General features: G+C 39.7%; 2 protein-coding genes across 2 annotated transcripts; both read right to left on the bottom strand.

Moving 5' to 3' along the window:
* Positions 1–39,655: 39,655 nt before the first annotated feature.
* On the bottom strand, positions 39,656–44,880 carry LOC145109213 (Ran-binding protein in the microtubule-organising centre protein). The gene is made up of 12 exons (XM_079046333.1): positions 44,359–44,880; positions 44,158–44,259; positions 43,796–43,876; positions 43,572–43,681; positions 43,338–43,473; positions 43,155–43,253; positions 42,971–43,076; positions 42,538–42,854; positions 41,879–42,058; positions 41,594–41,791; positions 41,175–41,501; positions 39,656–39,984 (listed from the first exon to the last, which is right to left on the bottom strand). Exons 1-12 carry the CDS (start codon positions 44,653–44,655, stop codon positions 39,892–39,894), a joined length of 2,046 nt encoding a protein of 681 aa, XP_078902459.1. The 5' UTR covers positions 44,656–44,880; the 3' UTR covers positions 39,656–39,891.
* A 2,487-nt stretch (positions 44,881–47,367) lies between these two features.
* On the bottom strand, positions 47,368–50,737 carry LOC145109212 (methionine aminopeptidase 1D, chloroplastic/mitochondrial-like). Its single transcript, XM_079046332.1, has 10 exons — positions 50,564–50,737; positions 49,947–50,010; positions 49,646–49,874; positions 48,643–48,804; positions 48,513–48,554; positions 48,193–48,264; positions 48,037–48,116; positions 47,829–47,926; positions 47,701–47,748; positions 47,368–47,613 (listed from the first exon to the last, which is right to left on the bottom strand). Exons 1-10 carry the CDS (start codon positions 50,679–50,681, stop codon positions 47,468–47,470), a joined length of 1,059 nt encoding a protein of 352 aa, XP_078902458.1. The 5' UTR covers positions 50,682–50,737; the 3' UTR covers positions 47,368–47,467.
* Between the last annotated feature and the right edge of the window lie 21,352 nt (positions 50,738–72,089).

The raw sequence follows: 72,089 nt of genomic DNA, 5'->3' as shown, positions 1-72,089 counted from the left end.
TCTTGATTTCCATGTCCATGATTTCCACAGGTTCCTCTACGAAGTGTTGACTCTCGTTTACCTCGATTTCATCGAGTGGGATAACGAGAGTCTCGTCGGACAGACACTTCTTTAGATTAGACACGTGAAAAGTGGGGTGTATGTTACTGAGTTCCTACGGTAGTTGAAGTTTGTAAGCCACCGGGCCGATTCTAGCAAGAATCTCGAATGGCCCGATATACGTTGGATTTAATTTTCCATGTTTTCCAAAACGTATCAACTTTGATGCTAGTGTGATAGTTTTTATTGTACGAGAATTCGACGAGTGGTAAATGGGTATCCCAAGCTTTACCAAAATCTATCACACAAGCCCTCAACATGTCTTCCAGCGTTTGAATTGTTCTCTTGCTTTGCCCATCAGTCTGAGGATGGCACGCGGTACTCATATCGAGTTTGGTTCCCAAGGACTTTTGCAGTGATTTCCAAAACCGTGAGGTAAATCTACTATCTCTGTCAGAGATAATGGATATTGGCACACCATGCAATCGTACGATCTCTTTAATGTACGCCCCGGTTAGCTTCTCCATCTTGTCAGTTTCTTTTATTGGCAGGAAGTGCGCGGACTTGGTCAACCTGTCAACGATCACCCAGATGGTGTCGAGTCCACTTGTCATCTTGGATAACTTGGTCATGAAGTCCATGGTTATCCGCTCCCACTTCTACTCAGGTATTTCTGGTTGTTGTAGTAAACCTGACGGCTTCTGGTATTCTACCTTGACTTTGGCGCAAGTCAGACACTTGCCCACATAGGTAGCAATTTCTGCTTTCATGTTTGGCCACCAATAAAGTTTCTTAAGGTCCAGGTACATCTTGGTTGAACCGGGATGAACGGAGTATCTAGTCTTGTGAGCTTCATTCATGACAACGTCTCTGTACCCACTGAACTTCGGTGTCCAGATTCGATTCATGAGGTAACGAACTCTGTCACCCTTAACTTCCAGGTTTTTATCCATTCCTCTTAAGGCTTCACCTTCCACATTCTCGGGTTTCAACGCTTCCAGCTGAGACTCTTTGATCTGCGTGGACAAGTGTGAATGGATGGTCATGGTTAATGACTTTACTCGGCGACCCGAGTATTCTTTTCGACTAAGGGCATCTGCTACTACATTGGCTTTGCCTGGATGATAGAGAATCTCGCATTTGTAATCATTTAGTAGTTCTACCCATCGTCGTTGCCTCATGTTGAGTTCTTTTTTATCGAAGATGTGTTGGAGACTCTTATGATCCGTGAAGACTGTACACTTCGTACCATAAAGGTAATGCCTCCAGATCTTTAGAGCAAATACTACTGCTCCCAGTTCGATTTCGTGTGTGGTATAGTTGACCTCGTGATTCTTAAGCTGTCTCGAGGCATAGGATATGACCTTTCCTTGTTGCATAAGAACACAGCCTAGCCCTTGCTTGGACGCATCGCAGTAAACTACAAAATCTTCCGTCCCTTCTGGGAGGAACAAGATCGGGGCGTTGCCTAAGGCTCGCTTTAGTGTTTGGAAAGCAGTTTTTTGTTTCTCCTCCCAATTGAAGGTTACACCCTTCTGAGTCAAGGTGATGAGTGGCTTTGCGATCTTAGAGAAGTTTTGAATGAACCTTCTGTAATAGCAGCGAGGCCTAGAAATTGACGAATCTCTGTTGGCATTCTTGGGTTGCCCAGTTTTTGATGGCCTTGATTATAGAGGGATCCACATGTATCCCTTCTTCGCTAACCACGTGACCTAAGAAATCCACCCTTTGAATCCAGAATTCTCATTTTGAGAACTTCGCATACAACTTCTCCGCCCTTAATGTTTCCAAGACTTGTCATAGGTGCTGACTGTATTCTTCTTTACTTCGCGAGTAGACTAGTATTTCGTCGATGAAAACTATTACGAAGTTGTCTAAGTAAGGTCGGCATACACGGTTCATCAGGTCCATGAACACCATGGGTGCATTTGTTAATCCGAAGGGCATTACTATGAATTCATAGTGACCGTAGCGAGTTCTTGGGAATATCTTCCTCCTGGACTCGTAGTTGATGGTATCCTGATCTTAGGTCTATTTTTGAGAAGTAACTTGCTCCTTGTAGTTGGTCGAAGTGGTCATCGATTCGAGGTAAAGGATATCGATTTTTTATGGTGAGTTTATTTAGTTCCCGATAGTCTATGCACATGCGGAACGATCCATCCTTCTTTTTCACGAACAAGACCGATGCTCCACAAGGCGAGAAGCTCGATCTGATGAATCCTTTGCTTAGAAGTTCGTTCAGTTGTTTGCGAAGATATTTTTGAGCCTTGACGCAAGAAATGATTTAAAGGTTCGTGTCAGGTTTGTCGCCATAAATGACGAGGGTTTCGCTACTTGGCAGATTAAGGCGAATGGATTTTTCGTAACTCAGGATATCTGCATGGTGACGACTTAACCAATCCATGCCAATGATGACATCGAAACTTTTTATTGTGACCGGCATTAGGTCGATTTGGAAAGAATAGTTGTTTAGAGTGAGGGTACATCCTATGTATATATCGTTAGTGCTTTCTGCCTTTCCGTTTGCCATTTTTATGGTAATTGTGTCTTTTAGTGATTGGGGATTTTTTTTAAGTAAGTGTTTAAATTTATGGCTCACGAAACGTTTCTCCGCACCACTATCGAAAAGTATGAATGCATATGAATTGTTGAGGAGAAACGTACCGGTAACCACGGTAGGATCATTCACGGCCTCCTCGTGCCCCATTGTTAGAACTCTGCCCACACCTTCGGCATTCCTTGCTTTTGGGCAATCCCTCTTGTAATTCCCCGTTTCACCACATCCGTAGCAATCCTGGCTCACTCCGGCATTAGTGGTTTGAGTGGTTTGTTGTGTCGGGGTCCTACAGAAACGGGCTGTGTGTCCCTTACTGTTGCAATATTTGTAGTACATTTCTCGGCAAGCCCCGCCGTGATGGAAGTTACATTGGTTACACTTCGGGAGGGTTTCAACATATGGTTTGGCGGGTGCTGGAGCGGTAGGAACAGTGAGTTTACGACCGTAAACTTTGTCCGTTTCCGTTACGCGAGTTTCGTTAATAAAATTTCGAATTTGTTAACTTTCCGTCAAACTTTTTGGTTTAGAAAATAATCTAGTTATATTTAATTAAATTATTTACGAGTTGAAACCAAAAATCGCGCGGAAACCCGAATATCTCGAAAAATCAAGCATTTGCGGTCTAAATGAGATTACGACCGTAAACGTGTTTACGGCCGTAAACTCGTTTACGACCGTAAACCTGTTTACGGTCAGTGAAGAGTGGACCCCCCACAACACCCCTATAAATACGATGCCTCCACCTTCATTAGAACATTTCTGGCCAAAAACTCTCTCCTTCTCTCTCTAAGAACCTTAACCGTAAACACTCAAAACGCCTTCAAACTTCGGAAATCATCGAGAAACCACGTTTGGAGTCACTTGGGAACGCCTGGAAACGATTATCTCTTCGAAATCAGCAATCAGAACCATTTTTCTTGAGTTTACGGTCCACCTTCAAGAACCGTAAACTCTGTTCTTGAGTTTACGGTCCAAGCCTTCAGAAACCGTAAACTCTGCTCTTGAGTTTACGGTCCAAGCCTTCAAGAACCCTAAACTCCTCTTCGACCGTAAACACCTTTTAAGTGGTGTTTTTGACTAAAAACTCACCTTCTTCGATTCGATCAAGTCCCGGTAACATTCCTCAACCGAATTCAAGTGTACCTCTAACACGTTATCTAACGAAATCGCTAATTTAGATACATATACGTATTTATTTGATAATAGGATTCCGTTAAGTGTCGCGTGCAACAACTCGAGGATCTTCATTTCAGTCAACGATTTCACAACAAGAACTGTGAGTTCATATCCCTACATTTTCCGTATTTTTAATGTTTTCAGGGGGGAATACAAGCTAATCATAAATGTTTTCAAAACTTATGCAAATCTCATACTTTAACCCTTTTGTACTGTGTTGAGCATAAGGGACGTTTTCACAAAAATTTGCATAGTTTTCCGGACACGCTATTCACTATACATGCAAACTATAATCGGTATAGTTTGGGATTTTCTAAACATCACGAGTACAGAAACTTTCACTATTAAACATATGCACGAAGACAGAAATAGTTTACAGTTACATCACCACTTTATCATGGTTTTTCATAACTGTAATTATCATTATATACGGTATACATACGGATTTTCACTACGGTAGAACGCTACTACACTACATGTAAACTAGATTGTACGATACTGTGAGGCGCTACTTCACTATTGTACCCTTAGGTGTACATGGATAAATCCTACCACTGTATAACCAGAGTCTCCTGGAGGGAGAGCGTGAGATTTGTGAATAGATCTATTCGGGACTGACAATCCCACATCTGGACTGCTAGCTACAGTTAGGCGGGCACGCCTGAGATGTACAAATGTCATTTAACTCGACGCCTGAAGAACATTGGAAAGGTCTCTAGTCATATCAAGCATGGTTATACGACTCACAATATGTATAAATCACCTTTAGTTTACAACTTAACACTCTTCAACAGTTCTATTTTTACTAAATAGAACTGATACACACTACGTATTCTGGCTAAGGCCAGGGTTTTTCAAACAGAACCGATTATGCAATGGTTTCACATATAAAATACTTACACTTCATGATTAGTTTTAGCTAGTCACATGAGGTAGTATTCTCCCATATCACTACAGTTTTCAGTAACGAACATTCATGGTTTTATACGAAATCGATAACGCTACCCTTTTCACTAAAGAAAATATCGGATTTTCTTGGAAACATACAGATATTCATGGTTTATTACAGAACTGATAACACTACGTTTTCACTAAGGAAAATATCGGATTTTCTTGAAACTATTCAAATATTTTCCGAACTCATCAACGATTTTCACTACAAACCACCGCTTATGAACTCACCAGCTTTATGCTGATACTCTTTTAAACTGCTTGTATTCTCAGGAAATCAGTAGACAGGTGCCTGCTGGGTTTTTGAAGAGTTGAAGCAATAAGAGTTTAATGTTATATTCATACAAGTTATATGATGTAATTCAAACAAGTTTCAGAATTGATGTAAACATTTTTACTTAAGTATTCATTGTAATGGTTGTGTTGCTATGATTGCTGTTATTCATTGGTTGTGATGCTATACATGACGTCCTCCACCCCGGAACGTTTCCGCCATCGGTTTCGGGGTGTGACAGATTGGTATCAGAGCCCTTGTTTATAGCGAACTAGTATACCGAACCTTACGTGGTATACAACTATAAACACTAAGGGGCCTAAGTGCTCTACGCTAAAAGTATACTTTCAAAAATATAAGTATTTGTATAAAAAGTATACGAGCATGCATACATAACAGAATTCATGTCACTAGTAGAGCAGAACAAAAGTATTTGGATACTGGAACACTGCGGTTAAACCTGGGCAGTTATGTAATCATGTCTAGGGTGAATATAGCCTGATCAACTATATTCAGTCGAGACATGACCAACATGTGTTTGGGAGTGACTGTGGTGCTACAGCATGCCTAAAACTTACCAAAATCATCTCACATAAAATACTATAGGAGTATTTTCGCTAGAACCAAACTCAGTATACAGATTCACTCTAAGTTTTGCTACCTTTCCTTCCTTAAGCGATAACTTACTTGTATTAGTAACCTTTCTGTGTTTATCGCTCGGTAGAATACTTTCATTATCAGGATGAGATATATTTTGTTTTTATATCTCGAGGACTTACCATCCTCTTCTTCCTGATTGTTTCTAGAACAAGATGTCTCCTCGACGAAGACCCATCAGAAGGAACGACGACACTCCGCCACCACCACCACCCCCTCAGTTCGACCCTATCATGTTCCAGGCAGCAGTTACAGCCGCCGTGACTGCAGCAATGGCACAAGTGAATGCTGGTGGGACTGGAGGTGGAACCGACCCCCAGAGACAAGATGGAAGTCAGGGACATCAAAAAGAGTGTTCCTACAAGGACTTCATGACTGCAAAACCCAAGTCCTTCGACGGAAATGGAGGTGTCATTGCCCTAACTCGATGGTTCGAGAAGATCGAATCCATTTTCGAAATTTGCGTTTGTTCTGAAGCAAACAAGGTGAAGTTCGCCGCCTGCACCTTCACCGACAGAGCCTTGACCTGGTGGAATGGTCGAGTCAAAACCCTAACCCTGCCAGTGGCTAATGCCATGGGTTGGGAAAGATTGAAGGAGCTCATGCTCGCTGAGTACTGCCCGAGGGGCGAAGTGCAAAGGTTGGAGCACGAACTCTGGAACTTGAAGATGAAGGGTTCCGACATCGCTGCCTACACCGCTAGATTCTGTGATCTGGTTCTCCTCTGTCCGGGAATGGTCACCCCGGAAAGCAAGAAAATCGAAAGATACATCTGGGGACTGACACAACCAACAAAAGGAAATGTCTTGGCTGCGAGGCCGACCACATTTGAAAGCGCCAAGGATCTGGCACAGACTCTGATCGATCTGGATGAAGTGGCAACTGTCTCTGAACCACAAAAGGAAAGCGGTGGGAAGAAGAAGAAGTTTGGTAACAAACAAAAGGGTCAGTCTTCGCAGGAGCCCTCCAAGAAACAACAAATAGTGGCAGTTCATGTTGTTACTGCTCCTGCTGCTGCTCCCACTGCTGTTCCAACCACCCAATCTCCTACCGGCGGTTATGCTGGAAAACTACCCCTGTGCAACAAATGTAACTTCCACCATCACGGACTCTGCCGTGAGTTGAGTTGCAACAGCTGTGGAAAGAAAGGACACACAGCTCGATACTGCAAGACACCAGCTCAACCAACCAACTAGGCTCCGGGAGCGGGCGTTGGTCAAACTTGTTATGGATGTGGAGAGGCTGGGCACTTCAGGAGAAACTATCCCAAGGTAACAACTGGTGGCAATGCAGGGAGAGTTCTAGTGATGGGCCAGGAGGAAGCAGTTGCTGATCCTACCGTTGTTACGGGTACGTTCCTCCTTGACAACTCTTATGCATGCATTCTCTTCGATTCTGGTGCGGAGAGGAGTTTTGTTAGTCATACATTCAAACATCTAATCAAATGTAAATCCCAACCTCTAACCGAAACATTTACCGTCGAGATGGCTAACGGAAAGAAGGAGAGCACTAACGACATATTCATAGGATGTACTCTTACCCTAGACAATTATTCTTTTCCTATCAATCTTATGCCTGTGTCCATCAAGAGTTTCGACGTCATTATCGGCATGGACTGGCTAAGCTCCAATCGTTTTGATATTCTTTGCTTCGAGAAGGCTATCCGTCTCAATCTTCCCTCTGGCGAAGCTCTCATGATTTACGGAGATAAGCCTAGCTCGAACCTCCGTATCATTTCATGCATCAAAGCTCGGAAGCATCTGCGAAAGGAGTGTCATGCATTTCTAGCTCACGTTATAGACGTGACGCAAGGAGTTAGAGACCTCGAGAGCATCCCCGAAGTCTGTAACTTTCCTGATGTTTTTCCCGAAGATCTCCCAGGAATCCCTCCCGAACGCCAAGTCGAGTTTCGTATCGACTTGATCCCCGGAGCTACTCCCGTAGCTAAGTCTCCTTACCGATTAGCGCCAGCGGAAATGCAAGAATTATCCAGTCAGCTCAATGAGCTGATCAGCAAAGGATTCATAAGGCCGAGTTCCTCACCCTGGGGAGCTCCGATCTTATTCGTGAAAAAGAAAGATGGATCCTTTCGGATGTGCATTGACTACCGAGAGCTGAATAAGTTGACCATCAAGAACCGATATCCCTTACCCAGAATCGACGATCTCTTCGACCAACTTCAGGGAGCCAGTTATTTCTCAAAGATCGATCTGAGATCAGGGTACCATCAGTTGCGAGTTCATGAGAATGATGTGCCCAAAACAGCATTCCGAACTCGCTATGGACACTACGAGTTTGTAGTAATGCCCTTTGGTCTAACCAACACACCGACAGTATTCATGAACCTGATGAATCGGGTGTGCCGCCCTTTCTTAGACAAGTTTGTGATTGTGTTCATCGACGATATACTTGTCTATTCGCGGAGTGAGAATGATCATAAACAACACTTAAGGCAGGTGTTGGAAACATTAAGGGCAGAAAAGCTATACGCGAAATTCTCGAAGTGCGAATTCTGGATCAGGAAGGTGAATTTCCTTGGACATGTGATTAGCAAGGAAGGAATACACGTGGACCCTTCCAAGATCAAGGCGATTGAGAACTGGTCTGCACCAAAGACACCCACAGAAATCCGGAAATTCTTGGGTCTCGCGGGCTATTATCGCAGGTTCATCCAGAACTTCTCCAGAATTGCTAAGCCCTTAACTACCCTGACGCAAAAAGGGGTAACCTTTAGTTGGGGAGTCAAGCAAGACACTGGGTTTCAAACATTGAAGCAGGCCCTATGCAGCGCACCTATCTTGTCCCTGCCCGAAGGGACAGAAGACTTCGTTGTCTACTGTGATGCATCCAATCAGGGCCTAGGGTGTGTGCTCATGCAGATAGGAAAGGTCATCGCCTATGCCTCGAGGCAGTTGAAAACACACGAAGTCAATTACACAACTCACGATTTAGAGTTGGGAGCAGTGGTCTTTGCGTTAAAGATCTGGAGACACTATCTCTATGGAACCAAGTGCACTATCTTCACCGACCATAAGAGCTTGCAACATATTTTCGATCAAAAGGAGTTAAACATGAGACAACGGCGATGGGTAGAGTTACTCAGTGACTACGAATGCGAAATTTGCTATCATCCCGGAAAGGCCAATGTGGTAGCAGATGCCCTCACTCGAAAGGAGTATTCAGGACGTAAGATGAAGGCACTAACAATAACCATCCATTCCCATTTAACCGCGCAAATCAGAGAGGCTCAGCTGGAAGCCTTAAAACCCGAGAACGTGGCAAATGAGTCACTGCGAGGAATGGACAAGAACTTGGAGGTCAAAGGAGACGGAGCGTACTATTTCATGAACCGGATCTGGACCCCAAAGTTCGGCGGGTACAGAGAGGTTGTCATGAATGAGGCTCACAAGACGAAATACTCCGTTCACCCAGGTTCGGATAAGATGTACTTGGATCTCAAACAGCTCTATTGGTGGCCAAACATGAAAGCAGGGATCGCTACCTTCGTGGGCAAGTTCCTGACTTGCGCCAAGGTGAAGGTCGAATATCAGAAGCCCTCAGGTCTACTTCAACAGCCGGAAATACCTGAGTGGAAGTGGGAAAGGATAACCATGGATTTTATCACCAAGTTACCCAGATCTCCGAGTGGGCACGATGCCATCTGGGTAATTGTCGACCGATTAACGAAGTCCGCCCACTTCCTACCAATCAAAGAAAACTTCAAGATGGAGAGACTCACCCGAATCTACATTCAAGAGATAGTTCGCCTTCATGGGGTACCTGCATCTATTATCTCCGACCGAGATAGCAAGTTTACTTCGAGATTCTGGCAATCACTATAGAAGGCTCTTGGAACTAAATTGGATATGAGCACGGCTTATCATCTGCAGACTGATGGACAGAGTGAGAGAACAATTCAGACCTTGGAAGACATTTTGAGAGCCTACGTCATCGATTTCGGCGCATCATGGGACACTCATCTTCCTTTGGTTGAATTTTCCTACAACAACAGCTACCATACCAACATCAAGGCTACGCTGTTTGAAGCCCTCTATGGCCGTAAGTGCAGATCCCCTCTGTGTTGGGCTGAGGTGGGTGACACGCAGCTAGCCAGGGGTCAAGCCCCCGACAGTACTCTCACTGGTCCTGAGATCATCCGAGAAACAACTGAGAAAATTATACAAATCCGAGAACGACTGAAAGCCTCACGAGATAGACAAAAGAGCTACGCCGATAAGAGACGAAAACCCTTGGAGTTCCAGGTTGGTGACCGCGTCCTTCTAAAGGTCTCACCCTGGAAAGGCATGATACGTTTTGGGAAACGTGGAAAGCTAAACCCAAGGTACATTAGACCGTTCGAAATCCTTGCTAGGATCGGTCCCGTGGCATACAAACTTCAGTTACCCCGATAGCTCAGCAACATCCATCCTGTCTTCCACGTGTCGAACCTAAAGAAGTGTCTGTCAGAGGAGACACTTGTGATGCCTCTCGACGAGATTGAAATCAACGAGAACCTCAACTTCGTGGAAGAACCTGTCGAAATCATGGATCAGGAAGTCAAACGAACGAAACAAAGTCGCATCCCGATAGTGAAGGTTCGCTGGAATGCCAAGCGGGGACATGAATTCACTTAGGATCGCGAAGATCAGATGAAACAGAAATATCCGCATCTCTTTCCTAATCCATGATTTGTATTCTATGTTCGAATTTCGGGACGAAATTCCTTCTGACGGGGGGATGATGTGACAACCCGAAACTTTGTCCGTTTCCATTACGCGAGTTTCGTTAATAAAATTTCGAATTTGTTAACTTTTACGTCAAACTTTTTGGTTTAGAAAATAATCTAGTTATATTTAATTAAATTATTTACGAGTTGGAACCAAAAATCGCGCGGAAACCCGAATATCTCGAAAAATCAAGCATTTGCGGTCTAAATGAGATTACGACCGTAAACGTGTTTACGGCCGTAAACTCGTTTATGACCGTAAACCTGTTTACGGTCAGTGAAGAGTGGACCCCCCACAACACCCCTATAAATACGATGCCTCCACCTTCATTAGAACATTTCTGGCCAAAAACTCTCTCCTTCTCTCTCTAAGAACCTTAACCGTAAACACTCAAAACGCCTTCAAACTTCGGAAATCATCGAGAAACCACGTTTGGAGTCACTTGGGAACGCCTGGAAACGGTTATCTCTTCGAAATCAGCAATCAAAACCATTTTTCTTGAGTTTACGGTCCACCTTCAAGAACCGTAAAATCTGTTCTTGAGTTTACGGTCCAAGCCTTCAGAAACCGTAAACTCTGTTCTTGAGTTTACGGTCCAAGCCTTCAAGAACTGTAAACTCCTCTTCGATCGTAAACACCTTTTAAGTGGTGTTTTTAACTGAAAACTCACCTTCTTCGATTCGATCAAGTCCCGGTAACATTCCTCAACCGAATTCAAGTGTACCTCTAACACGTTATCTAACGAAATCGCTAATTTAGATACATATACGTATTTATTTGATAATAGGATTCCGTTAAGTGTCGCGTGCAACAACTCGAGGATCTTCATTTCAGTCAACGATTTCACAACAAGAACTGTGAGTTCATACCCCTACATTTTCCGTATTTTTAATGTTTTCAGGGGGGAATACAAGCTAATCATAAATGTTTTCAAAACTTATGCAAATCTCATACTTTAACCCTTGTGTACTGTGTTGAGCATAAGGGACGTTTTCACAAAAATTTGCATAGTTTTCCGGACACGCTATTCACTATACATGCAAACTATAATCGGTATAGTTTGGGATTTTCTAAACATCACGAGTACAGAAACTTTCACTATTAAACATATGCACGAAGACAGAAATAGTTTACAGTTACATCACCACTTTATCATGGTTTTTCATAACTGTAATTATCATTATATACGGTATACATACGGATTTTCACTATGGTAGAACGCTACTACACTACATGTAAACTAGATTGTACGATAATGTGAGGCGCTACTTCACTACTGTACCCTTAGGTGTACAGGGATAAATCCTACCACTGTATAACCAGAGTCTCCTGGAGGGAGAGCGTGAGATTTGTGAATAGATCTATTCGGGACTGACAATCCCACATCTGGACTGCTAGCTACAGTTAGGCGGGCACGCCTGAGATGTACAAATGTCATTTAACTCGACGCCTGAAGAACATTGGAAAGGTCTCTAGTAATATCAAGCATGGTTATACGACTCACAATATGTATAAATCACCTTTAGTTTACAACTTAACACTCTTCAACAGTTCTATTTTTACTAAATAGAACTGATACACACTACGTATTCTGGCTAAGGCCAGGGTTTTTCAAACAGAACCGATTATGCAATGGTTTCACATATAAAATACTTACACTTCATGATTAGTTTTAGCTAGTCACATGAGGTAGTATTCTCCCATATCACTACAGTTTTCAGTAACGAACATTCATGGTTTTATACGAAATCGATAACGCTACCCTTTTCACTAAAGAAAATATCGGATTTTCTTGGAAACATACAGATATTCATGGTTTATTACAGAACTGATAACACTACGTTTTCACTAAGGAAAATATCGGATTTTCTTGAAACTATTCAAATATTTTCCGAACTCATCAACGATTTTCACTACAAACCACCGCTTATGAACTCACCAGCTTTATGCTGATACTCTTTTAAACTGCTTGTATTCTCAGGAAATCAGTAGACAGGTGCCTGCTGGGTTTTTGAAGAGTTGAAGCAATAAGAGTTTAATGTTATATTCATACAAGTTATATGATGTAATTCAAACAAGTTTCAGAATTGATGTAAACATTTTTACTTAAGTATTCACTGTGATGGTTGTGTTGCTATGATTGCTGTTATTCATTGGTTGTGATGCTATACATGACGTCCTCCACCCCGGAACGTTTCCGCCATCGGTTTCGGGGTGTGACACCAGCTCATGGCGTTTGCCACAGGAAGAGTCAAAGATTTGACATAGTCGTTCCACCAGGAGAGGGCTCTATCCATGAATGTACAGGCTGCAAATTTAACTTCACTAGCTTCTGGACATGAGCAGATTTCAAACACCGACTCTGTCTTCTCGAACCACCTTGTTAGAGCAATGACACCTCCGGTGCCATCAAAAGACTTTGGTTTGGCATTCGTGAATTCTTTGTAGGAACATTCTCTTGGGTGTCCCTGACTATCTCCCTGGCTAGCGTTATTGGTACCGCCTTCTGACCCACTGCAGCCATTCGTGCTGATTTGCGCCACGGCGGCTGCCACAGCTGCTGTTACTGCAGCTTGGAAAACTATAGTGTCCATCTGTGGAGGTGGTGGTGGTGGTGGATTTGGTGGTGTGTTGTTGACACGCCTGACTGATTTACGTGGTGGCATCTTTCTGCCATAAGGTTTAAAAGTGGAATAATGATAAGTCTTTGATAATGGCTATGAATCGAGCATTATCGAAACAGAGTGTCTTAACTATTTAGTTATGTTGACTACCCAAGGATAACGGTAATAAGACACATGAAAAGTCTAGTTGTATAGTTCTATAGTGTCATAAAATACTCCTATAGTATTTTTAACTTTATGTTTTGTTCTAGAGTTTCTTGGTATATAGTGTTGGTAAGTTTTAGACTTGTTGTTCACCACGACTATTCCCAAACACATATTGGTCGTATCTCAAATAAATATAGTTGATCAGGCTATATTTATCCCAGATATGATTACATAAGTATTTAGGCTTAATCGCAGCGTCCAACTTATCTAAATACTTTTATGTATTTCTTACTGTGATACTGTTTCTGGTACATATGTATGTATGTATACTTCTTATAAAATACTTATATTTAAAAATATACATTTAGTCAGAGCTTTTTAGCCCCATTGTATTTATAGTTGTATATCTTATATGGTTTGATATAATTAGTTCACTATAAACAATGCTCTGATACTAATCTGTCACACCCCTTAACCGAGTAAACGGCGGAAACGTCTGAGGGCGGATGACGTCATGTACAGTATCATAACAATTGCATAATAGAGATCAAAACATTACAAACATTATATTGATAATTTAATATTTACATTGTATTTGAATCATTGTTTGACTCCAAAAGCATACAACAAAATATAAGACGTAACACTACTAAGCTTCGTCTTCACCAAAACCTGTCTGGGTACCTGTCTACTGATTTCCTGAGAATACAAGTGGTTTTGAAAAAGAGAGTGTCAACAATTAAGTTGGTGAGTTCATAAGTATTTTGTATGAGAAATATATGTCTTTGTTCCTTGAAAATGATAGTGTGTTCTTCCAGAAAATCCAATATTTTCTTTAAGATGTAATGTAGTCTTAAATGTTCCAAGACCAAAAGGTATAAGTATTGTTGTACTTTGCATTAGTATAGCGTAGTTTTATATCTTTATAAAACCATTTGAATGCATGTTTCCAGGAGTGTAAACTGTGTTGTACTGAACAATAATGTACTGTAGTTGTATTTGTGTAAAACTCTTTGAATGTATGTTTCCAGAAATGTAATTTGTTTTATACTGGAAAGTAACGTAATGTAGTTTTAAATAATTAAAACTATTCGAAGTCATGTATGTATTCGTAAACCAAACGTATTGTTAATACCCCTTGTGAGTTATTATAACCATACTAATGCGACTAGATGGCCTGAACGACGTTCTTCAGGCGTCGGAACTGTAACGACATTTGTCACCCCAGACCTGCCGGTCCAACTGTAGCTAACAGTTTAGGTGCGGGATTGTCAGTCCCGTATACATCTATACACAATTGTCTTGCTCTCTTATGGGAGATTCTGGTTATAATTTCAAGACTTTTACGTGTAGTATGATGAAAACTCTTTTTCTTGTAAGTGTATGTATCGTCCGTTTACGTGGTATAAATATTTATACTTTCAAAACAGTTATATCTTTGTTCCCAAAGGGTAAAATGGTGTGAATGTTCCATAAACTATACCTATTATAGTTTATATAAATGTTTCTTTGAAATAGTGTGACACCCCGAAATTTTATTCTGTACAACCATTCACTTCAATAGAAGTCAAAACTGTTTCTGCTAACTGTTAAGCATTTTGGAGTCAGTCTGAGTGTTTTAAAGTTAATACCTCAAGAGATAACAGGAGAGAGAATGCCCTAGGGTTTATTATGCACCAATAAAGTTCCAAAACTCCAAGAGTTTGGAGTTTACGGCCTAAACAAGGTGTTTACGGCCGTAAACCCCAAGGGGTATAAATATGGCACTTAGCCATTTTATTCACTTTTTCACATTTTCAAGAACTAGAACTCATTTCTCTCTCAAGTATCATCCGACTTTTCTTCAAGATCTTCAAGAAAGTAAGTGTTTCTTGCCTTGTTTAGTCGATATCTTACTTAATCTAGTGATCTTACGTGATTCCATCCGTGAAATCATTCCATTTGTGTAGATCTTCAAGTGTTCTTAGTTTCACCAAGAACACACACTAGTGTTCTTGGACTTTTAACACCTTTTCAAGCTTCTACATAGTAAGTACTCTTACCCTAGTGTGTTATAAGACTTGTTACACTTCCAAATCATCTAGAAAACATAAGGAAACACAACATCAAAGGTGTTTACGGTCCAAGATGTTCTTGGACCGTAAACCCTAATAAAGGGGCCAAAGTGTGCCCTAGTCCCTTACCAAGCCTTGGAAACGAGTCTAGATACCATCCTTGATGTGCTTAGGACTTAAAACATCAAAAAGACCATAAACCATTTGGGTTTACGGCCGTAAACCCAAGGAAAAGTGATCCAAGGACCGTAAACTCCACAAAGGAGTGAAATGGTGCCCTAAACAATTCCTAAGGCTTAAACATGAAGTAGGAATGCTTCTTATGACCTTTAAAGCTTCAAAACACAAAATGGTCAAAGTACCATGAGTTTATGGCCGTAAACTCATGGGTTTACGATCGTAAACTCAATGTGAGTTGGTCCCAAAACCGTAAACTCCAAAAGAGTTTACCCTTGGACCCCAAACTCAATAGCAATGTCCTACAACCCTTAGATGCAATCCTTAGGACTTATAGCACTTAAATCAAGTGTTTTACATGTCTTAGGATGTCTTAAAATTGGTTAATTAGTTGTTTAATGACTAATTGGATACATATATGTGTGATTATATGTTAACTAGGATCCTTGTGTGTGTTCAAGTCTTCACTTGACACTTAGCATCCTATACTATCAGTTCATCCAAACCACTCACCACAGGTGAGTTCATACCCCTTAATTAACCTTTTAAATGTTTTTAAATGCTTTTATAGGGGGATACAAGTTGAACAATTATAGTTATTATATCAATCACATGTGATTAATAACTACCAAACAAGTGGATTTCTTACTTTCAAACTGTGTTACCAAACTGTTTTACTTCAAACTGTTTTATAAACTCTTTTTCATATCAAATACTTTTATTAAAACTCTTTTAACTTATATTCTGTGTATCTATGTAGATATAGTTATATAAGTAGGATTGAAAGGACTTAGGACTGATATCTCACCTTACTTCCTGTTCCTTGTTTGGTTGTGGACTTAGGGTATTCAAGTTATTTGTCCGAAGGTCGTTTGAATCCTAGTTATATATCATGTATATGTGTATAGATATAAAAGGTTACTTCATTCAGTTCAATACCTTTGGGTAGCAAAGGTACACAAACATGTTCATACATTCAAACAACATTACTAGTAAACTATAATAGGTATAGTTTAGGGAGATACTAATACTATTACTAGAACAGGGAAACATACAATGAGTCAGTTCATACATGAGTCAATAACAAACAATAGATACTATGATGAGAAACAAACAATAGATACTATGATGAGAAACAAACAATAGATACTATGATGAGAAACAAACAATAGAATACTATGATGAGAAACAAACAATACATGCTAGACAGGGAGAGAACACACAATACAGCTAGCACATACATATACTAGAACATTATTACATTTATGTGAGCCACATAATGGGGCATGGCACTACCTGTCATGACTGTTTTGTATCCAGAATCTCCTTAAGTGGGGAGCGTATGAGTTTGTGTATAGATCTATAATGGATTGACTATCCTACACCTTGCTGCTCGCTACAGTGGGACTTGCAAGTCTACGGGTGCCAAACGTCATTTCTTACGACGTCTTACATCATCGTTTTTCTATGAGTCGGTAGCAGGATACAGGCCGATCACATGGTACTTTAAATAACAATTGGTTTAAGGTAGTTGGTACAGCAGTAGTTACTTAATACAACACTACAGTACTATTTCATTTTCCCATTACATTTACTTTGTGATCTTCACACAATAAACAATAATGTAAAAACTATAATTTTGGTTAATGATAGTTGGATTTGGGAAAATACACACTCTTACAAGAGACACACACACAGACACTAGATGCCTTGGTAGAAGGCTACTTTTAGTAGGAAACATAGGGTTTTCTAGGGGAGTTCAAACAATTACAAACTTTTACAAACTTATACAATTACAGACTTACAAACACTTTCATGTAAATACAGACATTAATATACTTATGATCTCACCAGCTTTAAAGCTGATAAACTCTTTCAAAATAACTTGTATTCTCAGGTCGCCAGTAGACAGGTACCGGTGCCAGGTTTTGAGAAGATGGAGCTCGTTCAAGACTCATCTTTTATTTTGATGTATATTTTTGGTGTCTATATAACTTGACAGAACACACTTGTATGAAATTATATTATTAATGCAATGGATGATGTTGTTGCTTGTTTACTACTTTGCATTGTTGTGATACTGAACATGACGTCCTCCACCCCCGAACGATTCCGCCGTTCCGGTTTTGGGGTGTGACAGATTGGTATCAGAGCATTGTTTATAGTGAATCGAGTGTATCAACCCATAAAAGATATACGAACTATAAACACAGCGGGATTAAAATACTCTGATAAAGAGTTTATACTTTTAAATAAAAAAATATTTAACCAAGTATACATACCTGCATTCATACTAAAATCAGTGTCACCAGGACAGAACAAAAGTATTACGATTGTTGGATAGCACAAGTAGACTTAGAGACATATAGTCAAAGCTGGGAAGATATAGCCTGATCAACTATGTTATCCGAGGGTTGACTAGCATGTGCCTAAGTGTGGTTGTGAGGTTGAAACAAGTCTAAAAACTTACCAACACTACTACAATGAGAACAGTAGAACAGAACATAAACTTAAAATAATATAGGAGTATTTTGTGTTACTTTAATTACTTATCTGAGAACTAAAGGTCTTTATTAGTATATCAATAGTTGCTGAGTGGATACGCTAAGGTTATATGTATCTAGAATATCATAGACTTAGAATCTGTGATCTTTGCTTTACTTCCTGTTCCTTGTTTGGTTGTGGGCTTAGAGTTACGGTCACTTATTCGAAGGTCTATCCTGTCTTGGTTACATATGACTTGTATGCACTACGCAAATGTTGAGGTAACTGATAAAGATCATCTTATAATTATCTAATTAGTTCGTCTATTTAGTTATTTCTTTATCCTTTTTTCTCGCGTAGATATCATGGTTGGATTCCATATCCCCGGAGACCCGTACTACCCCAACAACGGCAATGCAGGATGGCTGGGAGAAGAGCCAGAAGATGATCACCCAATCCCATTGGATGATCACGAAGCTGAAGGCTTTTCTGAGGATTCTGACTCAGAGCCAGAAGTCAACAACCTACCCCCAGCTGCTCAAGACCCAAACCTGAATCCTCGTCCAGCATTTCAAGGACCCACACCTCTGTGGGCTACAAACTTGAATAGATGGAGTCAGGAACAGGGTCAACCCATTCCCTACAATGGAGACAGAAGCTTCTACAACCTCACAGAGGGAGGTTCAGCTGACAGGGTCCTACCCATCATGGTTCGTAGGATTTCTCGGAACAAGGAACAAGGTCGAGCGACTATCGACCGAGTCATAGAGATTGACGCCAACGCTGGCGTTAACACAGTCCGCATTCGCCAGCTTGAGTCTGCTCATGAAAGGACTCAGGTCCGCAATGCAGTTCTGCAGAGGGAACTTGCTGAAACCCAAGCTGAAGTCAGGGAACTTCGAGCTCAGCAAGCAAGATCTGATAGGCGCGTGAGGGACATAGAACGTCTTCTGTCGGAGTCAAGAACTCACTCTAGTAGTTCTCGTCGCCGTTAGAGTCTCATCGACTTCTCTTTTGGATATAACCTAGTTAGTGTAAAAACTCTAGTCTAATTTCCTATCTTTGTAAATCTTAGACCCGTTAGGTCTTGATTAGGTAGTAGTCTGTCAAAATTTTCCCATCTTGGTTGATGTAAGACCTACCTCTAGGTCATTTTTCCCGAACTCATTACATTTGTAATTCCAGTATTATTGACAGATATCTAGTCTCATGGAAATTATTATCCAATTACTATCATCTGCTGGTACTAAATCATCCTTCAATTGTGCTGTTGGACTATGGAGAGTTAGTCCATGAGTCATTCTCATCAATTTTCTATTAAATTCTTATCAATATCTTCATCTTTGTAAACTTATAGTTGAAAGATGCCTCCTCGTAAATCAACAAGACGCGATCCTCCCGCACCAACACCACCTGCTCCTCAGATCGATACGGCAGCCCTAAATGCTGCTGTAGCTGCGGCTGTGGCTACAGCCATGGCTCAATATCATTCGTCTGGTTCCAATGGAGGAGGAACTCCGGTTCAATCTACTCATGGTGAAGTTCTTGTGCGCTTGAGAAAGTGCTCCTATAAGGACTTCACTAACTCCAAGCCCAAGTCCTTCAGAGGGACTGGCGGAGTCATTGCCCTCTCACAATGGTTCGAGAAAACCGAATCGTTTTTCGAAAATCTGCTCCTGTTCAGAGGGGAGCAAGGTCAAGTTCGCTGCTTGCACCTTTGAGGATAAAGCCCTAACATGGTGGAATAGCCATGTCAAGTCACTATCTCTAATAGTGGCTAATGCTATGGGCTGGGAAGCTCTGAGAGAGCTGATGATTGAGGAGTACTGCCCGAGGGGCGAAATCCAAAAACTAGAGGAGGAACTGTGGAGCCTAACCATGAAGGGCTCCGACATAGTCTCTTATACCGCCAGGTTCTGTGAACTGGTGGCCCTCTGTCCCAACATGGTTCATACAGAGGGGAAGAAGATAGAAAGATACATATGGGGGCTGATGCCACCATTCCAGGGAAATGTTTTGGCTTCAAACCCCACTACATTTGATAGTGCCAAGCGATTGGCACAGCGGCTTATAGACCATGGGGTTCGTACCCCGGCCGCAACAACGACCCTGGCCATCTCAGAACCCGCCAGAACCGCTGATTCCAAGCGGAAGTTCTGGGATGACAAAAAGAAGAAGAAGGCTGCTAAAAAGCAGCAGATTATGGCAGTACATGCTGCGATAACACCTGCCATTGCTGCTGCTCCGACAAAGCAGTACGCTGGAAGTTTGCCCAAGTGCAACAAGTGCAACTTCCACCACGCAGGAGCCTGCCGGGAAATGCAGTGTTTGAACTGCAACAGGAAGGGGCACACTGCCCGTTTCTGCAAAGCTCCGGCGAGGCCAATCACCCAAGTCCCCGGCACTGGTGTGGGCCAAGATTGCTACGGTTGTGGCGAGGTGGGCCACTACAAAAGGAACTGCTTGAAGGCAGGGAATGCCGGTGGAGTGGGAAGAGTTCTGGCCATAGGCCACGAGGAAGCGATTGCCGACCCCACAGTGGTCACGGGTACGTTTCTCCTCGATAACTCTTATGCATGCATACTATTTGATAGTGGAGCGGAGAGGAGTTTCGTGAACCAAAAATTAGCTCATTTACTTAAGCAAAAATCACGAGCACTTAAAGAACCGTTCACTGTAGAAATGGCTAATGGAAAGACAGAGAGCACTAGAAGTATATTCATAGGGTGTAACCTAACACTAGATAGCCATTCTTTTTCGATCGACCTCATGTCAGTCTCAATTAAAAGTTTCGACGTCATTATTGGCATGGACTGGTTGAGTCTACATCGTGCCGACATCATGTGTTATGAAAAGGTTGTTCGCCTTAATCTACCGTCTGGCGAAACTCTAGTCGTTTATGGCGACAAACCTGGCACGAACCTTCGTATCATCTCGAGCATTCAAGCTCAAAAATTCTTGCGAAAGGAATGTCGCGCATTCCTTGCTCATGTGGTCGATGTGAGACAAGAAACGAAAGACATTCAGAACATTCCAGTAGTACGCGACTTTCCCGACATCTTTCCAGAAGAACTCCCAGGATTACCTCGGAAACGTCAATTCGAGTTCAGAATCGACTTAGTTCCAGGGGCTACCCCCGTAGCCAAATCGCCCTATCGTCTAGCACCTGCAGAGATGCAAGAACTGTCCTGTTAACTTAACGAACTGCTCAGCAAGGGCTTTATAAGACCAAGCTTCTCACCCTGGGGAGCTCCAGTCTTGTTCGTCAAGAAGAAAGACGGATCGTTTCGTATGTGCATCGACTACAGGGAGCTCAACAAACTGACCGTCAAAAAATCGTTATCCTTTGCCTCGTATTGACGATTTATTTGACCAACTTCAAGGGGCGAATTTCTTTTCAAAAATCGACTTAAGATCTGGATATCACCAACTACGAGTGCTAGGGGAGGATGTTCTGAAGACAGCGTTCTAAACTCGTTATGGGCACTACGAATTCGTAGTGATGCCGTTCGGATTAACAAACGCGCCCGCAGTATTCATGGATTTAATGAATAGGGTGTGTCGTCCTTACTTGGATCAGTTCGTCATCGTCTTCATCGATAACATACTTATCTACTCTCGTAGTAAGGAGGAACATAGTCAACATCTTCGACAGGTCTTAGAAACGCTGCGTTCGGAGAAGCTCTATGCGAAGTTCTCGAAATGCGAATTTTGGATCCGAAGAGTCGAATTCTTAGGGCACGTGGTTAGAAAAGAGGGAATACATGTGGACCCTTCCAAAATCAAAGCCATTGAGAGCTGGTCAGCACCGAAGACGCCTACAGAAATTCGTCAATTTCTAGGCCTCGCTGGCTACTATCGCAGGTTCATTCAGAAATTCTCCCGCATTGCGAAACCTCTTACAACACTGACCCAGAAAGGCGTGGCCTTTGACTGGGAAGAGAAGCAGGAGAGAGCGTTCCAAACGCTCAAGCAAGTCTTATGCACTGCACCAATACTATCCCTCCCCGAAGGGATAGAAGACTTCGTTGTCTATTGCGATGCGTCAAATCAAGGACTCGGATGTGTTCTGATGCAACGAGGTAAGGTCATCGCCTATGCCTCGAGACAGCTAAAGACACACGAGGTCAACTACACTACCCACGATCTTGAGCTAGGAGCAGTTGTGTTTGCTCTGAAGATCTGGAGACACTACTTGTACGGTACAAAAAGCACTATCTTTACAGACCACAAAATCCTACAACATATATTCGACCAGAAGGAGCTTAACATGAGACAACGATGGTGGGTCGAGCTACTCAGTGATTACGAATGCGAAATTCGTTATCATCCGGGTAAAGCCAACGTAGTAGCTGACGCCCTAAGTCGGAAAGAATATTCTGGTCATAGAGTCAAATCTTTGACTATGACAATCCATTCACACTTGTCCACGCAAATTAAGGAAGCTCAGCTCGACGCTTTGAAACCTGAAAATGTGGCGGGTGAATCCCTGAGAGGGATGGATAAGAACTTGGAGGTCAAGGGTGGCGGAGCTTATTACTTCATGGATCGGATCTGGACCCCGAAACTCGGTGGTTTCAGAGACTTGGTCATGAACGAGGCGCACAACACTCATTATTCCGTCCACCCAGGTTCAGATAAGATGTATCTGGATCTTAAAAAGCTATACTGGTGGCCTAACATGAAAGCAGAGATTGCTACCTTCGTGAGTAAATGCCTTACTTGCGCCAAGGTCAAGGTCGAATACCAGAAACCCTCCGGCCTTTTACAACAGCCGGAGATACCGGAATGGAAGTGGGAGCGGATCACTATGGACTTCATAACCAAGTTGCCCAAGACTACGGGTGGACTTGATACCATATGGGTCATCGACGACAGATTGACCAAGTCCGCACACTTCCTGCCTATCAAGGAAACAGACAAGATGGAGAAGCTTACAAGAACTTACATTAGGGAGATTGTACGACTGCACGGTGTTCCCATATCCATTATCTCGGACAGAGATAGTAGATTCACTTCGAGGTTCTGGCAGTCGCTACAAAGTTCCCTAGGAACTAAGCTGGACATGAGTACAGCCTACCATCCACAGACAGACGGGCAAAGTGAGAGGACTATCCAAACCTGGGAAGATATGTTGCGAGCCTGTGTGATCGACTTTGGGAAAGCATGGGATACTCATTTACCCCTTGTTGAATTTTCCTACAACAACAGTTATCACACAAGCATAAAGGCTGCTCCATTCGAGGCCCTCTATGGCCGAAAGTGCAGATACCCTCTGTGCTGGGCTGACGTGGGTGATACCCAGTTAGCTAAAGGATGAGTTCCTGAAAGCACTCTCACGGGTCCGGAGATCATTCGGGAAACAACGGAGAAGATCGTTCAGATTCGTGAACGATTGAAAGCCTCTAGAGACCGACAGAAAAGCTACGCTGATAAACGAAGGAAACCGTTGGAATTCCAGGTGGGCAACCGTGTTCTATTGAAGGTCTCACCCTGGAAGGGCTTGATACGCTTTGGAAAGCGTGGAAAGCTGAACCCAAGGTACATAGGGCCTTTCGAGATTCTTGCTAGAAGCGGCCCTGTAGCTTACAAACTTAACTTACTGCGCTAACTCAGTAACGTACATTCTACTTTCCACGTCTCGAACTTGAAAAAGTGTCTGTCCGACGAGACTCTTGTAATCCCACTCGACGAGATCGAGATCAACGAGAGCCTCAACTTCGTGGAAGAACCTGTAGAGATCATGGATTGGGAGGTCAAGCAAACGAAACAAAGTCGTATCCCGATAGTGAAGGTTCGCTGGAACGCCAAGCGAGGACCTGAATTCACTTGGGAGCGAGAGGATCAGATGAAACTGAAATATCCTCGTCTTTTTACTTAGTTATTTGTAACTACTTATTTGCTTAAACTCTAATTTCGGGAAGAAATTCCTTCTAACAGGGGGATGATGTGACAACCCGAAATTTCTATAATGTACAACCATTCACTTCAATAGAAGTCAAAACTGTTTCTGCTAACTGTTAAGCATTTTGGAGTCAGTCTGAGTGTTTTAAAGTTAGTACTTCAAGAGATAACAGGAGAGAGGATGCCCTAGGGTTTATTGTGCACCAATAAAGTTCCAAAACTCCAAGAGTTTGGAGTTTACGACCTAAACAAGGTGTTTACGGCCGTAAACCCCAAGGGGTATAAATATGGCACTTAGCCATTTTATTCACTTTTTCACATTTTCAAGAACTAGAACTCATTTCTCTCTCAAGTATCATCCGACTTTTCTTCAAGATCTTCAAGAAAGTAAGTGTTTCTTTCCTTGTTTAGTCAATATCTTACTTAATCTAGTGATCTTACGTCATTCCATCTGTGAAATCATTCCATTTGTGTAGATCTTCAAGTGTTCTTAGTTTCACCAAGAACACACACTAGTGTTCTTGGACTTTTAACACCTTTTCAAGCTTCTACATAGTAAGTACTCTTACCCTAGTGTGTTATAAGACTTGTTACACTTCCGAATCATCTAGAAAACATAAGGAAACACAAGACCAAAGGTGTTTACGGTCCAAGATGTTCTTGGACCGTAAACCCTAATAAAGGGGCCAAAGTGTGCCCTAGTCCCTTACCAAGCCTTGGAAACGAGTCTAGATACCATCCTTGATGTGCTTAGGACTTAAAACATCAAAAAGACCATAAACCATTTGGGTTTACGGCTGTAAACCCAAGGAAAAGTGGTCCAAGGACCGTAAACTCCACAAAGGAGTGAAATGGTGCCCTAAACAATTCCTAAGGCTTAAACATGAAGTAGGAATGCTTCTTATGACCTTTAAAGCTTCAAAACACAAAATGGTCAAAGTACCATGAGTTTATGGCCGTAAACTCATGGGTTTACGACCGTAAACTCAATGTGAGTTGGTCCCAAAACCGTAAACTCCAAAAGAGTTTACCCTTGGACCCCAAACTCAATAGCAATGTCCTACAACCCTTAGATGCAATCCTTAGGACTTATAGCACTTAAATCAAGTGTTTTACATGTCTTAGGATGTCTTAAAATTGGTTAATTAGTTGTTTAATGACTAATTGGATACATATATGTGTGATTATATGTTAACTAGGATCCTTGTGTGTGTTCAAGTCTTCACTTGACACTTAGCATCCTATACTATCAGTTCATCCAAACCACTCACTACAGGTGAGTTCATACCCCTTAATTAACCTTTTAAATGTTTTTAAATGCTTTTATGGGGGGGATACAAGTTGAACAATTATAGTTATTATATCAATCACATGTGATTAATAACTACCAAACAAGTGGATTTCTTACTTTCAAACTGTGTTACCAAACTGTTTTACTTCAAACTGTTTTATAAACTCTTTTTCATATCAAATACTTTTATTAAAACTCTTTTAACTTATATTCTGTGTATCTATGTAGATATAGTTATATAAGTAGGATTGAAAGGACTTAGGACTGATAGCTCACCTTACTTCCTGTTCCTTGTTTGGTTGTGGACTTAGGGTATTCAGGTTATTTGTCCGAAGGTCGTTTGAATCCTAGTTATATATCATGTATATGTGTATAGATATAAAAGGTTACTTCATTCAGTTCAATACCTTTGGGTAGCAAAGGTACACAAACATGTTCATACATTCAAACAACATTACTAGTAAACTATAATAGGTATAGTTTAGGGAGATACTAATACTATTACTAGAACAGGGAAACATACAATGAGTCAGTTCATACATGAGTCAATAACAAACAATAGATACTATGATGAGAAACAAACAATAGATACTATGATGAGAAACAAACAATAGATACTATGATGAGAAACAAACAATAGAATACTATGATGAGAAACAAACAATACATGCTAGACAGGGAGAGAACACACAATACAGCTAGCACATACATATACTAGAACATTATTACATTTATGTGAGCCACATAACGGGGCATGGCACTACCTGTCATGACTGTTTTGTATCCAGAATCTCCTTAAGTGGGGAGCATATGAGTTTGTGTATAGATCTATAATGGATTGACTATCCTACACCTTGCTGCTCGCTACAGTGGGACTTGCAAGTCTACGGGTGCCAAACGTCATTTCTTACGACGTCTTACATCGTCGTTTTTCTATGAGTCGGTAGCAGGATACAGGCCGATCACATGGTACTTTAAATGACAATTGGTTTAAGGTAGTTGGTACAGCAGTAGTTACTTAATACAACACTACAGTACTATTTCATTTTCCCATTACATTTACTTTGTGATCTTCACACAATAAACAATAATGTAAAAACTATAATTTTGGTTAATGATAGTCGGATTTGGGAAAATACACACTCTTACAAGAGACACACACACAGACACTAGATGCCTTGGTAGAAGGCTACTTTTAGTAGGAAACATAGGGTTTTCTAGGGGAGTTCAAACAATTACAAACTTTTACAAACTTATACAATTACAGACTTACAAACACTTTCATGTAAATACAGACATTAATATACTTATGATCTCACCAGCTTTAAAGCTGATAAACTCTTTCAAAATAACTTGTATTCTCAGGTCGCCAGTAGACAGGTACCGGTGCCAGGTTTTGAGAAGATGGAGCTCGTTAAAGACTCATCTTTTATTTTGATGTATATTTTTGGTGTCTATATAACTTGACAGAACACACTTGTATGAAATTATATTATTAATGCAATGGATGATGTTGTTGCTTGTTTACTACTTTGCATTGTTGTGATACTGAACATGACGTCCTCCACCCCCGAACGATTCCGCCGTTCCGGTTTTGGGGTGTGACAAATAGTGAACCCTTTGTATACTATTATCAAATTTGTCACGATAAAAAAATGAAATGAAATAATTATATATGCTCGTTTATATAATTATACCCTTTTTGCTCGACATGTTACAAAAAGGGTTAAAGTTTAATTGTATCAAATTTGTATTCATACGTATATTTATATTAATTATAAATATAAATGTAACGGCTTGTATATTAACACAATTTTTCTTGTTTTTTACTTGTATTCCCCCCCCCCTCCCCCCCCCCCCTAAAACATATAAAAATCGTGAAAAATGTAGGGGTATGAACTCACCTCGAGTGTGTTCTTAGTTGGGTAACGTAGTGATAGCGATGATCCTCGGGTTAGAACTCGTGAAAATAGTTGTATCCTAATTTGTTTTAAACACATAATAACATGTGTAAATTAGATAAACTAATAGGTAAGTGTTATAATAACACTAGATTATAAAAGGGAAACTTACCAATTAATTCCTAAGAATTAATTGATGGACTTGATTTTCCTAGGAAGTGTTGAATGAAGTTTTATGGGGATGCTTGAAGATATGAATATTGTTCTTGAGAATTATGAAGGTTTGAAGACGTAAGTATGGGTTTTGAGAGAAATTGTGGAAGGTTTTCTAAGTGTAAAGTGAGAAATGAGGCCTTGATTTCGGTTTAGCACATAAATATGGGGGAAATTGTGATGTGATGTAAGCATTGAAATGTGTATTTTATCCTCTTGAATAGTGTGCCACCTCCTAGAAATGGTGTTTTCGGCCTATCCTAACCGAAATCACAAGATTTCAGTCTAATAGTTCCAACCGAGAAGTGTAGTATTCGGTCTAAAGCTCTAACCGAGAACCAAGGGTTCTCGGCCTAGAGGGTCCTCGGTCATGGAAGGGTTCTCGGTGGGGAGGGATTTCGGTTATAAGTGTTCTCGGCCTTGCAAGATTTCGGCCAAGAAGCGTTTTCGGCATAGAATGGAATTTGATTCCCAAAACCGAAAACTCCAAATTAAGGCTCAATTTGTATACTTTATGTTTTATGAATAAATAAATTTACTTTTAATTTGACATGTTTGACTTTTATTGACTTGCTTTGACTTTTGTTGACCCGAAATAACCGATTGTTACACCTAATCCCACTCTAACTGTACCCACTCATCACATGACTACCCGATCCCGCAACAGTTTACTCAAACCTATTGACCGCCTTAATCTCCACACATCGTCTAACTCCCCTGTCCCACAGTCACACTTACAGGCTATTTAGGACATCCACTATTTGTTCTACCTGTCAAATTGGCTAACAGAATAAACTTCTTTTTATGTCGTCTAATTTTATTCTTTATAATGTTTTTGACATTATTCATTCTGATGTTTGGACTTCTCCTATTTCTAGTGTGGGTGGATTGAAATACTATGTCATATTTCTTGATCATTTTTCTCATTACCTTTGGGTTTACCCTTTAAAACGAAAATTAGATGTATTCTCCAAATTTGTTGAATTTGTCACCTTAATCAAAAATTAGTTTGGGATTACCATTAAATCCCTCCAATGTGATAACGGGGGTGAATATAATAACACACAAAGTCATGAATATTTTTCCACACATGATATTCAATTTCACTTTTCATGTCCTCACACTTCACCTCAAAATGGTAAATCGGAACGAATGATTCGTACAATAAATAATATCATTCGTACCCATCTCTTTCAAGACCATATTTCACCCATTTTTTGGGTAGAAGCCCTTCATATGGCTACCTATTTACTCAACATACTTCCATAAACCTCCATCAAAAACGAAACTCCACAGTTTCGTCTTCTCAAACAACACCCAACCTACACTCACCTTTGTGTTTTTGGAGGCCTATGATTCCCTCACATTCAATACCCACATAAACTCTCACCCCGCTCCTCACCTTACATCTTCCTTGGTTACCCCTCACATTATCGTGGGTACCGTGGCCTTCATATGTCATCCCGTAAAATTATCATTTCTCGTCATGCCCTATTTGATAAGAACACATTCCTTTTTCCGATCGGTCACCCCAACCAAATCTTGCACTTGTACCTTTCTTGATGATGATTCTGATCTACCTCCCTCATCTCGATTTCATTCCCACATCGAAGCTACCATCTTTCCATCAACTCCATCTTGAGACCCTACTCCCACCACATCGGTCTCTCCTGAAACCTTTCCCACCTCCAACTCTACCACAGACTCCTCATCCCTTCCATACTATAACATCCCTCACAGCTTACTCCGATGCAAACTGGGGGATATCCTACTTCCTGATGTTCCACTTCAGGATATTGTGTATTTATTAGAGACAACCTCATTTCATGGTCCTCCAAGCGTCAAGGTGTTGTTTCTCGTTCTAGTGCAGAGGCGAAGTATCGTGGTGTGGCCAATGTTGTAGCCGAAACAACTTGGCTTCGCAATCTTTTGTTAGAGCTCAGATGTCCCACCAGCAAAGCAACCTTAATCTATTGTGATAATGTTAGCGCGGTATACATGTCCTTTAACCCAGTTCAACACCAACGGACCAAGCATATAGAGATCGATATTCATTTTGTTAGAGACAATGTTGCTCTCAGACACATACGGGTCCTACATGTCCTTTCCACAGCTCTATATGCAGATATTTTTACCAAAGGACTCCCATCTACTCTCTTTATTAACTTTCATTCCAGTTTAAACGTTCGTTCTATACCTCCCGATAAAACTACCGGGGGGAGGGAGGGATTTAGTGTATGTATATGCAACCCATCTTGTATGCAGTCCATATAGTTTGTATATAGTCCAGTTATTATCCTTATTGTAATCTGTATATATACCTTGTAACTCTCGTTGATATAGACAGAATGATATTCAATTGTGATCTTCCTTTATAAAGACATTCCTTCAATATTGCATACAACATATTGAGAGCGGAGAATATAGATGGAAATAAAAGTCGGACTCATCGGGTTCATAATTGCCTCAGCTATAAAGTCCATTGATGTTCGACTTTGATGGTTGGGGAAGGAGTTACTAATTGGAACAAATTAGTTCACATCAAGCTCAATATTTTGGCTTGATAGATATTCTTTTATGTCCTATTTGTGATTCTTATCTCGAGTCCAATACACATCCCTTATTTTGTTGTCATGGTGCTCCCGCCATTGAGAGTAGAGATGCACACAAAAACCGGATTGACCCATAGGATCCGATCTGATCCAGAAACCGGTTTTGACCGAACCGGTTCGGATTAAACCGGTGATCGGATTGAAACCGGTTTGGAGTTTCGGAAGCAAAATCGGATCGACCCCCGGATCGTAAACCGGATTAGACTGAAACCCGATTTTTTTTACCGTTAAAAAATGGGCATTTTTGAATTTTTTTTTCTAACTATTAGTAAGCTCGAAAAACGGCTAGTTTGACTATTTCTTGACTTTTATGACCTTCTAAACACATAAATAGATGGCATTTGTTAGATTTCAATGTTACACAAAATTCTACTACTTGATACTTCTATTTTCATAATACTCCACAAAAATGAGCTCGAGAAATTCTACCGCGGGTCAAGATTCGAAAGCAACGGTGGTGAAAATCATACCAACCACTCGGAATAAAGAAGTGTGCGAACATTATGATTTGTGTTTGTTGTCGAACGGGAAGGAAAAAGCGAGATGCAAGAAGTGCGGGATGTTTTTAGGAAAAGATGGCAATAGTACGTTGAGGAGTCATGCAACAAAAACTTGTCCGGTTGTAAAAGGTCAAGGCGATCCGGATCAACCAAATATTACTCCCAACGGGGCGATCTTTATTTACAACAATGATGACATTCGTGAAAGATTTTGCAAGTTCGTGATTCAAGAGGGCTTGCCTTTCAACCACTTCGACAACCCACGATTAACAAGGATTTTGCGGGAAAAAATGCAACCACAATACCAGCAAGTAAGTCGCACTTCTCTTAGACGTGTAATTTTAAAGTATTGGGATATAGCCAAAAAAGATATGCAATTGGGATTTTTAAATATAAAAACCGGTGTTTCTTTAACTTGTGATGTTTGGTCCTCCACCGGATGTTGTCCCAAAAGTTATCTTGCAGTCACGGCACATTGGATAGATCCCTCTACTTGGGTAATGAACAAACGAGTTATTGCTTTTGAACTTTTTGCACATCCTCACACGGGGGTACGATTATTTGCAAATTTAGTAAGCGTTATAGAGACTTATAATTTAAGCGATAAAATCGTCTCTATTTTGTTTGACAATGCAAGTAACAATACCGCCGCCACAAAAAGACTAATTGCAAAATATAAACCTATTTTTGATGGCTCGTTTTTTCATACTAGATGTGTTTGTCACATTATTAATCTTGCGGTACAAGATGGTTTAAAATGATAGATTCGACGATTGAAAATTTCAAAACTGTGTTAACTAGAGTTTTTGGAAAAAAAATAAAGCTACACTGGAAAAATATCGAAAGTTTGTCGTTTCCATTAACGTAACTACATATAGTCCTCATTGGTATGTTGACATTAGATGGAGTTCGACGTGCATGATGTTTGAAAGTTTGACACGTCAAAGAATCGCTTTGCAATAATTTCACGACACAATTTCAAAAGGAAAAAACCCGGTTTCAGATTTTGATTGGGATTTGATGGAAGAGTTTGTGGAAATGTTAAAAGTTTTTAAACAATCAACCACTTTTTTATCGGGCGTGTATTACCCTACAAGTCTGTTGTTACTAAATGAATTATGGTTGATGTCCGCGCAATTGGAGCGTTTTGAACAAAGAAATGAAATATTTGTTTTGGTTACGAGACCAATGAGAGAAAAATTAGTCAAATATTTCAAAGAAATGCCACCACTTTTTATTTGCGTCGCATCATTAAACCCATGTATCAATGTTACGAGTGTAGAGGCTTTGATTACCAAAATTTCTATGTCTTTAAATTTGCACAAAGATGACTCAAACTACATCCGTAAGACCGTAACCAAATACACAATTTTAATAATACTTTTACTAATTTGTTTGACATTTACGCTACAAAATATGGGAATATGTCAAACACTCTTGCAAATGTAACCGACTCTACTAGTGGTTCATCGGGTAGTAGTGGGGGTCGAACGGATTTTCATATCGACCTCTATAACTACCTTTTGGAGGAACAAAACAAACGAGCATGCACATTAACCCCTAGTAGCGAACTTGGAATCTATATGGGTTCAAACTTTTTAAAATTCATGAGTGCACCACAATTTAAAATTTTGGATCTTTTGGCTTGGTGGAGAGAAAAGGAAGCACAATTTCCTGTTCTCTCCGTCATGGCCCGCGATTTACTAACCGTCCAAGCTTCCACGGTAGCTTCGGAATCCGCTTTTTTCTTTTAGTGGTAGAGTTTTATTAAAGTTGATGACGAATCTTACCCCTGTTGCGGTAGAGGTTTACGTTTGCTTGAAGGATTACTTGGATTCGGTGGAACGTATACAACACTTGGCATCAGTACAAGGCCCACTAGCACAAAATTTTGAACTAGAGATCATGGATGAAGAATATGCACAAGGCTTATCAACACCTCCGGAAGAAAACGAAGATGATGACGATGAAGATGAAGATGAAGATGAAGAATATGGTATTGATGAGACCCCAAACTATTTGCGTGGCGGTTGAAGAACATTTTAATGAATGTGACACGAAGTGGAAGACCACAAAAACTCTTTCTATTTGGCTAAATGTTATAACGACACTTTATTATTATTATTATTATGATTATTATTATTATTAGTTAACTAATTTCTAAACTCTTTATATTTCGACGTTTGATGTATGTTTTAACTATTTTAATGAACCTATGTTGTATTTTGTGTTATATATGAGGTCCAAAAAATGTTTTGTTTTCAAAAAAAAATTGCAAAATTTGGATCGGATCCAAACCGGATCGGATTATACCGATTCGGACTCGGAGGAGGGAAAACCGGTCAAAACCGGTTTGAAACCGGATCGGATATGGGCTGAAACCGGATCCGCTTTGACGTCATCGAACCGGATCGAATCGGATCGGATTTGTGGTTTGTGCATCTCTAATTGAGAGTAGTATTGGACGATGGTGTGTTTGATGAGTGTTTTACTGGTGGAGTTCGTGATTGTTCTTTGTTGGATGGATCATTTGGTCTTTACAGTGGCAGAGGCAGTAGGGGGCTGGCCGGTGCTTCGCCCCTCCCCCTACCCCCCCCCCCCCTAACTTTTCCAATAAAGCTTTATATATTTCAAGGAAATCAAATCAGGAAACTCCTTTACTTCCAAAATATAAAGAAGAAAAGAAATCAGGAAAAAAATGGTAATAGCAATTACTAATTATGTGGAATTTACAAAGAAATAGGGAATCGAATTCACAAAATAGAGGGAATAATCGTATTTTGACTTTTGCAAGGAACATTGAAAATTTTGAAACATCAAACTTCTAAAAAGGTTTAAACCCCCAAACCCAAAATCAGTAAAAAACTAAAAATCGAAAAACCTTTCGTCTCCAACGTCACTCCCCAGTCCTCGATTCACCCTCTTCTTCGCTTGACAGCCCGTTGTTGACTCCCTGAATGCCCGAGTGAAAACTGTAACAGAGTCGGCTATGCCTCTTGCCTCCGTCACCCTGACTATGGATCAAGCTCTGCCGGTCCTCGATTGCCCTCTCCGTCGCCGGTGATCTCTGTATCTCTGCCTCTTGTTGTGTATTACATAAATTTCCAGGCTAGGCTTACTTTTTCTCTTGTGAGTATTTCTCTCTCTCTCTAACATAAGTATTTATAGAGTATATTTATTCAAGACACGTCTTTTTTACTTGAGCATGTTTTTGCAATTTTGTCTTTATTCTTCTTAACATAGTTTATTTACTTTTGTCTATATGTGGTTGAAAATCATTTATATTATTAGTTTATTTGTCATTCATTCAGATTAAATGATAAAATACACATAATTAATTCTATTGAACTTTATTGATTTTTTGAATGTTAGAATATTTTAGTTTATTAGCTTCTTATACGTTTATGAAATTTACTTTTACTAATTTGAGGGCTACTCTATTAGTTTTTTATATGTCTATAACTATATCTTTATTAATTTTGGGGCTGATTGTATGTGCTAATTTTAATTATACAAGTGACATCATTATCATTATTTCATAAGGAATGTTTCTTTTGGGTTTAAATCGGACATAAATATTATAATTTAGTCTATAAATGGAGAACTATTTTGTTTATAGTCTAAAATCTTCAATATATGAAATAATGAACCTCACAAGACCAAAAAATAAAAAACAATTTTGTGTATAATTTAAAATCTTCGATATACGTATATGAAGATACAAACTAACACTAGTTAATTAGGTTCGATATACGTGTGCATGAATTTTCGATTCGCCGATACCTTTTATATGATCAAAACTAGCTTTAATGTGTTTAACGTAAAGTGCCCCTATGTATTTGAACCCATTTGTCCGATTTCAAGTTAATTGTTAAACACAAGCCCCCTTTAATATAAAATCCTAGCTCCGCCCTGGGTCTTAAACTTTTATGCCGATCAACCAAACATTTTTATGAGGACATTGTAATCATGTTTGGACTATTTGGAGTTAACGAAAAATATTTAAAGTAAACAAGCCAAGCAAATATACTCTTTTTGACAGATTGTTACCCAATCGCATTTTTGGGTACGAAGAGTAAGTTTAAAGTTAATTGGATTTGTTACAAAATACAATCGATCCGTGCTATTTCTTTAAAGTTGTATTTTACCAACTACTTGCCAGTTTATAATAAAATTTGTGTCGTTAAAAAAGTATATTTAGGATGTCTTTCAATCCGTTTCACTTGTGTTATAACAAGCACTGATGTGAACGTTTATTGAGACCCTGGACATCCGAGTCCTCTTTTCATTCTCACCTGAAGGGAAGAAATTACACGAAACCTCTAGAAAATCCTTTGACGAAATTTATAGCATCACAAATCCAAAATACTGCGTATTGTATTTTATTATATACAATCAACTTATTTGCAAAAAGAAAAGAAAATACAATATCAAACAAAGGAACGTGTATAAAGCGACTCACTTTTGTTCAATGCAATCAACATTATATTATAATATATGTTATGTCATAATGATGACCCTTTGAAATTTAGAAAGGATCGGCAGCTGGTCAAATTGGAGTTTACATATATAAAATTATAGATCACCAATTATACATATATGTATTGCTACAATACAATAAAATATACTTCTGAAGTGAGAATGTAGCATCCTCCGAAATCCCATAGGATTTGGGAATGAGAAAAAAAAACTGTGGAAAGTACGATTTTATAACAATTTTACGGTAAATGAAGGATTGAGTTAACTTCACCCTAAATACTTGTCGTTCAATTTGTTTATAAATAATTAGTATGTTAAATACGATTAAAAAAAGTATATTATTCCCTATAATTTAATAAACCAAGAAAACCAATCATTTCAGCCACCCTAAACTAAATATATATAGTATACAACACATGTCATACACATACACCCCCACGTTCACCATAAATATTATGTCACAAATGAACGAAATCCAAATATACGACAACATAAAGTTTAATCAAATCATACAACAATATATATAACGTACAATCTGGACACATACATATCATGCAAATATCTGTTGGATAACCGTCTCCGCATTTCCATTGTACTATGCTAACAAATGTATGGCATCCGCCCTCGGCAACGCAAGAAACTCCTGCACCAATACAACAAAAAAATTATTTTTTATCCAAGTGACACTGGTAACTGGTAACCGATAATCGATAACCGATAACTGAGAACGGATAAATCATAAATGTAGACAATAGACATTGGATATATAGAACGGTAGAAAAAATTAATAAATGGTAACAGTAGACGAAACTTGAGCGGGACTGTTGCTATCTTCGTGCGGATTTAGAAATAGGCGATGCCCCTTGGAACCCCGTAAGGGGGCGCGACCCCCGTGACCTCCGCTCTTTTGGTCGTACCGGAATTAATCTATATTAATACAAGTGTGCACTCCAGACCTCTAACCTTGTATTAAAACGACGAATCCCAATGAAACATGTATATGAAAGATCTAGTATGCTCAAGAATCATATTAAAGTGATATTGCTAATTAACATATGATACTAAAGGGTCACACTAACAACAACTTGATATAATTGATTATTTATTAGAAATTGATTTTATAAATATTCAATAAACTCTTATAATTAAATTTGAAATGATTTATTTTTAGGAAATAATAATTTTTCATTAGCAAGTAACATCATCTAATTCATATGGTATAAATTAATAAGTCATGCACAACATTTAGGACTAGATAAATTCTTTTATCTTTTACCAAAAAGTTAAAGTTTATATTTTATACACTTGGTTTATAAAATATAAAAAGATTTTGTCTTCTTTTGCCTTTATAATTTCAAAATATGGCTAGACAAAAGAGAGTATATGTTCTTCATTTGTTTAATAAAAAGAACACTCCTCTAAAAAAACAAGCATGGACAATATGATTAAAATAAGAAGCGATGGTCTTTTGATTAATTTATTCAAAAGAAATGCATTGCTTGAAGCATGAGGAACATATAGGCTTTAGGGGCATGGGTTCTTAAAGTGTTAAGAACTTATGGACCAATAATTTTCTATATAAAGTGAGGCTTTCATTCTCTTGTCTCAACCCATAAAAAAATTTTGAAATTTGTTCTCTTCAGCTCACTCTCTCTGGTTTTGTTAAGAACACAGGAAGATTACTTGCTTATTGATGCTCTCTTTATGTTCTTATTTTCATAAGAACATAAAACTTAAGATTCTTAAGAGTTTTATACAAAAGAACTAGCATTCTACATCAAGTTGATATATTGTTGGTGTCTCAAAAGTTCATCATTCTCCATCAACTTCTAAGCTTCCCAAGAGGATCCAAAGAACTACAAAGGTTGTAATTTTCTCCATCTTCTTCTTTGGTGCTTGTTTTTCTTTCCAAACTTTGCAAGAAGATCTTTGGTAGGTTTAAACTTGTTTATGTTATTCAAAAATGATTAAGTCTTCCGTTGCCCAAATTTTATGTTTTTGAAACTAGTTTTTGAATAAAACCCCAATAGTATAAAATCTCATTATATAAAAATAACCTATAACACTAAAATCACCAACATGTCTGTAACATCCGCATATTCGGGCTAGTCAATTTGACTATTATAAGCGTTTAAATTGACTTTTTAATAGAAGTTTATTTAGGATAAATAATCTCAATCAAAGTTATAGTACATATGACAAGGATTTTGTGCATATAAAGAATGCTTAAATCTGACTTCGTGAGAGGAAGTTATGATTTTTCTAATATTTCAGCGTAGCAGTATACAACTCAGAAACCAAAATTAAAATCGTTCGATTGTAAGGAAAAACAATCTAAACGAGAATTGAAGATCTCGTCATTACCTATCCGTCGATATAAAGACATTCGAGAACGGATACCATATGAGAGAGTTATGAATTTTAACGGACTTTAACCGTCTAAACCTGTTAAAATATAATTTTAAAAATAAAGTCAAAATTAGCCGACGGAGTCTAAATGAAAGTTGTAGATATCGTCGATAGTTATGTGTGGATATAATACTCGTTGAAACGGAGCTTATATTAAAAAGATGTGAATTTTCTAAGAAACGGAAACTCCCCGCATGCACCCACGCGTACAGATAGCTTACGCGGCAACCACTGTTACTCCACCGGGAATGAGACACGTGAATGAACGCCACATCATCATGTCCGACCTAATGCACAGTGCGGATGAGGAATGGTGCGTGGGGCGCACCTTTTCAAACCTATATAAACCCTTGAAAATCGGGTCATTTCTCACACTTCTCACCAGAATCTCTCTGGAACTCTTTCTAGCTTTTAGCCCTTTTACTCCCGAGTTTCCAGCCACTTCCGTGAAGCCCTGCAGATAGTCGGTGAATAAAAGCTCCTAGATTAGACTTCTGCCTGTATAATATTCGGTTTTCATCAGAAAGCTTTATAAGTTAAGATACACTTATTTTATTTAAGTGTAACTTTTAATTATAGTTGTAATAGTTATTATGAACCTATAATTAAGATTTATCAGTGATTCCAAGTCATTATTATGATTGATATACTTACGGGGATGATGTCTAGGCTAGATTTAGTGTTGTGTTTAAAGTGAGATTTTCAAACAGTATACTATGTATACCAAACGGGCCCCACCTCCGATATGATCGTACCTGGTTGTTCCTTACTTGATAGATCTTGATGTAGATATTGGGATTAGTAAGGAATCTAGACTAATATTAGTCACCAGGAATGTAACACTAAGACTTAGTGACATTCGTATCTAGGTCACGTTAGAAGAAAATTTAAGGAGTTTGGTGGAGCGCTACCGAATTCTCTAGTCACCCACCTAAGTCAGGTGAGTGCATAGTTACTTTCATCTTACACATAAATAAATAAAAATTATTTAGATAATTAAGTGCTATATGTGCCTATTATCTGTAATTGGAACCTTCTGTGTTAGAAGAAATTATATGAACCAGTTATATTTAACCATATATGTATTTTTATACTTATAATATATTGGGTGGTGAAGGATAAAGAGAAATGAAAATAATGAAGATAGGTCGAGACTTTTATAGTACTACTGGACTAGTAATGTAGTTACCTAGTAGGGTATTAATGATGACCACAAACTATTCTAAACAAGTCAGGTCAAAACATAGCCAGGCACACGACCTATAGATGTTTATAAGCCATATACGAGCAGGTTTACCACCTGTAGGGGTTAGTATATCATACATAGGCAGGTTTACAACATGTAGGTGTTAATAAATCATTATGCGGGTAGGTCTATGAACTGTATGCATTGATGAATCGTATTCGGACAGGTCAACGACTTGTAGGTGTTACTAAACTATACATAGGCATGTCCGCGACCTATAGATGTTAAGGAACTTCATACGGACATGATTTACGAACTGTAGGTACGAATGAATTATTCATGTGAGTATTTTGTTCACTCCATGGTCATTTTATTAGCACATGTCGCTAAGGAATCCCCAAGGTAGCATTATTCACTTAGAGATCCTTTAGGATAGATCCTTTAAGATTATCAGTTAGGATTAGGGAGTGAAAATGATAGGAATGAGTAATTGGGTTAATTGTTTGATACAAAGCATATGATTATAACAAATTAAATATTATGGGTTGAAAACCCCTATGTATGTATAACAATGTATGTATCTGTTGAGATATTCGAGGAGATGTATATCATTAGTATGTTGAGACTTTGTAAGTCTCCGTTTATGCTTATGTTTCTTGTATCAGTTATGACATCCCCAACCTTAATAAATCAATGGAAACATTTCTTCGTTTATTGGGTTTTTCTTTGGGTTTTTCTTTGTGTTGGCAGCCACATGGTGGTTATTGTTATTTACTAGCTACTTAATTACTAGTTTATAACAAAATTTATGTTGTTGAAAAAGTATATTTAGGATGTCTTTCAAACAGTTTCATTTTTTATTTTACAAAATTTGTTAATTTACCTATCCATCTTGTCAACATAATATATAAATTAATTATATTATTATTATAACTCGATTTGGTTATCGAGATCTGGACATCCGAGTCCTCTTTTCACTCTCACTCGAAGTGCGGAAATTACACAAGCCTCCAGAAAATCCTTACGAAATTTATTAGTATCAGAAATCCAAAATACTATGTATTCTGCTTTATTATATACAATCAACTTATTTGCAAAATAAATAAATAATACAATATCAAACAAAGGAACATGTTCAATGCAATCAACATACAAATACGTATATCTACAAGACAATAAATTATACTTGTGAAGTGAGAGTGTAGCATCTTCTAAAATCCCATAGGATTTGGGAATGAGAAACAACTGTGGACAACACCAAATACACAATATCAAATGAAGTGAGAGTGTAAGTTAACCCGAAGCACTTATCGTGTATTTATTGAAGTAGCAATCATTTCATCCACCCTAAACTAAACATGTTTTATACAACAATACATGTCATCTATGCATTGAAGACTTAAAGTACACATACATATTATGTCACAAATGAATGAAATAATGTATACCAAATATACGACAACATAAAGTTTAATCAAATCATACATCAATATATAATGTACAATCATACATACATAGCCACATACATATCACGCAAATATCTGTTGGATTACCGTCTCTGCGTTTCCATTGTACTGCGCTAGCAAATGTATTGCGTCCGCCCTCGGCAATGCAAGAAACTCCTGCACCAATCAACAAAAAAATCATTTTTTATCCTACTAGCAATTAACTGGTAATTGTAGATAGTACACAGTAGAAAAAACTGACTGAACTGATAATTGATAACTCGTAAATGTAAGTAGACAGTTGACAATAGACAGAAGATAGAAGACAGTGAACAGTAGACAGAACTGATAATTGATAACTGATAATCGGTAAATGGCGTAGACAGTACAATAGACAGTGGATAATGGACAATAGACGGTAGACAGCACAATAGACAGTAGACAATAGATGGTAGACAGTGGATAGTGGACAATAGACGGTAGACAATAGACAGTAAACAATAGATGGTGGACAATAAACAATAATGGACAATATAGACAGTAGACAGCAGACAATAAACGATAGACAGCAGACAGTACTGATAATTGATAACTGATAACCGATAACTGATAATTGGTAAATGTCAGTAGACATTAGACAGTATAGAGTATAGATAGTAGACAATAGACGGTAGACAGTGGATAGTGGACAATAGACGGTAGACAGTAGACAATAAATGGTAGAAGGTGGACAAAACTGATAACTGATAACTGATAATTGGTAAATGTCAGTAGACAGTAGATAATAGACGGTAAACAGTAGACAGTAGATAATAGACGGTAAACAGTAGACAGTGGACAATAGACGATAGATAGTAGACAGTACAATAGATAGTAGACAATAGATAGTAGACAATAGATGGTAGACAGTGGACAGTGGACAATTGACGATAGACAGTGGACAATAAATGGTAGACAGTGGACAGAACTGATAATTGATAATCGGTAAATGTCAGTAGACAGCAGAGAGTACAATAGACAATAGACGATAGACAATGGATAGTGGACAATAGACGGTAGACAGTAGACAATAGATGGCGGAGAGTGGATAGTGGACAATAAACAGTAAACAGTGGACAGTAGACTAGACAGTGGACAGAACTAATAATTGATAACTAATAACTGATAACCAGTAAATGTCAGTAGTAGACACTAGACAATAGACGGTGGACAATATCAGAAGTAGACAGTAGTAAATGTCACTAGTAGACACTAGACAATAGACGGTGGACAATATCAGTAGTAGACAATAGACAATAGGTCTATGGACAGTAGACAATAGACAATGGACAGTAAACAGTAGACAATGGACAGTTGATAGAACTGACCATGACTTTGAGAATTGCAGTTTCATCATTAGCGACGTCGCCAGTGGACGAAACTTGAGCGGGACTGCTGCCATCTTCGTGCATTCTACTACTGGAAGTTGCGGTTCCTTGAGAAGAGCTATTATTACAAATATCGGTACTGGATTTAGATATAGTATCGGTCAACAGAGGGGAGTTGACTTCTTTCAAAACATCGATTTTCAAAAGACCCTCGAAGCGATCTTTACACATTTGAAGCTTAAACCACTCGTTATGTGTGTGAAGGGTGGCTCTTATTATTTTCATAAGTTGTGGTTCTTCAATCCCAAGCCTCCTTCCTATTTCAACCTATTTAGTATTTACAATAAAAAAAAAACATTTTCCATTATATTACTACAACACAAATTAAATAATTAAAAGAAAATGAAAAAAATAATGACCTGTAGTGAAGTTGAAAGGGCATGAAAGGGCAAGCTTTGTGGAACAAACTTCTCATTGGGTGTAAGCAATGTCAATAATGTCTCTTTTAAGGGCTTTAAGAGAGTCGGAACTTTAGTTGCTAAAGGCCCCAAATGGGAACAAGCAACTTTTAGTGCACGAGAATGGTCTCCCGAGTGGACCAGCTTCAAAAACTCAATCTGGAACAAACAAAGCGTCAAGGGTAGTTTCGTCTTTTCACATCATGGAATAAAAAAATATATAAATAAATAAATGAAATCACTCACCCTTTTTAGCTGGAACAAAAGAATATGATTTTGTGTGAAAAAAGCAGAGTCCATGTCGTTTATTTCTTCTACAACTTCTGCAGCCATTCCTTTTGTTGTCAACTCCTTTATTGCCAACATAATCTCGTATTTTTCCTCTTTATTCACATTAACATCTACTGTAGATGATATTTCAGAACCCTGAAAGTCAAAATCAATTTCAGTAGCATTTGAGAAGTCTGTCATTTAGTTAATTCAAACTGAATGACAGACTCGGTTACTAATGATGGACCAGGAGTTCAGTTTTTCAACTTCAGGTTGAAACTGAACTCCTTGTCCCTATGCCCGTACTGATTATACTGTAGTGCAATCAGTACTGGCAATGGTAACAATTGAGGAGTCTGTCATTCAAATTATGACAAATTGAATGACAGACTCGGTTATTAATGATGGACGAGGAGTTCAGTTTCAGGTTAAATCTAAACTCTCTGTCTCTATGTTCAGTACTTATGTTCTGATTGTACTGCAGTACAATCAGTACTAGCAATGGTAACCATTGAGGAGTCTGTCATTCAAGACTCGGTTACTAATGATGGACCAGGAGTTCAGTTTCAAGTTGAAACTGAACTCCTAGTCAATACTGATTGTAGTACAATCAGTACTGGCAATGGTAACAATACCTGTTGGTTGAGGACTTGTGGGAAAGAATCTTGGAGATCTTGTCTTCCCTTCCACCTCTTGCGTTTATTTCTCTCCAGAATCCCACGTGTCTTGTTTCTTTGAAGGACTTTAGAGGCTTTATGTTTATAAATTCCACTTGTACTACAGTCTTCATGGTTGTTGCTCATGGTCCCACATGGGTATCGTTCTTCAGTGCCAGGTGAATCCATGTCAGCATCAGCAAGCTTATTGGATCCACTTCTGGCTTCAACAGAAAAGTCTGCAGACAAAGTGGATTCCGATTCCGATGGTTCGTGTCCTATCTTCATTCCTTCAGCTGAAACCAAAAAAAAAAAAAAAAAAAAAAAAAAAGATTAATTGATCCAATTCCATTCCATTTAATTGTGATTCCATTCCATGATTCCATCATACCAAACAGTCTTATATACTTACATGAAGGGTTTGGAGCACCAGAGCTGACAATGCCTCTATACACACAATACTCATGAATAAGTTCATCAAGCATAGTGATGTCCAATCTCATCCTACACACTTCATTCTGTTAACAACCAGGGTTAAAATCGTCATTTCATAGAATGAGTAGCAATTGTAATTGACCATTATAATGTAAGCTTGCCTGAAATGCTTGGAATAGATCACCCTTTGCAAATTTTAAGCTGTCAACTGCCCCTTGTCTTGTAAGCTCAACAGCATGTGCAAGTGCTTGTATATCCACCTGATATCAGATGTAAAATAACCAACATTACAAACAAATAAATATGAATTTCAAAATCCATATAACCTTAAATAAATATGGTACCTCATCAAATGGAGGTGCTTCTAAAAAAGCCTCTTGTGGAGTAGCTGGAAGATCACGTTCTTCAAGCAGCAACCTTTCAGTAAGATCTGTTATTGGTGAAGAAATCCCTTGACGAAAGCAGAATCCCTTGTGTATGCTGCAAGATTGGTATGGAAACTTGAGAGAGAGAGAGAGAGAGAGAGAGAGAGAGAGAGAGAGAGAGAGAGAATCATAAGATGTGGACATTTAAAAGACCTGATTAGATATCTGATTGCCATTGAGAACAAGGGATCATATGCATGTAAGTGAGCTCTCAATACAGAAGTCATCAATCCAGCAAGTTCAAACAGCCTCCTTTCGGACCACTGAGAAATCATCAAAGATACTTTGTTACACATTCGGATGCAAGAAATGTGATAATGATGAATGTGAATATGATGGAATACAGTGTTGTTAGTAGAGAAGTAGAGAATTCCTACCTCATTCACCACAGGGGAAGTTTGATCATCTTTATCGTATATAAATGCAAGCAGAACATGCTTGAATTCTTCATATGCTTCCTTAGAATCAAGAACAGAGTCATGTCACAACCAAAACAAGGAGAATATATAGATAAAGAAAAAGACATGGTTAAGGGATTTGTGGTTTATACAGTTTGTGGTTTATAAGTAAAAGATCATGTACTACTTCTAACTACCTCAAGTCGCTCAACAAAAATAGCACAAAACTAACTTTCCAAACGGAGGTTTGACTTTAAAGAATCCCACAATGCAAAATGAATGGCAAGAATATTCAGGATCAATTGATGTTTACAGAAAACAATAAGAATATCGGAACATACAGGATAGGCGTCGAGAGCGCTAGGAGCGAGTGCAGTCCGCAAGCAATTGATTGCAGAATTACGATCCTCTTCAGTTCCTTTCCTCAAAAGCTCAATAAATTTCTTCACAATCAAAATACAACCAAATTCTTAGCATTTCACCCCCAAATTATTATTCAATCTTTGTGGACAACATTCAAATCGAAAAAGTACATCCTTTACCTGCTTCTGTAGACGGAAAAGAAGGCGGTGATCATCGAGAACGGAAGGAGCGTGGAGATGCAAGAGATCAATGGCGGAATCGATATCACCGAATTGCAATAAACGTCTGATTTGGAGAATCAGCACACGATACTGATAAGAAGAAGAGGAACATGAAGATGGAGATGATGAAGAAGGAGAAGCAGGAGGAGATGAATCTTCGATTAAGTTCTCCGATTTGGCGAATTCGATGACCAGAGAATCTAGGGCTTCCCAATTTACCGGTGACGGTGACGGTGATGATGGCGACGTATCCATCGATAAATAAAAACGGGAAACTTGTATGGAGATTTGTTTGTATATTGAGTGAGATGAATTCGGAAGTAACGACGACGATAAACTGAGGATGAGGCTGCGTTGATCGGAAAGTTATGTTTATGAATGGCGGCCACCGATGATGGTCTGATCAAAAATATCCTTCCTCCGTCCAAATTTTCCAATTCTTTCCTAATATGTACATTTATAAAATATATAAAAAGTAAAATGATTTTCATAAATTTTTGAGACAATAATATAAATATGTTTTCAAAGTCCATCTACAAAATGAGCTTTTTGGAAAGAAAAAAAAAATACATTATAATTGATGTAGCTTTTTTAAATTGGTTAACGCGTTGTACGGTAATAAATTTTATTTTATGTATATATTTATTTATTTATAGTTTTATTAACATATAACTAATATACTTGTTTAACATATTTATAAAATACAACTATGTTGACTAACCCACTTGAATACGGGAGTCTCCAAGCATTTTCAGGCAAACTTCTCGTTTACATTTTATTTTTAAGATCGATTTTGAGGAATTAAATATCATTAAAAGCCTAGGACGAGCCCAAGAAAAGGGGTCTTATCCATGCATATGGTTCTCTTAGTTGCTATAAAGCGTAACTTGTAGCTATCAAGAAAATCCAACAATAGGTACGAAGAAACTTTTGGTTGTCAAACCGACAACTATTTATATAGTTCTTGGTCTTGCATTTTCACGTTGTCAAAATCAGTTAGATGTGAAGAACAAGTTCCTCCGGGGCACACTTTTTGAGACGGTCTACAAGAACTAACTTGAAACACCCAAACAACATGTGTCTATCTCGAAAAATCATTGTACGGGTAGCAATAGGTCCCTTGATCCCGGTTCCACGATTTTGTTGGTTATGCCACCTATGTTGGTTTTCAATACAGAAAAAAGACACCTTACTATTCATCGATTGCGGCTTCAAGATGGTCAAAGTTCTCATTTACGTGGATATCATCATAATTACCGCATCATACACAGACCTTCTAGCTCCTTCGTCATCGCCTCCCTACTATAAAATGAGTTATCAATGACAAATTTTTGCCAAGGAACTACTTCCTTACGATCTTGGTCACCCGCTCATCTATGAGGGTATTTGTTTCACAAACAAAACACGTCATCGGGATTCTTGAGTGGGAAAACATGCTCTTTTACAACCCTTCCAAGACATTGGTTTATACAAATTTCAAAGTCGACGAAATTGGTGCACCCATCATCGATCCCACCCCTCTACCGTGTTGGTTTAACTACTTTAACAAATGACTCAACGATTTCACACACCGAGTAGTAATGCAAATTAAAAAAAAAACAAAGAACATAATATTTAACGTGGTTTACACGATCATAATGATCGACTGCATTCACATGCGAACACGAGAAACAGAGATTTTATTAATATTGTCGAATTACAATTCTACTATGTTAGGTTAGACGAAATCAAGAAATCTATTTATAGGAGCACAATGACCTAAGTCCTAAAATCTGCCAATAAGGCCAAGCCTAGAAACTGTAACGAATTTGGCCCATGCCTGATTTTGCTGTCAGATGGCTATAAAGTCAAATGGTGAATTAGGCTCTACAACTAAACAATTGGAGTCTTACAAGGTCATTACAATATTTAACTTTCACCCTCCCGAACATTACATACTCGATTCAACAAATGTATTTACATATGCATGACCATCAAGAATAACACCTTAATGCACTAAAACGAATCATGTGATAAGGACTTTCGATCATCAACTCCAACTTTACGCCTCTCCATCTTCTCATATTATTGCATATACTCTGACACCCGTTAGGGCAGATGACCAATCATATGTCACTCGAGCTTGGATTATTGTGTGTTATTCGACATCAATTTGGTCTCATCATCCTCCAAGCGCAAACACACTGTCTCCCCGGTGCAAACGAGCTGAGCATGGTCAGGCTTTGGCTCGTGCTCATTTAAGTTATACTTTGGCTCGTGCTCATTTAAGTTATACTGAGATCAAGCTCGGCTCAATTCGAGCTTCATTGTACCGAGCTCGGCTCGATCTCATAAAGAATTATACAAACTCAGCTCGGGCTCGGGCTGGAGCTCAGATTATTTTTTGTCTAACGTGTCTAAATAAGCTTAAGCCCGGTTCGAACTCGTTAATAAGCTCGTTTACTAATACCCTAAATCCCTAATTCCTCAAATATGTTTTTATTTTATTATATAAAAATAATAATAAATTGTGTTATATATAGGCGCTGTTTAGGCTAGCGCGCCTAATCAAACTTAGTGACAGACTCTCTCTTTCCCAATCTCGTGTCCGAAGCTAAATATTGCATATTGCATGGTTGCAAATGACTTAGTCGAAACATCTTGGATCTATAACTTCCCACATGAGCTTCACATTGGCGTCTTTATAAAAGATTTATCATCAGCAAGTTGATTTTGCGTCAATCACCTAGTCTTTATTGAACATTAGGCGCAATATACTTGGTATGCTTATATTTAGCATGTGTTGTAGGGTAAAGCCCATGTATTGTACTCTGTCTATAATCCATTTACTTAATGTGGAATGAGGACAACCATCCTTGATCAGAACGATGTAAATTCTACTAATATTGTTGGATTAAAAACTACTTAATATTTTTTTAAGACGTTACTAGTCAGTAAAAGATTTAATGCAATCATATCATTTAGACATTAATTCTAAACTTTTGATTTTATCAGTTTGTGTCATAAAAAATACAAGGATCTCTTTGTATCATTACACTAATCCAATTTATAAACCCAAAAGCTAACATTAACATTGGGTTAATATCTCAACACCATTTTCCGTTATCAAAAGTGTGTGCTCAAATTGCGCCGACAAACTTCCATCCTGAGTCACCACCGTCCAATCATCATCCCATATTATCGGGTGTATACTTCCCATTGTCAACATCGGTTCTGTCAAAAACAACATTAAACTCCACAAACTTAAAACATTTTATTTTTTTATTTTTTTTCAAAAAGTGCTTATTACTTTTAACTTACCGATGGTAAATGTCTGGTTCAGTATCATGTGTCCCCTTTCATTGTTCCCTAAACATTTTTACCAAATTTAACATGTATAAAAATATAAAAAAATAATTAAAGAAACTGAAAGCATATAAAAGAATTACTGTAGTGTAGAATAACTGGATCACTGTGAAAAAGACGTCCCACACCATGCCCAACAAAAGATTGCACAACACCATACCCATGTTTATCTGCATGTGCACTGAATTTAAATTTAAAAAAAAAAAAACAAATATCAGTTTAGATTATTGATTATATAACATATAAAATAGATTGATAATTAAATAAAAAAATAAAAAAAGAGAATCTTACTTTATAACTTTGCCAATTTTGTTATACTCAACTCCTGGTGCACATAGTGATATTGCCTTGTCTAAGCTTTCTTTAGTTACCTAAAACATATAAACTTTATTAAATATGATTAAATCTTTACAAAAAAATATATATCAAAATCTTTATTGATTTTACCTTTACAAGATTTTTAGCCTTGTCATCCACATCTCCACAAAAATAAGTTGCTGACGTGTCACCATGGTAACCCTGTCCATGTAATCAACATGACATTCATACATCAACCCAATACCGTGGGCTATTTTCGATGATAAAGACGAGGGTATTTTCGTCTTTTGTACAAATGAGAGAATGAGAACAATTCCATGTCCCACATTTTTTGGTGATAAAAAATTGCAATTTTTGTCCCAATTACATTCGAGAACACAGTGTTGTTACTGTTACTGTGACTGATATTGTGACTGTGATTGTGAATGTAGAATGAGAAAATAACTTACATTGAGATAAACGGTAACATCTATGTTGATAATATCACCATCCTATAGAGTGAAAAGTAAGATATATGAAAAAAAAACGGATGAAATGCTAAAAAATAATAATGAAATAATGGTTTTTAATGAGGGAAACCTCAAGTTCACGTGAATCAGGGATTCCATGACAAATGCATTCATTTACAGAAGTACACACACTTTTTGGAAATCCACCATAGCCAAGAGGTGAAGGATAAGCTCCATTGTCAATGATCATCTGATGAACTTGTTGGTCAATTTCATCTGTTGTAACACCTGGCTGCCAAATCATTTGCAAGTTTAGGCTATGTTTGAGATGCTGCAACTAGCTTTTTTTTTTTGAATTGTCATGTTTGGCAAAACCAAAATGCAGCTTATAAGCTAGCTTTTTAAAAAAGCTAACGTGCTTTTTTAGGATTCTTCCATATATGCCCTTTATTAATTAAAAAAAGAAAAAAACTCAATCTTCTACAAGCCTTTTTATGTTATTTTACATATTTCAACTAGCTTATCAACTAGTTTTACCAAACATCATTTTTTATCAGCTAAGGCTATGTTTGGCACGCCACAGCTAGTTGATAAGCTGACTTATTTTTCTGAGTTTTTTTAAGTTTTCATGTTTGGCAAGCCAAAAAGTAGCTTATAAGCTAGCTTTTTAAAAAGCTACTTAGACTAGCTTTTTAGTTAGACTAGCTTTTTAGAAGCTTTTTTAAAATTTCCAAATATACCCCTTAATTAATTATGTCATTTTATATATTTCGGCTAGTTTTACCAAAAGCTGTTTTTTTCAGCCAGCTTTTTAGCTATCAGCTAACTTTTCAACTAATACATCAAACATAGCTTTAGACTAGCTTTTCGGGAGCTTTTTGAAAATATTCCAAATATACCCTTAATTAATTATAAAAAACTCTATCTTAAATGCCATTTTATGTCCTTTTATATTTTTCAGCTAGTTCTACCAAATGTTATTTTTTATCAGTTAGCTTATAAGTTCGCAGCTAGCTTTTCAGCTGACAACAACAGCTAGCTTTTCAACTAGTATGCCAAACATAGCCTTAGATAGAACGTTAATTAATGAGGTTAAATTTTGTTTTTTATGTATTTTTGTAAATATCAATCACCTTAACTAATGTTCCGGCATATTGAAGAACTTGTGCTGCAAGTCTTCCGGAAGCTCTCATGTACTCTATACCCTTTTCATCATGGACTTCAGGCCCACTTGCAATGCCAGGTGGCTTCTTGGAACCAACATAAGGAGGTTTGAGTATGTGGTCAGGGACAAGGCGACGTGGCGATAATTTCCCGGGCTTCAAACGCTTACGTGTCCCATTTTGTAGTTCTTCTATATTTCTACTAGTTTCATAAAAATTAGACAAAATGAAGAAAATAAAATATTGTTTTTTGGATTTAACTTTTTATTACCTTTTGTTAAATAGAAGACTTGTTGTGTATGATCTTGATGGTTGCAATGAAAAAGGTTTTCGACCTGCATTAGCATGTAAAGTTGTTGGATAATATTAACATAGCACATTAGCAATATAGCATAATCTCACTATAACAATACTTAAATAACTTTAAAACCAAATTGACATTAAATTTGCATAATCTTCGAGGCAAAACCAGATCTAAGAATGTGAAGCAACGAACTTGTTTACAGGCTTTTAAAATTTCTCTTTAGGGATTTCAAAACTGTGCCCCTTTTATAGCCTAATCGCTTTAGCAATTTCTATTTTAAAATTAGGGATTTTGCAATGAACATATATGAGAAGTAATTCGATGATTTCAAAAAGTAATATAGATTCATGAAAAGGTAACAAAAAATCGCATGCAAGTTGAATTGCACATCGACAAGAAGGAAAACAAAGGAATAAAACCTAAAAACTAATTTGCACAATAAATTAGGGATTCATTTCAGCCTAACCTATAGTGTACATATATACATGGCCAACTACTAATAAAATGATCACGAAATTAGATCCTCTACCCATCTGAAATACGCACCACCAAACACAGACGAAGCTTGTAGAAAGTGAACGAACCTGGGTTATAGCGAAAGAAGCGATGAAGGGGTAATGTTGACTGGATATAGCAGCAGTTTCCGGAAATCGATGAGAGGATATGAGGTCGGAGTGTAACACTCGCCGTCGCCATCGCCATCGTCGACGCGCTAACCAGTTTCTCGGTTTTATCCGGCCACTTCTCTCCCGCCAATGCCTCTTATCGGCAGAGACCCAATTTTCGCTCAAAGTTTGAAAAATTACCATTTTGCAACCCTCAACAATATAAAGCGTACAATTCGATCCTTTTTTGTATATTTTGTTAAAATTTACAAAAGTAGTTTTAAACTCTATATATATAGTTCAAAGGGATAATATCATTATAACCCAACAAGGTTTTACCAAAAAATTTAAAATATACCGGTTTTTGTGTGTTATAAGGGTACGAACAATTATAGTTAGACCCATGTATTTTTAATTAATCCCAAATTAATTTTAATTAATTTTTGTTTAATTATTAATTAAATGATTCTATTTCTAATTAATGTATTATCTCCATAACATATTAATAAATGTCTTTATTGATATTTATTAATCATATAATAAATCAATAAACTAGTATCTCTTTCTCTAAAAATCGTCATATTCAATTACTAGATTTGAGGGTAACCCAAAAGGACTTTGCTAATAATTCAAGTATATACTAATTCAGTTATTAGCTTAGACACTTAATCTAACAATCTCTCACTTGGATAAGTCTATAACTGCAATTACCAATATAACTTCTAAATTAAACAAAAAAGAGTGTTTCCATAGCAACTGCCGAACTCTAAACTGATCAGACATTGGCCCTAAGATAAGTAATCCAATATTCCTTCGTTCTTCAACATATTGTACGGACATGAGACATGGACTAGAATCAATCTCATTGTCCAAGTTTTGTTTCCTGATTTCTGATTTATGATGACATCATAAGACTTTTAATTGAACACATCAATTTAGTCCTGGCAGGGCCCAGCACTATAAGTCAACACCAAATCATCGAGAGACCCAAAGATATCGCTTTTCTCGTTAGGACAAAAGAAACGAATAAACTTAACTTATATGTTTTTATCCTTTACTCACCAAATCATACATGACACTGCATTTTATAACATCATGTTACTAATGAGTTTTCGTAACACCAATGCACAACTGACTTGTAAATTACAACTCATATATCTATGTTTTAAGAATATAAGATATTATCGTCTCATAATTACTTGTGATATGATCCATGAAGTAATTCTTTGAGCGTGGGTTTATCCAATACTTAAATCTTCATTTCTAAGTACTCATGAATGTTGTAGCAATACAATTGATATGTCTAACTCCCTTAGACAATCTACAATCCAATTCATGACAGTCTTAATTCACTACTTACTTCCAAAAGTATGAGTGACTGTGGAATTTGAATAATTAAATTATTCGGGAAGTAAAACATGCAAAACAAAACATAAGAATAAACAATTGACAAAGGCAGTAAACAAACTCATAAATAATCTCTATTATTTAATCACCAAAAGTCAACTACATTTATTTTGTTACAAGTTTCAAACTTCTCATCTAACTACTAAAACTAATATCATCTCTCAAACTAATGCTTCTAGCATGCTGATTATGCTTAACCCTACTTAGATTCTTCGTCAAAGGATCTGTAGGATTCTCTTTTGATGATACCCACTTTACAATGAGGTGACCTTCTTCTACTCTATATCTGATGTAATGATACTTTCTGTCGATATGTCTTGACTTGCCATGGTCTCTCGGTTATTTAGTCATAGCAACCGCACCTTCATTATCGCGAAAAGTTTCATTGACTCCTGAATGGTTGTAACTACTCCGAGATCTTCGATAAAGTTCTTCAGCTAAGTCGCTTCATTTGATGCTTCACTTGCCGCTATGTACTCTGATTCGCATGTAGAATCAACCATCGTGTCTTGTATGGAACTTTTCCAAGTAATTGTTCCACCATTTAATAGAAACACACAGCCCGATTGAGAATGAAATTTGTCTCTATCCGTCTGGAAGTTGGCGTCACTATACCCATTTACTCCCAACGTATCACTGCCACCAAAGACTAGAATCATATCCTTTGTCCTTCACAAATACTTGAGAATGTTCTTTACTGCTATCTAATGAGCCCTGCCAGGATTTCCCTAATAGCGACTGACCATGTTTAACTCATATCAACTATCTCTTCATCCGGACTTGGGATTTGAGTCTTACTCAACTTTGCATTGCTTTGAATAGGTAGCTCTCATTTCTTGGAATTTTCCGAACTAAATTCTTTTAGTACCTTGTCCAAGTATATACTTTGACTAAGTCCTATTAGTCTTTTCTTTCTATCTCTCAAAATTCTTATCCCGGGAATATAGGCTACCTCTCCTAGACCCTTCATAGCGAAACACTTTCAGTCAAGATTTCACTTCTTGCAAGGTTGGAACATCATTTCCTATAAGTAGTATGTCATCAGCTTACAATATTAGAAAAGTTACTATACTCCTATTAGCCTTGACATATACACATGACGCATCCTTACTTCTATAAAAACCAAAATCTTTGACTTTCTCATGGAAGCAAAGATTCCAACTGCGAGATGCTTGTTTCAATCCATAAATGGATTTTTCAAGCGTATACACTCTGTTGAGAAACTTTATATCTACAAAACCCTCTGGTTAACTCATATAAACATCTTCAGCCAACTTCCCATTAGGGAAAACGGTTTTGACATCCATCTGCCAAATTTCATAATAATGAAAGGCAGCTATGGCAAGCATTATCCTAATAGACTTTATCTTGGCCACTGGTGAGAAGGTTTCATCATAGTCAATCCATGGGGTTTGAGTAAATCCCTACGCAACCAGTTGTGCCTTGAATGTGTGCACATTTCCATCCATGTCAATCTTCTTCTTGAAGATCCATTTGCACCCAACTGTCTTCCGACTGGGTGCATGACCAACCAAATTCCGAAGTTGGTTATCATACATGGACTTGATCTCGCTGTCCATTGCCTCTTTCCACTTTGAGGCCTTAGGGCCTGCCATTACTTCCTTGTAGCTAGCTAGTTCTTTCAAATTTACCAGTGTATGAACACTAATAAACATATTGTAACATTTGCATTTCAGGTATTTTTCCTTTTTTCCCTTAACTTAAAAATTCTTGCATTTTGGTCCCTAGCTAGTACGCTAGGTGTACGCTAGGAGTACGTTGTGTGTACTGGGTCGATAGCTTAGTCTTGGAAGGTATCCATGTATGTTGGGCGTACGTAGAGTACGCAGGGAGTACGGTAGCCTGGGACAAACCCTACTTTTTAGAGTTTGAGCCTTATTTAAACACCTTAAGTTGCTCTTGGACCTTCTTATGACCAACCTCTACCTCTCTAAACCCTGAGAACAAAACCCTAATTGTCATTTGAGTGTTTTGAGCTTGGAAGTGATATTTGAGAGTGTTTTTGGTGATCTTGAAGGAAAAAGAGCTCTTGGAAGTTGCATTGGTGTGGTTGGAGATTGTAGACCCCAAATCATCATCAACTTGGGAAGCTTTTGTAGGTATAAAGCTCTTAAATTGATGGTTCATTATGTTAGATCTAGTTAGGGCTTGTTTTTGTGCATTTTATGGTCCCTTAAGTCATGATTGATAGTATGAGCTACTCCAGAATCTATGGATGGTAGATCTTAGCATTTTTGAGGTTCCTTGTGCATAAAAATGCAATCATGATGTGTTCTATTGGAACATTCATGAGTTAGGGCTCTTATTATGGGTTTTATTGGTCAAAAACAAGTATTGGGTCCCATTAAGACATGCAAAGGAGTAACGTTGCCAACTTTATGTGTTAAGACATCATTTAGGATCAGATTTGAGAAGTGGACTTAGTGGTTTAACCAATTAAGCACTTAATGGCGAGTTTGGTCTGATGTGGAGTACGATGTGCATACCCAGCTCGTATGCATCGTGTACTGGCTAAAGGTGGCATACGTCGGGCGTAAGTCTGAGTACGTCTACTGTTGACTTTTGTGATTTGGGCCATATTTGGACTATTAGGGTTTTAGGGCTTTTTGGGCCACTAGTCTTTCTGACTTTGGGCTATTGTTAGGCTGTGGGCCTTCTTGGATTTGGGCCCATAACTGGATTTGGATATCATTTAGGAATTTGGGCCATATTGGGCTTTAGGTTCCATTGGGTTAGGCCTCGGTTATTGGGCCAAGTGAGGAAAGGGTAAAATGGTATTTTACCCTAGGTGTTGGACAAATGAACTAGATTCACAGTTATGGTTTATGGACCAAATATTATTTGGGGTTTTATTTGATTGCTAGTGCAGGGAGTTTCCGGTTCAGCAGCCCGATCATTTGTTTGACTGACAACAGGTTGAGGTTAGTTTTCTCACTATACTGTAGGACACTAGGATATGTTATGTGCTTGTAGTCTTTGTGACTCATGATATATGTGTTATATGCCTATGTGCATGTTTGCTACATGTATGTGGGGTGAAATAGACTCGGTACAGCCTTGTGCTAACACTTGAGTTGAAATAGAACTCGGGGGTGAAATAGACCCTGGGGTGAAATAGACCCGGTACGGCCATGGCCCAACGCATGAGTTGAAATAGACTCAGGGGTGAAATAGACACGAGGTGAAATACCCAGCACAACCTTGAGCTGGAAGATATGTATGGTATGCAGTATTTTGGGGAACTCACTAAGCTTCGTGCTTACGGTTTTCAGTTTATGTTTCAGGTACTTCTGGATCGAAGGGGAAGAGCTCAGGATGATCACATCACACACACCATGATCTCCATTTTATTTGACTCTGATGTATTGAGATGATTGATTGACATACTCTGATTTTCAGTTTATGTTTCAGGTACTTCCGAATCGAAGGGGAAGAGCTCGGGATGATCACATCACACACACCACGATTTCTATTTTATTTGACTCTAATGTATTGAGATGATTGATTGACATATTCTGATTTTCCTTTATGGATTTATGAACATGTTTTGGTTGATGGTTTTATTATTATGAAAAAAAAATTTGTTTTAAAATTTGGGACGTTATTCATATCACCATCTACAGTTATATGGAAACCTAAAACTGAGGTAGCATGCTATCTCTACTGGAATGTCGAAGAGGTAAGGAATTGTCAACTAGTTCAACTTGAATGTCTTCCTCTGGTTGAATGCTAGTGTCTTCTAAGGTTCCTTTATTGGTTGAATCATGAATCTTTTCAAGGTTAATTGTGCTCTCATTGTCCTCTTTGCATATGATCTCTCTCTCTCTCTCTCTCTCTCTCTCTCTCTCTCTCTCGCGCGCGCGCGCGCGCGAAAGACTCCTCTTCGTGCTACAAAGACCACGTTCTCACTAGGTTTGTAGAAAAAATATCCAAGAGACTTTTATGGTGTGACATCCCCATTTTCACGGCCAGAAAAGGCCGATTTTGTTTATGCTTTATAAAAATCAAAGTACCTCTTTTAATGAAAATGTTGCGGAATTTGTTCCCAGAAAAACATGATAAATACGTTATCAAAGCATTTCCAAAGAAATGTATTTTTATTCATTTTAAAACATTGGGATGTCATCGTCAATACAGAAACATAAGCATAAACAGAACTTACATTCATTTACACTAGTGATCTACATCTCTTTTAAATCTCTCAGTGTAATGTAACTTCATATCGACACCTGTGATACAAATAAACTGAGTGGGTCAGGTTGGGAAACCTGGTGAGTACATAGGGTTTTCAACCCACAATAATATAATTATTATGTTTAATCATCAAACAATTAACCCAATTACCCATCCCCATTATCTTATTTACTCTTAAGGATCTACCCTAAGAATCAACTATTTCTTGTTCATTCGTTCCTAAGGATCATCCTAAGGAATAGGCACGAAATCCATCGTTGCCATGGTTTACTCAACGGGCACTAAATCCATAGTTGCCAGGGTTTGCTCAACAGGCACTAAATCCATAGCTGTCAGGGCTATTTCGTTTATCAACAATATCGTTTCCGAGAATCCACTCGCAATACATATCAATGGGTTTTTATCTCGTTTATCGACAGTATCGTTTCCGAGAATCCACTCGCAATACATGTCAATGGGTTTTTAGAGTACATCTGGTGAATACACAGTTCAAAACACCTACAGGTTGCGAGCCTGCTAGTGTCCACTGGACTGTCTAGAATAGTCCATGGTTGTCATCCATACTCTGCTGAATGACGGGGCCAACACATGGGTAAAAGGCTTCTCTCATGGTTTACCTCTCACCCTTATCTCATGGTCTATATCACTTCTCATCATTTTATTTTTGTCACACAACAACTATTTCATCTACCCATGTTTTACCCAACACATTTTGTAGATATAAAATACATATACAGTTTAAATCATTTAAAACATGTATAAAAATCTTTCACCCAGCACAGACGGCAAGTATACAGAAAATATGCACACATAGCACGTAATTTATATTAAATACTTCATATCTATGTGTAAGATGAAAGGGACTATGCACTCACCAGACAGGTGGTGACTCGGAACTCGGACAGCGCTTCGTTATCTCAAAACAATTTTCCCTTGACAAAACCTAGTATCAATACCACTAGGGTTTAGTCTAACGTTAACTGAGACTAGTTAATAGTCTAGCTATTATTATTATTATTATATAAGCATTAAACAACACTATATAACTCATAATAATAGCCCAAATAATTATTATAAGGTCCTAATAACAATACTATACTAAAACATAAGCTATACTAAAGATAGGTTAGGCGTAGCGCACTTACAACGGGTTTTTCTAAAAAACCGGGCTTCGCCGGAGCAGCGTTCCCGAGCCGAAAGGCTCCTTTATCAGGACTCCGGGAGCCTCAGGGCTTCCTTCGGGTGCTAGGGAGGTTCCCTAGGCTTTTTGGGGGGTTTAGGGGCTAGAGAGAGGTTCTAGAGAGAGAGAAGAGGTTGGAATGGTGTGAAGAATGAGGGAACCCGACACCTCTATTTATAGGCTGGAAAACAGCTCTACTCGTCGAGTAGGTCCTCCTACTCGTCGCGTCCATGCCACATGTCACCTTCTGGTGGCTTGCCTTGGGGAGAAAGCCTTGGCCCATAATCAGCCACGTCACCCATTTTGCAGCAGCACCCTGCCGACTTCTAAACCCCGTAACTTTCGTATATAAGCTCCGTTTTCGACGTTCTTTTTTTCCACGCGTAGGTAAAAACAAGATATACAGCTTTCATTTAGACTCCATCGGCTAGTTCTCAACCGATCTTAAATTTAATAGTAGGATGAGATTAGACTGTTAAATGACCACGAAGAATTCGTAACTCCTTCATACGGGCTCCGTTTTCGTCTGTCTTTTTACCGTTGAGTTCCTATTACTGAGATCTTCAACTCTCATTTAGGTTGCGTAAGCCAAAAACCTCTCGAACTAAAATTCGAGTTTCGGGCCGTGTACTGCTATGCCAAATCTTAGAAAATTCATAACTTCCTCATACGAAGTCAGATTTGGGCGTTCTTTTTATGGATGTTCTTGGTTTAACATATACTATAACTTTTTTTTAGATCACTAAGGCTAAAAAGTCCTCTATTGTAAATTCACTATTTACGTCTCCCGGTGCCGTGCCGGTTTTGCCGAAAAACTTCGACGGGCCATAACTTCTTCGTTATAACTCGGATTTCGGCGTTCTTTATATGTACGGAACCCTTGAGACATATTCTACAACTTGTTTAAGATTATTTATTCTAAATAATCTTTTGTCAAAAAGTCGTTTTCGACCCCTATTATCTCTAAATTGACTAGCCCGGATCTACGGGCGTTACATATGGGTAGCCAATGAAAATACAAATACACTTCTCACTTCTGGATTCTAGCTTGTCATGAGTCTCTCGTCTAACGAAAGCTTCACAATCCTAAACTTTGATATGTGCCAACGAGGGAACTTTCCCCGTACACATCTTGTGAGGTGTTTTGGCAACCTTCTTAGTGGGGACAAGATTAAGGATATGGGCGGTTGTATCTAAGGCATGCCCACAGAAAGAGATGGGAAGATTGGCTTGACTCATCATGGAACGAACCGTGTCCAAAAAGGTCCGATTGCGCCTCTCAACCACATCATTAAGTTGTGGTGTTCCAGGAGGAATCAATTGTGCAAGTATTCCACATTCCTTAAGGTAGTCATGGAACTCGATACTAAGATACTCTCCTCCTCTATCAGATTGGAGCATCTTTATCTTCCTGCCTAATTGATTCTCGACTTCATGTTTAAACTCTTTGAACTTTTCAAAGGTTTATGATCTATGTTTAACCAAGTACATATAACCATACCTGTTATAATCATCCGTAAATGTAACATAAAACCGATTCGCATCTCTTGTGGTAGATCTGAAGGGTCCACACACATTTGTATGTATGAGGTCCATTAAATCTTCACCACTTTCACAAGATCTAATGAAAGATGATTTTTTCATCTTTCCCAAATGACAAGATTCACACTCATCATCTGGCCCCAAGTCAAATGATTCCAACACTCCATCCTTTAGGAGCTGGGCGATGCGTTTCTTGTTAATGTGCCCAAGACGACAATTCCACAAGCATGACTTGTCTAAACCGTTAGACGATTCAATGTGAAATACACTATTGCCTAAGCTATCAAAACAAGTCATTGTTTCATACACAACATTGCAAGGTAAAGCTTCAAATATAAAAACACCATTTTTATAAGATAAAATTGAACCATTCAAATCATTAAACGAGTAACGAAAACTTTGTCTGAATAATGAATGAAATGAAATAATGTTTTGCGTCATTTATGATGAATAGCAACAACCAATCAAACTAATCCTAATGTAACGACGTAAATTTCCAAAACAATTTTTTCATTTTTAAATCGTACTTTTAATCATAAAACAATATCAAAACATAATGTATCCAATGTCATCATCACAAAACAATTCCCAGAATCTCAACATAATCTCTATGAGTGTGTACTAATCATGTCGGCACCTTCCCGCGATCCTCACTGGTACCTGAAACACATAACACACAACACGGTAAGCATAAATGCTTAGTGAGTTCCCCAAAATACCACATACAACACATACGCCACTCGAGGCTATAGTACGACCCTCCGGTCGATGTGTCTCAGCGGAACCCTCCAGTCCTGTAGCTCGTTGGACCCTTCGGTCCGGTCTGTATCGTTGGACCCTTCGGTCCGGTCTGTATCGTTGGACCCTTCGGTCCGGTCTATACAACACATAGCATACATATAACACAATGCACATAATCTCATATATACACATAGCATACAAGACCCTCCGGTATACACATAAATACCACTCTAGGTAATGTATAGTGAGAAGACTCACCTCGGGTATCTCGGATGATCTCTCACACGAATATACTGATCTAGCCCCCGCCTAGTCACATACACAATATCCTCAAATAAATAATGGCTCTCAAATGCTAGATTAAATCCCCTTCTACAATCCCTCAGAAGGGTAAAAGACCATTTTACCCCTCCTTGATCCAAAAGTCCAAATGTTGACCAAAACCCTAAAAGTCAACGAAAGTCAACGGTCCAACTTTGACCCGACTCGTCGAGTGCACATGGGCGACTCGGCGAGTCCATGCGTGTCCTTTTCGCCCCTGGTCCTCACTCGACTCGCTGAGTCAACCCTACACTCAACGGGTTATCACAGGTCGCGAATCGCGGGGCAACCCGACTCGACTCGTCGAGTCCCTTATGGACTCGGCGAGTTCCTCCCATGAAAACGCTCAAATGATCTTTTGAGGTCAGATCTGCTTCACCAACCAGTAGATCTATCCTTCTAACACTCGAAAGTCACGTAAAGGTTCAAACTTTACATTCATGCAATGCTTATAAGACCAAAAATGGAGAAATAACCTTTAAAATGGGGTTCTACTCTCAAGGCTCACATGAAACCTCATAAAGCTGGAAGCTTGGGACCTTTTGGACCTCTCAAGGTCCAGATCTATCATCTATACCCAAAGGAACCTCATATGCTTCACAATCTAACTCAAAATTGTGCAAAGGAAACCCTAGATTCAAGGAATCTATCAAATACACGAAATGGGAAGGAACTTGTACCTCAAAACGTGAATCTCAGTGTGAACAGCACAGATCCAAGCTCCACAATCGATCTAGCTTGGATTTTCCCACTCCTTCTTGCAAGATCACACCAAAGGATGAAGAATTAGCCTCCAAATTGCTCTCTAAGCTCTCTTTGCTCTCTACGGTTTTCACAGGGGAGTAGTGGCCGCAAATGATGGCCATAAGGGCCTTTAAATAGGGCTCAGGCCCTGAGATTTAGGGTTTCACTTTACAGCGCGGACTCGCCGAGTCCACTCATCGACTCGTCGAGTCCGGTCATTAATCCAGACAAGAACTTGCGATCCTACTCGGCGAGTCTGAGCGTCTACTCGCCGAGTCCCTCCATAAAACTCAAGATAAATAATTAAAATAAGATACCTGGGAATCCGGATGTTACAATTCTCCCCCACTAGAATCAGACTTCGCCCATGAAGTCTCATTCTACAAACAGCTTTGGGTGTAGCTTCCACATCTCCGCCTCCGGCTCCTAAGTCAGCTCGGACCCTCTCCCATGTTGCCACTGGACCTGAACCAGGGACACCTCCTTGTTCCTCAGAACCTTAATCTTCAGATCCCGGATCGCGATTGGCCTCTCAGCATAATTCAGGCTCGCATCCACCTGAATATCCTCCAGCGGCACCACCGCGGACTCGTCGGCTATACACTTCCTCAACTGAGACACGTGGAAGGTATCATGAATCTGGCTCAACTCCGCAGGTAGCTCCAACCGATACGCTACCCTGCCCACCCTCGCGGTCACCCTGAACGGCCCAATGTACCGGGGCCCCAGCTTGCCTCTCTTCCTGAATCGAATCACTCCTTTCCAAGGAGACACCTTTAGGAGTACGAAGTCTCCCACCTGGAACTCCAGCTCGGCTCGTCGCCTATCCGCATAACTCTTCTGGCGGCTCTGAGCTGTCAACAACCTCTGTCTAACCTGCTGTATCTGCTCGGTCGTCTGAAGCACTATCTCAGTGCTGCCCATCACGCGCTGTCCTACCTCTCCCCAGCAAATGGGAGTACGACACCTCCTCCCATACAACAACTCGAAGGGAGGCATAACAATACTCGAATGGTGGCTGTTGTTATAGGAAAACTCAGCCAATGGTAGGTATGTATCCCAGCTTCCTCCGAAGTCCAACACACATGCTCAAAGCATGTCCTCGAGCGTCTGAATCGTCCGCTCACTCTGTCCGTCCGTCTGTGGGTGGTAAGCGGTACTGAAATGCAGCCTCGTGCCCAATTCCTCGTGGAACTTCTTCCAGAACCTAGAAGTGAAACGTACATCCCGATCTGACACAAGCGAGATAGGCACTCCATGCCGCGATACCACCTCCCTCACATACAACTCTGCCAGCCTCTCAGCAGAAGAGCTCTCACTGATAGCAAGAAAATGCGTGCTCTTCGTCAGCCGGTCGACGATCACCCAAATTGCATCGACACCCCTCGCGGTCATCGGCAATTTGGTGATGAAATCCATAGAAATCTGTTCCTACTTCCATTAGGGAACCTCAAGTGGCTACAACTTGCCATGCGGACGCTGGTGCTCGGCCTTAACCCTGCGACAGGTCAAGCACCTCTCAACAAACCATGCTACATCCCTCTTCATACAGGGCCACCAATAATCTTTCTTCAGATCCAAATACATCTTAGTGGCCCCGGGATGGATCGAGAATCTCGATCTATGCGCCTCCTCCATCAAGGTGGTACGTGTCCCGCCTGCATATGGCACCCAAATCCGACCCTAAAAGGTCATAAGCCCTCGGCTATCGGTAACGAACTCAGATACCTGCCCAATCACCCGCTCTCTCTTGCGGTTCTCCGGTCTCACAGCCTCTGCCTGGGCCTCCCGAATGGTGTCCAACACCGGAGTCATCACCGTCAACCGCATACAAATGTCTCGAATCGGGGCACTCTCCGCCCTACGGCTCAGGGCATCAGCTACAACATTAGCTTTGCTCGGGTGGTACAGGATCTCACAATCGTAATCCTTTACCACATCCAACCATCTCCTCTGGCGCATATTCAGGTTGGGCTGATCCATCAAATACTTCAAAGTCTTGTGGTCCGTGTATATGGTACACCGAACCCCATACAGATAGTGACGCCAGATCTTGAGGGCGAACACTACCGCCCCCAACTCTAGATCGTGGGTGGGATACCTCGTCCCATGAGGCTTTAGCTGCCTCGATGCGTATGCTATCACATGGCCCCTCTGTATAAGTACTGCACCCAACCCCGATATTGATGCGTCACAATACACCACAAAATCCTCCATCCCCTCCGGAAGGGCTAACACTGGGGCTTCGCGTAATCTCTGGTGAAGTGTCTCGAATGAGGCCTGCTGCTCCGGGCCCCAACTGAAAGCCACGCGCTTCCGGGTCAACCTGGTGAGAGGAACAACAATCTTGGAGAAATCTTTAATAAATCTCCTATAATAGCCGGCCAACCCCAGAAAACTCCTGATCTCGGCACCTCCCAGCTCATCACCGCCTCAATCTTGGCCGGATCGACCAATATCCCATTCTGGTTAACGAGATGCCCCAGGAACTGGACCTCTCGTAACCAGAAATCACACTTGGAGAATTTGGCGTAAAGCCTCTCCGATCTCAGAACTCCGAGGACCTCCCTCAAATGCTCCTCATGCTGCTCTCTGGATCTTGAATACACCAATATATCATCAATGAACACGATCACCGAACGATCCAACATCGGTCTGCACACCCTGTTCATGAGATCCATGAACGCCGCCGGTGCATTGGTGAGCCCAAAAGGCATCACCACGAACTCGTAATGCCCATAACGAGTCCTGAACGCTGTCTTCTGGATATCCTCATCACGCACTCTCATCTGATGATATCCCGACCTCAAATCAATCTTGGAAAACCAAGACGCTCCCTGCAACTAATCGAACAAATCATCGATCCTCGGTAGTGGGTAACGGTTCTTGACCGTTAACTTGTTCAACTCCCAGTAATCAATGCACATCCGGTGTGAACCATCCTTTTTCTTGACAAAAAGGATCGGCTCTCCCCAAGGTGAGCTACTCGGCCTGATGAATCCTTTCCCCAACAGCTCCTGAAGCTGTGAGGATAACTCCTGCATCTCTGGTGGCGCAAGGCGATAGGGCGCCTTGGCGATAGGCGCCGCTCCCGGAACCAAATCGATGCGAAACTCCACCTGCCTCTCGGGAGGCACACCCGACAACTCCTCGGGGAAAACGTCCGGGAACTCTCGCACTATCGGCACATCATCAACAGAACTAGGCATCTCCGCTGCTACTCGTGTGTCCATCACGTAGGCCACAAACCCACTGCAGCCCTGCTGTAGACTCTGTCTCGCTCTAGCAGCCGAACAGAATGCTGACCCTGAATGGGTACCCTTGCCGTACACCGTAAGAACTCCCCCACTAGGATCTCGTATCGTCACCAACTGTCGCTCGCAGTCTATAACAGCCCCAAAACGGCTCAACCAATCCATGCCCACTATGACACATACCTCTCCCATCGCAATCGGGACCAAATCAATCGGAAACTCAACGCCGAAGATCTCGAGTACACATCCTCTAATCACATCAGTGGCATACACCGCTCTCTCGTCAGCTATGGAAACTCGTAGAGGTCGACTCAACGCCTCCCGCTTGATACTGAGGTGCTGACTAAACGCTAACGACATAAATGACCGACTCGCACACGAGTCAAATAACACCAAAGCAGGTACAAAACTCACAAGAAACGTACCTACGCATATCATAATATAAGCACAATATCTCATACTCAGCATAAATAAATGAAAGAATACATACCAGCCACGACATCGGGTGCTGCGCGGACCTCCTCCGCCGTCAACTGGAAGGCTCTCCCGCGAGCCTTTGGTGCCTCGGCCTTTGCTGGCCGGATCTCAGTTACTCGAGCAGTAGGTACAGATCCCTGCGCTGATCCCTGCAGTAGCTGTGGGCACTCGGCCTTCCGATGGCCGGTCTGGTTGCAATGAAAGCAAACCGTGAACCCCTTGGGGCAATCCCTCGCATAATGCCCCTCCTTTCCGCACTTGTAACACACCCCAGCTCTGCACACTCCCTCGTGGCTCTTGCCGCACTTCCCACAAGTGCAGCCCTTCGGACCCCCAAATCTCGAATCAGCGGGCTTTGCCCGCTTGGCTGCCGGCTGAGACTGTGCCGGTCGCCGATCCCTCCCCTGAGACTCCGCCTCCTCCCTGGCCTGAGTCTCTAGCTCGATCTCCCTCTTCCGAGCATTTGCCTGAAGTTCGGCAAATGTCCGGTATGTCGAGTTCGCCACAAACTCGCGATTATCTCTCCTCAGAATGCTCAGATATCGGCTCATACGTGTCTGCTCGGTAGACACCTGCTCAAGGCAAAACATCGCCCTCTCATGAAACTTCCGGGTAATCACAGTAACAGAATCAGTACCCTACTTGAGGGTCAAAAACTCCCGAGCCAGTCGTTCCCTCTCCACAGGGGGAACGTACTCATCACGAAACATAGTGGTGAACCTCTCCCAAGTCACCGCAGTAAGCTCAGCGGGGGTGAAATCTACCGATACAAACTTCCACCAGTCCTTTGCCCCCAAGCGAAGCTGGTTCAGCGCGAACCGTACTCTCAAATGCTCCGGACACGAGCAGGTATAGAAACACCCCTCAATATCAGCATTCCATCTCATCGCAGCGATCGGATCCTGTGTCCCATCAAACTATGGTGGCTTCGTGTTGCTGAACTCTTGGTACAGCAACGAGTCACCTCCTTGTAGCCTGGCAGCAGCGACGGTTGCGGTGGCCGTAGAAACAGCAGCATCAGTAAGAGCGGCGTACCGCTCATCAAAAGTCTCGATCAACGTGGTCTTGATAGACCCGAACATCTCTGGTATCTCAGCTCGAATGGCCGCAGCCACCTCCTCATGAATCAATCGGCGAATCTCCTCATCACTGACACTGCTGCTCTCAGGTGTCTGGCGTGTCCCCACCATGATGTCTCTCTGAAATACAACATAAAATATTAGAGACCCGCTCGAGTATACTCGCACTCGATAACTCAACCCTACTTGTTCCCTAGTACCCAAAAGATTCTTACTTGGACTGCGCACTGATCCGGTGTCTTCGGTAGTACGGGCCCTATACTACCGTCCACACCGCATCAGTATTCACCCCAAGTCCTCCTCCTTGGATCCCATATCTCAAGTACTCTACATCTCGCTAGCATAGGCTACCCTTCGGTAGGCTCCTCATCAGCTCCTCGCTGCTACCTACTTACTCTCAAGCATCTCATAGTAGCAGTAATCTCCTAGGCTAAGGCATCACAGATCAGGCCACTCTAGTCCTAATATGAATACCGAGCCTATTCTAGCATGCATAACATATCATATCATATCTCATAACTCATAATGTAAGGGTATTTTGGGAAATCACCATTCGGGCGCTGGCTGATCGTACACACTGCTTCCTTCTGCTTTTCTCAAATTCTTTTACTTCCTTAGAAAAATTGTTTATTTTGTGAAAAAATTCCTCAAACCCTCAGTTTGAGTTCAGATACGCCCGAAGGTGCATCCGAATCCCTCAAAACAAGGCTCTGATACCAACTTGTAACGACGTAAATTTCCAAAACAATTTTTTCATTTTTAAATCGTACTTTTAATCATAAAACATTATAAAAACATAATGTATCCAATGTCATCATCACAAAACAATTCCCAGAATCTCAACATAATCTCTATTAGTGTGTACTGATCATGCCGACGCCTTCCCGCGATCCTCACTTGTACCTGAAACACATAACACACAACACGGTAAGCATAAATGCTTAGTGAGTTCCCCAAAATACCACATACAACACATACGCCACTCGAGGCTATAGTACGACCCTCCGGTCGATGTGTCTCAGTGGAACCCTCCAGTCCCGTAGCTCGTTGGACCCTTCGGTCCGGTCTGTATCGTTGGACCCTTCGGTCCGGTCTGTATCGTTGGAACCTTCGGTCCGGTCTATATCGTTGGACCCTCCGGTCCGGTCTATACAACACATAGCATACATATAACACAATGCAAATAATCTCATATATACACATAGCATACAAGACCCTCCGGTCTATACATAAATACCACTCTAGGTAATGTATAGTGAGAAGACTCACCTCGGGTATCTCGGATGATCTCTCACACGAATATACTGATCTAGCCCCCGCCTAGTCACATACACAATATCCTCAAATAAATAATGGCTCTCAAAGGCTAGATTAAATCCCCTTCTACAATCCCTCAGAAGGGTAAAAGACCATTTTACCCCTCCTTGATCCAAAAGTCCAAATGTTGACCAAAACCCTAAAAGTCAACGAAAGTCAACGGTCAAACTTTGACCCGACTCGTCGAGTGCACATGGGCGACTCGGCGAGTCCATGCGTGTCCTTTTCGCCCCTGGTCCTCACTCGACTCGCTGAGTCAACCCTACACTCAACGGGTTATCACAGGTAGCGAATCGCGGGGCAACCCGACTCGACTCGTCGAGTCCCTTATGGAATCGGCGAGTTCCTCCCATGAAAACGCTCAAATGATCTTTTGAGGTCAGATCTGCTTCACCAACCAGTAGATCTATCCTTCTAACACTCGAAAGTCACGTAAAGGTTCAAACTTTACGTTCATGCAATGCTTATAAGACCAAAAATGGAGAAATAACCTTTAAAATGGGGTTCTACTCTCAAGGCTCACATGAAACCTCATAAAGCTGGAAGCTTGGGACCTTTTGGACCTCTCAAGGTCCAGATCTATCATCTATACCCAAAGGAACCTCATATGCTTCACAATCTAACTCAAAATTGTGCAAAGGAAACCCTAGATTCAAGGAATCTATCAAATACACGAAATGGGAAGGAACTTGTACCTCAAAACGTGAATCTCAGTGTGAACAGCACAGATCCAAGCTCCACAATCGATCTAGCTTGGATTTTCCCAATCCTTCTTGCAAGATCACACCAAAGGATGAAGAATTAGCCTCCAAATTGCTCTCTAAGCTCTCTTTGCTCTCTACGGTTTTCACAGGGGAGTAGTGGCCGCAAATGACGGCCATAAGGGCCTTTAAATAGGGCCCAGGCCCTGAGATTTAGGGTTTCACTTTACAGCACGGACTCGCCGAGTCCACTCATCGACTCGTCGAGTCCGGTCATTAATCCAGAAAAGAACTCGCGATCCTACTCGGCGAGTCTGAGCGTCTACTCGCCGAGTCCCTCCATAAAACTCATGATAAATAATTAAAATAAGATACCTGGGAATCCGGATGTTACACCTAACATCACCACTAAGCACAAGCTAATAAGTTCCAATATTGGTAACATGAGAAGATCGCTTATTTCTCATGATCAGATTCAACCTTTGTAACACTCCAAATCAGGTATCACCTTGAAACCCTTGAAGAAATATAAATATAGCATAACGGTCCCTTAAGTACGTTGGGCGTACTTATGAGTACGCTTAGCGTACTATGTAGGGATGATCGCGGAGGGGAAGCACGTATGTTGTGTGTACCAGAAGTACGTTGGGCGTACGTGCCGGATGTCCAAACACTAATTTCCAGACTTGAGGATTATTTAAACGTCCTTAAACCCCTTGGACTTAACCCCAAAGAGCCTCTATAGCCTTAGTTCGTTCTTATACTCCAGAGAGAGAGCTTGTGAGACCATTTTGAGCTTAGAAAGGGTGTTGGTGGCCATTTTTAATGTCATTCAAGAAGGATAAGTTGTCAAGCAAGCTTGGAGTGACTTTGGACTTCAAGAATCTGCATCTAGCTCACCTTGAGAAGCTTCTGGAGGTATAAAGCTTGAACCTTTTCACCTTATTCATTAGATCTAGCTAGGGTTTTCTAGTTTTGTCCCTTTTGTTGATTTTGGATCTCCTATTGTGAGTTGAGCAACTCCATAGGATGGAAATGTTAGATCTGAGGTCCTTTGGTCCATTTATAACATAAAAATGAAGTCTTGGTGGGTGTTTTGACCTCATGCATGGGTTAAGAACCTTAAAAAGGTCTTAATGGGGGTGTTGGGAACATATGAGACATGAAAAGCATAAAGTTGCCAACTTTATGCCCTAGGTCATCTTAATGGGCTTAGATCTGACTTTTGGACGTGAGAGAATCGAGTATTAAGCTCTTACTGGAGAAAGTGATTAATCTGTTAGTACGTTGGGCGTAACCTAGCGTACGCCGCGCGTAAGGCCCAGAGACTCAGTACGCTACGCGTACCAGGGTGGTACACTAAGTGTACGCACAACAGATGGGCTTGGGTTTCGTTTTGGGCCTTTGAACTATTGGGCCTCAATTGGTCATTGGGCCTGGTCGTATTATGAGGATGGTGGGCCAGTTTATCTGTTTTGGGCCATAGATGTTATGATTGGGCCTTATTGGGCCATGAGGTCCATTAATGATTTTTCGACATGGATTTTGGGCCCATTAACAAAGGAATAATATTTGGGCCTTTATGGAAGGACTTGGGGTTTGGGTTTCCCTTGGATCATGTGAAGTCCTAACATTGGTTAATATTACTATTCAGTACGGGTGGCTACAGACAGTTAGGAGAGCAACTTTCAGATTCTTCGGACAGAGGTGGGTCTTCTCACCATACCAATGGGTCTAAGGCACCAAGGCTAACCCATTTTATGTTAGGTTATTATGTATGTTATTGCATGGAAGATCCCGGGGGGAGCCCGTGGCAATTGGATATAAGACCATGTGGGGTAGCCCATGGCATTCCCAGGTAAAGACCATGTGGGGTAGCCCATGACACAATGGTATAAGACCCTGGGGGGGGGAGCCCACAACATCCTTACAAGTTTATGTATGTGTTATGTGTAGATACTTCTGTGATATATGATATGTTATGTAATTATGTATGTTATTGCATGGAAGACCCCGTGGGGAGCCCGTGGCAATTGGATATAAGACCATGTGGGGTAGCCCATGGCATTCCCAGGTAAAGACCATGTGGGGTAGCCCATGGCACGATGGTGTAAGACCCTGGGGGAGCCCACGACATCCTTACAGGTTTATGTATGCATGGCTTATGTGATATATGTAGCTTTTATAGCTAATATGATATGTGATATGTGGACTGTGTGTGTGGTATGCTTTGGGGAACTCACTAAGCATTAGCTTACAGGTTGTGGGTTTGTTTCAGGTACTTCAGATCCCAAGGGCAAGGGTAAGGCGTGATGGCGCGGCGTGCACTCTTTCTCAGGCGTTTTTACGGGACACTTTGATGTTTGGAATAAAAGTTGTCTTTGACTTGTGTTTGAAAACAATTATAATTGGATTTCTTAATTTATGGAAATGTGTTTGATCATTCAAAAATGAAAAATTTTCTTTGAAAAATTGGGTCGTTACATCCTTCCATGCTCCACCTCTTCACTTTCTTTTAGTCCCTACAAATCAGAACAAATGTTAAAACCACATCCTGTATCAAGGGCCTAAGAATGAGTGTATTGTGAGTGATTAGTTTGAATAGTATATATACCTACTGATGATGGCTTCAATGTCTTGCAGGTACTTGGAGCAACTCCTCTTCTAATGGCCCTTGTCATTGCAATAGTAACAAGTGGCCTCTTTGGGGTCACTAACAACTAGAATGTTTGAACTGGGCCTCGTTTTTGGGCCATTTCTAGATGACCCAAGATGGGCCTTGCCCTTCCAGTTAGCTTTGGGAGCAACCTTCCTTTTCTTCCCTTTGCTTTGCCTAATGGCGAGAAGAGGAGAATTAGTTGAAAGGGTTGGATTCTTTCCTTTCATTCCTAACTCAGCAGTCTATAGCAAGTTATGGAGTTGGGCCGATGTGGTTTCTGTGTTGTTCAAATGATAAGCCAAAATGAACTGATTATAACAACTTAGCGAGGAGTTCAAGACCAGGTCAACGACCAACTCCTCATCAAAATGCACATTGAGCCTAACAATTCGTCCCACATATCTTTGCATTCTCTGCATGTGGTTGCACACATAATCTCTCTCTTTCATCTTGCACATTGACCACTTCATATTTCTCTTGAAGAGCTCTCTGGTAGTACTTTTCTATAAGGTCATTTTTCATCTCATATGGCCAATAGTCCTTATAGAACCTTTGAAATTCGGGGCCCATAGTGGCGACCATGATGCAAGCAACTTTTGTTGCACCGTCGTAGTGTTTCTTGTAGGAGGCTAGTTGCTCTGGAGTAGTAGTGGCTTCATTGATTTCAACATTTTTTCTTCAAGGACATACTCTTTACCCTCGAATCAAAGATCCATCTTGATATTATGCATCTAGTCATTGTAGTTGGTGCCATCCAATGTCACCTTGGACATGATCGAGAGTAGGGAGAAACCTGAGTGGTGGGTAGACGACAAAGGAGAAGAAGCATCACCAGGAGTAGACATCTATACAGAAAAAGGTAGTTTTAGTTAGATGTTAAAATAATCCTTAATACTTAACCCATAATAAATATTTGAGTCTAGGACCCAACTATGCAATTCACAATCTAGAATAGGGATACCGTAATCTAATTGTAAATTTTATAAATGTAGGTAAATGCAGTTTACAAATTTCAATCAAAAATGAAATTCCAAGATATTTTGAGATTCATTGAATCTATTAATGGCATGTTAAATCTTATATTATGCTCTTTCTATTTGTGATTGGGACACTGAACATAAACAAGATGTGAATAACCATGCAAGTGTGCTTGACAACCTCGATGTCATCTATCATCTCTAATTGATGTGCTGGTTAACCACACACGCTCCATCAACAATGATAATTCTCGAGATTAATACTCTTTATTGTCCCTATTAGTGTGCTGGTTAACCACACACGCTCCATTAACAACATATAAAACATAATGTGCAATTTCATGGATTAGCATACTTTTCACATTTTTATTAAAGTAACTAGAGTGGGATTTTATAAAAGAGTTCTAGTACTTTAATTGCATTATACTTTTAATGAAGTTAATGTCCTATCAGATCCTTTCTACTAACGACCCTCCACCAACAAGGAAGCAGTGGGTGAGAGTGGACACCCATTCAACTACCATTTTAGGCAGTTTTCCTTATACCCCCTTATAGTTCAGTTTCGTGAATAAGGCATACTAGCGATCCAACTGACTTAATCTTATACATATAGAAATTAACTTATAATTATATATATATATATATATATATATATATATATATATATATATATATATATATAATGTGTATTTTAAAACTTTTCTAAAATATTAGGTTTAATTTAAATTTTCGAAATTAAAAGAATTAATTCAATTTAAAATAAACCAATTAATATTTAATCTTTATTTTTTATTTAACAATTATGTAACACCCCGTTTATTAAATAAATAAATAAATTAACGGATAGAAGCCCTAAAATAAATAATAATTGAGCAAGGTGTTGGTTTCGAG

The sequence above is a fragment of the Lactuca virosa genome, chromosome 4 (assembly GCF_052849685.1).
Source record: "Lactuca virosa cultivar CGN04683 chromosome 4, Lactuca_virosa_CGN04683_v6, whole genome shotgun sequence".
Classification (NCBI taxonomy): Eukaryota; Viridiplantae; Streptophyta; class Magnoliopsida; order Asterales; family Asteraceae; genus Lactuca; species Lactuca virosa.
Note: the sequence above shows the minus strand (reverse complement) of the source record. Positions and strands in the feature narration are given on the sequence as shown.

Bases quoted from the DNA above. Each gene is read 5' to 3' on its own strand.
- LOC145109213 (XM_079046333.1), bottom strand. From the start codon at position 44,655: ATGGATACGTCGCCATCATCACCGTCACCGTCACCGGTAAATTGGGAA. The intron at 43,877-44,157 runs GTATGTTCCGAT...CTTGATTCTAAG, and splicing joins GCGCTCTCGACGCCTATCCT to GAAGCATATGAAGAATTCAA. The intron at 42,855-42,970 runs GTAAGTATATAA...TTTTGGTTTCAG, and splicing joins TGGTGCTCCAAACCCTTCAT to CTGAAGGAATGAAGATAGGA.
- LOC145109212 (XM_079046332.1), bottom strand. From the start codon at position 50,681: ATGGCGATGGCGACGGCGAGTGTTACACTCCGACCTCATATCCTCTCA. The intron at 49,875-49,946 runs GTAATAAAAAGT...TGAAACTAGTAG, and splicing joins AGTCTTCTATTTAACAAAAG to AAATATAGAAGAACTACAAA. The intron at 48,117-48,192 runs GTAAAATCAATA...TATATGTTTTAG, and splicing joins AGGCTAAAAATCTTGTAAAG to GTAACTAAAGAAAGCTTAGA.